At 38.7% G+C, this 70,795-nt stretch overlaps 6 protein-coding genes across 16 annotated transcripts in view; 2 read left to right on the top strand and 4 right to left on the bottom strand.

Annotated features, from left to right (window-relative positions):
* Positions 1-17,504: 17,504 nt before the first annotated feature.
* On the top strand, positions 17,505-24,784 carry siae (sialic acid acetylesterase). Of its 3 annotated transcripts, none has more exons than XM_051398343.1 (10): positions 17,505-17,610; positions 20,007-20,168; positions 20,653-20,807; positions 21,074-21,194; positions 21,507-21,675; positions 21,873-21,955; positions 22,037-22,170; positions 22,377-22,531; positions 23,585-23,771; positions 23,953-24,784. In XM_051398343.1, the coding sequence occupies exons 1-10, from the start codon at positions 17,556-17,558 to the stop codon at positions 24,202-24,204; spliced, it is 1,473 nt and encodes a 490-aa protein (XP_051254303.1). In that variant the 5' UTR covers positions 17,505-17,555; the 3' UTR covers positions 24,205-24,784. The 3 variants fall into 3 exon arrangements, with proteins under 3 accessions (XP_051254303.1, XP_051254302.1, XP_051254304.1); XM_051398342.1 differs by having other exon boundaries at positions 21,056-21,194; XM_051398344.1 differs by having other exon boundaries at positions 17,506-17,523; positions 21,056-21,194.
* On the bottom strand, positions 24,673-31,207 carry tbrg1 (transforming growth factor beta regulator 1). Of its 7 annotated transcripts, none has more exons than XM_051398335.1 (15): positions 30,940-31,207; positions 30,534-30,668; positions 30,001-30,058; positions 29,811-29,893; positions 29,599-29,635; positions 29,167-29,229; positions 28,205-28,441; positions 28,018-28,088; positions 27,650-27,891; positions 27,416-27,552; positions 27,046-27,192; positions 26,626-26,723; positions 26,327-26,437; positions 25,783-25,928; positions 24,673-25,396 (listed from the first exon to the last, which is right to left on the bottom strand). In XM_051398335.1, the coding sequence occupies exons 2-15, from the start codon at positions 30,650-30,652 to the stop codon at positions 25,308-25,310; spliced, it is 1,638 nt and encodes a 545-aa protein (XP_051254295.1). In that variant the 5' UTR covers positions 30,653-30,668; positions 30,940-31,207; the 3' UTR covers positions 24,673-25,307. The 7 variants fall into 7 exon arrangements, with proteins under 7 accessions (XP_051254295.1, XP_051254296.1, XP_051254298.1 ...); XM_051398336.1 differs by having other exon boundaries at positions 30,973-31,207; XM_051398338.1 differs by having other exon boundaries at positions 30,534-30,665; positions 30,973-31,207.
* A 2,063-nt stretch (positions 31,208-33,270) lies between these two features.
* On the bottom strand, positions 33,271-45,846 carry LOC127362000 (uncharacterized). Its single transcript, XM_051397245.1, has 23 exons — positions 45,727-45,846; positions 44,841-45,088; positions 44,442-44,590; positions 44,167-44,292; positions 43,027-43,188; positions 42,801-42,912; positions 42,571-42,713; positions 42,195-42,351; positions 41,423-41,526; positions 40,998-41,093; positions 40,754-40,775; positions 39,939-40,026; positions 38,364-38,630; positions 38,070-38,186; positions 37,785-37,912; positions 37,496-37,644; positions 37,143-37,268; positions 36,811-36,972; positions 36,190-36,388; positions 35,976-36,106; positions 35,695-35,860; positions 35,477-35,580; positions 33,271-33,765 (listed from the first exon to the last, which is right to left on the bottom strand). The coding sequence occupies exons 1-23, from the start codon at positions 45,844-45,846 to the stop codon at positions 33,662-33,664; spliced, it is 3,180 nt and encodes a 1,059-aa protein (XP_051253205.1). The 3' UTR covers positions 33,271-33,661.
* Positions 45,847-46,263: 417 nt separating this feature from the next.
* LOC127362542 (matrix metalloproteinase-20-like) lies at positions 46,264-51,356 on the bottom strand. 2 transcript variants are annotated; one of them, XM_051398345.1, is made up of 10 exons: positions 51,101-51,356; positions 50,179-50,417; positions 49,229-49,377; positions 48,790-48,915; positions 48,538-48,693; positions 48,241-48,412; positions 48,021-48,154; positions 47,751-47,907; positions 46,975-47,078; positions 46,264-46,525 (listed from the first exon to the last, which is right to left on the bottom strand). In XM_051398345.1, the coding sequence occupies exons 1-10, from the start codon at positions 51,233-51,235 to the stop codon at positions 46,425-46,427; spliced, it is 1,473 nt and encodes a 490-aa protein (XP_051254305.1). In that variant the 5' UTR covers positions 51,236-51,356; the 3' UTR covers positions 46,264-46,424. The 2 variants fall into 2 exon arrangements, with proteins under 2 accessions (XP_051254305.1, XP_051254306.1); XM_051398346.1 differs by lacking the exon at positions 51,101-51,356 and adding an exon at positions 50,896-51,068.
* Positions 51,357-57,566: 6,210 nt separating this feature from the next.
* On the top strand, positions 57,567-61,866 carry mmp13b (matrix metallopeptidase 13b). The gene is made up of 11 exons (XM_051398348.1): positions 57,567-57,721; positions 57,883-57,993; positions 58,519-58,646; positions 58,742-58,890; positions 59,061-59,186; positions 59,296-59,451; positions 59,535-59,655; positions 59,854-59,987; positions 60,076-60,235; positions 60,512-60,615; positions 60,945-61,866. The coding sequence occupies exons 1-11, from the start codon at positions 57,632-57,634 to the stop codon at positions 61,043-61,045; spliced, it is 1,380 nt and encodes a 459-aa protein (XP_051254308.1). The 5' UTR covers positions 57,567-57,631; the 3' UTR covers positions 61,046-61,866.
* A 7,070-nt stretch (positions 61,867-68,936) lies between these two features.
* The window catches only part of tsku (tsukushi small leucine rich proteoglycan homolog (Xenopus laevis)), a 9,834-nt gene continuing 7,975 nt past the window's right edge, over positions 68,937-70,795 (bottom strand). For both annotated transcript variants that reach the window (XM_051398356.1, XM_051398357.1), the window contains exon 3: positions 68,937-70,795. This exon is cut by the window's right edge and continues 1,512 nt beyond it. The gene's annotated coding sequence lies outside the window, so the exon portion shown is untranslated.

Here is a 70,795-nt window from a genome sequence, read left to right as displayed (position 1 = left end):
TGTCCATTAATATCACAAATATATAACACAATTGTCAACATAGTGAAATAAATATAAAGTGGATGTATGGGAAGCTATAACTAATGCAGAGCTAGTCTTATTTTTCTGAGTGTAAAAGAAGTACTATAAATTCCTCAGAGTCTGGCTCCTGAGTTGGATAGGACTCATTACATGGGGATCAACCAGCTTATTCCCCTTCATTTGATTTATGATGGCCTATCTCTGTTTGTGGAATTTGCCTACATGATAGTGCTGTCAGATATAACCAAGATAAAGTATTGGTGCTGTGTCGGGCATATCTACAAGGATTCTCTCTGTGTGATTATGGCTAAATCTTGTTTCCTTATATACCCAGCCGCTGATTTTATCCCCATGTATCTCCTCTCTCTGGGAACATAACTGAATTTGGATTGGATGAGGAACTAATGAGAGATATGAGAAAAGCTAAAACACATGAATAATTTATTCAAGTCGAGGGTGACTTCAATTCTTCTCTAATCTCTGTGACAGTTTTATTGTTGGCTGTTGTGAGGCATTTATAATTATGGTATAATCTCTAAAGCATTCCAAGCATTGTATTTCTCTTGAGTTAAGAATTTCAACATATCAATATAAAGTAAACACATAACACAGAGAAGCTTTTTTTGATATGACGCCTGTATCGGCATGACATCATTTCAGGCCTCCAAAACTGTTAAAAAGTAAATGATGTGACAACACTAATGGTTAAGATTAATCCAGATTTAACTGAATTGTATCAACTGGAAAAAGAAGTCTAAAAGAAGACTGAAGCACTGACAGGAGTGATGGAGGCTATGTGTTTACCGGCACCAAGCTCTATTAACAGCAAGAGTGACACTTTCATTAGAGTAACAGGAGGTTGTCTTAAATGGAGTGTCACATCAGTAGTTTGGAGTCTGATGTGTGTGTGTGTGTGTGTGTGTGTGTGTGTGTGTGTGTGTGTGTTAATATATTTGCATTCATACTCGTATTTTGCACAAATTTTGCATTTTGCACGTATTTTTTGCCTACTTGAACAATGCATAGTGTATATACTTTCATTTATAGTTGTATATCTTCTAATATTAATAATATTAGTAATATTTTTATTGTGATATTCTTAGTTTTTGCACTACTTTGCCCTATTGCTGCTGTGTCAGCCTGAATTTCTCCTAATAAATAAAGGAATATCTTATCTTATCTTATCTTATCTTAATATACTGATGTAAAGATACACAGAACTCACGTTTTGATACAATTCGCATTATACACAATGAGATTGAAAACAAATTATTACTAAACTAGATTCCTTTATTTCTCAGACAAAACTCTATTTCTCTTTTCTTTGCAAGTGAAACTGAAGATATAATCCTGTCAACTTTGTAAACCAGCCTTATATCTTTTGCCATGTTTTGTCTGTTATCTTCTTACCTTTTTCAATTTCTGACTTAGGGAAGCCAAAAAGCTGCCACACTACTGATTTTAAAGAGGATAGTGCATCTTCAGTTTCAAAGTCTTCACCTATGGGCGACATTTCTTTGCACCTTGATACAGGTAATAACAGGAGTGACGTAAGACGCCAAACAAGCCAAGTCAAAAAGGTGAGAGCACCCTCTGTTGTTTAAAAAAGGGTATCAAGATTAATTTTTTTACCTCAGCTATTTGAATCTTTATATCGCAATTTAAGTGTCGCACGATGTATTGTTACATTTCTACTTGGTAATAATTTTGATTATTAAATTATAATCCCTTAAAATACGGTGCCATTTGCTTCGTCAGTAGCTGCTCTTTGTTCCTGTGACTGAAAGCTCAGGTTTTATTTAGCTTTTTGGACTCTGAGGAAGGAGAGAGACATAACAGTAAACTGTATTGCAGGTGTGCATGCATGTCAAAGAAGCTTAAAAAAAATGTAAATGCTACCAGGTTGCCATTTTGTTCTCTATATTCACATGGAGCATGAATGTAATGATTACACCATTAATCCACATCTCCCGGTAGGTTCACAGCAGGGTTTCAGAATACCAAATTCAATTAAACCAGAAGCAGAGACCATTTTTTTGTCACCCTCCCTCATACCAAAGGTAGATAGAGGTTGAAATGCAAATGTCAAATGTGGTTCAAACATAGTGAGTGGTGCATCACAAGATTTACCTGCCTTATTAAAATGAGCAATCATGCTGTGAAGACCTATACGAATCAAAATGTAATTTAAGTTACGCACTGATATTTAAGGACATTAAGATGGAAGTTCTGCTCACACATTACCATGGGATTAAAAATTGTTTCCTTGTGCAGTTTAGACCTGCGGTATTTAAGCTGCTCTACAGGCAGTCTAAATACACACTAATCAGCTAATTACCACAAGCTGCACATCAGCCAAATGAATAATTATCCCACGTGGCCATCCATAAATCTCAAATTTCATTTATAAATGTGTGAGTGTCATTTCCTCTCTGACAACTTCATTTAAGAAATAAAAACTAAATAAGCTGATTGGAATCCAGAAAAACATCACACTATGTGAGTGTTAAGATGCCTTTTCACAGGAGATGCAGTTCAAAGTCAGTCTCTTAGATAAGGCTATTAGCATCCCTGCTTCCTCTCTTCTGCATCGTAGCCCCATCTCACCTCACCAGAAATGGGTAGGCAGTAAGAAATGTGTGTGTGCGCAGTGAATCTTACACTTTGTAAATTAAAGGAGACAGGATTTCACTACGCTGCCTTAAAAATGTGCATCTCTCTGTGCTGCATAGTATTACATTTGAATGACTTTAGAAAGTGTTTATTTCTAAACGTGTTTTTGCACTTTGTTATACTGATAGCATGCAATGTTGACAGCGTTTGACCGCATTTTAAGAAGTGCATTTTCTTCATAAAAGAAGTACGTGTTCACAGACTTTATTAATCTGGAGAGGTGTCTGGGCAAGACAGAGTGTGTTTTCTCTTTCTGATACACTGTTAACACCTCACTCACGTTTGATTTAATATGAAGGAAATTGCTCCACAAGCCTCTTGAGCATTCAACCAAGAGGAAACAGCAAAGGGGGCATGAGCATATATGACCCTGACTCTTAATAGAGGGATTTTAGAGTCCATGGTAAAATTGGAAATGCTCAGTTAATTTCACCCAGTGCATGACCTCTGCCTCTCTGGGACTTTATTGGCTTTAATTCATCAAGGGTTTGAGTTGGAGGCAATTATTCTTGCTGATCTCAGTTTCTTGCCAGCAGACAGCTGTGTTTTGGGAATTGTAGCATACTTTTATTTTCACTGTAAACTGCAAACTCTGACAGGTCAATAATCCCTGATAGATACAAATGCTGGTGATAAGCTGCAACAGCTTCCCTACTTCACCTGTGCTATACAGAGAGATGACCAATTTGTGAAATAGATTTTGTAATTGTCATTCTGATGTGAGCTGGCTGTGATTCTGTGATGCATGCAGGTGTGCTGAAATTGATTCTGTCTAAATATTCATGGAAACACAGAGAAAAGTAACTGTCAAGATTGCAGCTTTAATGTTGTAATAAATATCAAGTTAATTATAAGGCAGTCTCTTAAACCCGAATATGCAGTGACTCCATTATTTGATTTGAATGAAATGTTTAACTTTGTCATAAAAACTGAACATAAGAGATAAGATTTGGGATCTATTGGCAGAAATGCAATATAATATTTATGTTTCATTAGTGTTTAATCACCTGAAAAGAGAATTGAGTTTTCGTTACTTTAGAAGGAGCTGTTTATATCGCCATGTTGCTGTAACTATATCTGTAACTGCACCGCTAGATGGTACTAAATCCTACACACTGGTCCTGTAATATATGTCATTCTTATATGACACGTGTCTCACCAGTATAAACATCCCCCTCATATATCACATTATATTGTGAAAAGGGAATATTTTGATCCCTGTGACATCCATTAGACATCAGACTGCCTCGTTTAAGTGTTGTTTTTATTTATAAATCTTGGGCAAGCTGGAAGAAAGGAAAAGATAAAAGGAAACTGTGCTTATTGTACAGTGCATCAATATCTCAGCTCCTGCTGCTGTATGCATCAGTCATGTTGAAGTGATTTCACACTGTTAGGCCTGGGAGCTTATCCAAGCCATTAAAAGTAGGATATAGCATTTACATGCACCAACTCTTAAACAAAGCACTTGAGTATCTGACAATTTTATCCATAAAATTATTTTTTTTCCCTTTTTAAAATCCCTCTGTGGCTTATCTTTGAAACCCAGTTGTTATAATCCAGATGACTGAAGTTGTCCTCACGGAAAGGCTTAAGATAAACTAAAAGGCAAACACATCAGCTTCGTCAGTATAGCACCCTTTCTCCACCTAATTTCATCTCCTATCCTGTGAAAATGTACAAGGCCATGCCTATTTTACTGACACAAGAGTGCCACCTGCTGATCTGAGGCATGTCCAGCATCTAGCTGATGTCTCCAATTTAATAGCCCCTATGTGTCAAAATAAAAACACAGCCAACCTTTTATAGGTAAACAGCAGCATCAGCTGGTTTTACAGCAATTTATTATGCTAATGGTCACTGTTTATTTTAAAGCTCTTTAATCACCAGTGGAAGGGAAACTGTGATATTAGAGGCGAAAGAGACTAAATTCACCAAGTGTGTAATTGTGTCTTTCATGCAGCCTGTTAATCATGAAAGAGCTGAGGAAAGGTTCCATTTTTATAAGAAAATGTGGAACAGGGGACAGGAATATAGGGCTAGCAGCAGCCATGAATAAACTCAGGAAACATACCTGGAAGAGGAAGACAAAATGGCTTTTGTTTCACACACATACATGCTTAAAATGTTGCTTCAAGGAAAAAGACAAAGGATTCTTGCCACTGGTAGAGACCATTGCTTTCAATGTGTATGTTTAGACACTGAGCATAGGTCACACCACAGGGAGGCAAAACTAAATCCCAGAATGTTTTCATAATCTTGTTAATCTCAGCACTCACAATATAAATATATATATATATATATATATATATATATATATATATATATATATATATATAAATGCCTGTATCCTCCTCAATACACCTATACACACACACTTTTATATGCGTTTTTATAATGTATCTCTTTAAATGTATCGCTCAAGACCCATCTTCATATTCTCCACCACAGAGCATATAATAATAGCAGGTATCTAAGACTAAATAATGACTGACAGTGAATGTCAATATGCAGCTAATTGCATGCGGTATGATTAAACAGTTGTAGCCTACTTCAGTGTACAGTCTGTCCCTGTGCATGCTATTGTCTAATCCTGCCGGTAATATAAAAGACCTATAGTCTTTTGTTTTCATACTGAGAGGAGGGCTGGTTGCTTGGCAACACAACATGCCTAGAAAGTTAACAAACAAAATGAAGCAATAATAACAACAATAACAGTAATGGTAAGAATTCATTCTTCCAATCAAATTCAGTGATTATTTTCCCTGCCAGTCTATTTCTTATGCATCATAAAATGTGCTGCCACATCAGTAACATACATCAGGGTAATCACTGGGAAATCTGTGATTTTCACTAGGAATTTCGCTATGACAGTGACAAACATGTATAACAATGTTATCAATTTGTACAGCTGCTTGAAAAATTAGTATGGTATATTGACATATGCTATTTGCTTCAACGCAAAAATCCCAATAGCTGATGAGCCAGATACACCCATTCATTAATGTGACACTCAGCCAGGATTGTTCCTGTAGGCTTGCATCAATGTGGGCTTTGATCTAATGGCTTGCCACTGAAATAGAAAGTCATTAATAATGTTATAGCATCTGAATTTTGCTTTGCTGTGACTTTCATATTGCCCCTCGGTTATTCACTCTGTTTATGACAAAGAGTCCACTTGTGTGTTTGGATATTGTTGTTTGCGATATGATTAGAAATTATGACCACTGCTGCTGCTGTTTGCCTTTTGTATATATCACCATCTACCTCCAGTTCTTTCACATGAAGCTGTATTGGATGTAAGATAGCAGCTTAGGTAACTGACACTCAATCCAACATACCTTGCATCCATTTACTACCTGATCAGTGGAAGGCAATATTTCCTCCAGCAACAACAGCATTATAATGTTACAACCCCTTAGCCCAACATGAAGCCGGGACCCAATTTAGATCTGTGTAGGTGGCTGAGCTGGAGCTGTATGGGAGGCTGGATGTGACTAGGAATATTTGTTTTGTTACTTTAGAGTTTCACATATGAGTACAGCTCATAATTAGCTTATGTGACATTTGTACAAGACTGTTCAATACAGTGCAGGGCTGGAACCAGACTCAATAAATCAATATTGGTATGTGTGTACAGGCTATGCTATACACAGTACACTGATGTTCGTCTTACAAAATTACAATAAAACTTTTAGGTAATTGTTTTTAATACCTGTGTGTTTCTAAACTTTGCTCATTTGCCAGGAGCTTGGTAGCATTGTGTTTCCTTGGAGGACTGAACTGCTGCAGCTGGCCAGCTAACTGCTAAAATGCTAGGCGGTTAGGTAAGCACAAATCTCACGGTCTTCTCTTTTTTCTTTTTAGTGTTGTTAACATTTTGTTAACCAATGTTGTAAAAATAAAAAGTTAGTGAAGAGGGAAGATTACTGTGCAATCTACTACCCCTGTGCAACTGCTGCTGCTACTATCTTTGTGTTATTGGTGTTATCTGTTGTTGTGGATTCTTACTCTTTTTTTCTCTTGTACATAGTGTTTTTATTATTGTCCTACTCTTACTGTTTATTTATACTGTTTTTACAAAAGCGGTGCACCACGTAGATAACTTACAACATAACTCTAAGTAACAACTAAATAGTTACACATTCCCAGTAGGGTAGGTGTAAATTATAAAATGTCACATAATTATACTTTTTTATAAATTAGACATTTTTCATTGATTGCAGCCATTTTTCAACACAGTAATCCAGTAGAGACCTAATTTATTGATTCAGTATTGATCTTTCTTACATGAACATGACGATGGAACTCAATCTTTGATCACTGATTAGCCACTTAGGTTACTTTGTTTTTTGTATGTATTAAAGAAACAAGACAATACAATGTTAATTAGTGTGCTTTAGCGGTGCAGGGACCGTTGTTACCTTTGTACAGAGCCTGGCTAGCTGTTTCCATGTGCTTCCAGTAAGCTAAGCTAACTGGCTGCTGATTCCTATTCATGTACAGACATTGATTGATCGATTGATTGATTTTATTTGTGGATTATCGGACACAGGACAAGAAACAACAAAAATTCAAAGGATAACATGTTCAAGTGAAGACATATTTCCAACATGGTCCCACGATGTTAGAAGACAAAAGAAAACACAATGAAACACATTTCATAAAATCTAAAATGCCTCCATCAAAATTGACAGTGGCATTGATCTAATTTAACCATTCTAATTTAATTTGCCATAATTTGCCATTTCACTGTGATGAAAAAAACATATTTTTATTGTCACCTTAACAGTACTGAAAGTGAATTCACAGTAGCCTGAACAACTATTCTTCAGCAGGTTGCTTTGGGATAAATGGGGCAAGGCAGTCTGATGTGTAAACTGATTTAGGTGGCAGTGAGTGTGAAAGTGTAAAAGCGTGATGCAATATAGGCTACAGGAGATGATGCTCAGGCTCCTCTCATGCACCTAATAGCTCCTGAGTGACTTAAAGGGAGGCGCTAATTCAAGGGATTTATCACATGATGGATGGAAGCTGATGTGTTAAGAGACCTATGAGGACCATGGACAGCAGTCATAAATCTTGGTTCATGCGTGAAACCACAAAAATATTTGCATCTCTCATCTCACCACATGAAATTAAATGTAAAATGTGATGGAACAGACCAGAGCCCATTCCATGGATCACTAGAGGAGGGATAGCCATTTTCAACCCAATTTCTGCAATCTAATTTGAGCACTGGCTTGGACTCTGGAGTGGTAATATTGGCGCATTACTCCACAGAAGTGCACCGCCACATCAGCTTGATGTTGTCTTGGTCTGCATATACAGAAACCTGATAAGTAAATTACAGACCTAGAGGTGCTAATGATGACAAAAAATTGAATTTATTTATTATTTATTATCATTTCAGATAGAAACTCGGAAATGTGTGTATCTCTATTGATCTCTGTTGTGTTATGTGTGCAATTAGTTCATTGGTATCCTGGGAAAAGTGTGCAGCCTACTGTAATTGGCAAGGTATTGTTCTCTCTCCATCAGTAGCAGTCATATTAGGAGAAAACGCTTTGTTCTCTATGCCATCTATCTTCTTGATGTGTGATATTACTTACACACATCTGAGGTGCAGGTGTTGTTGCATTTCAATATTAATAAATCAGCTGCGAGCTATTTATTGTTTTGAAATGAGATTGTGTTGCTGTTTTCTTATGAAACCAGACTAAAAGCTCTAAAACATCTGTACTCCTTTCACTTTTATAGAAAACTACCAATTTGCTATAAATTTGCTTTTTGATTTATTTGTAATTTTTTGTGAAATTAACTTTATGATAGACAATTATTGTGCACATAAGGAGCATATGAGACACATATTTAGTCTTATAAGATTGTATACCCCTCAGTTCCATAATTCATGTTGCAGCGTAAAACAAAAAAGATGAACAATGATGCAATTATGCTAATCAATTAAAATGGTGACATGGGAAATCAAAACAAAAAAATAACCTTTTCTCCACTGTCACAACTGGAAACTTGGTCATTCTGAAACCATTCAAACCAAATGAATAATGTCCACTTTCTTATAGAAATGTTTTAATTTTTTTTATTAATTTTTAATTAATTTGATAACTGACAGCAGCTTTCAGGGTCAGGTGAAGTCAGGTAAAGTGGGACACTTTTTGGTAAATTGCATTTTAAACAACCTAAATCAGTTAGAATGTATTAAAATTGTATGTGTTTTGTTTAAATAGGTTGTAGTGAAGACATCTATGGTGAAATTTAGCCTATTTATGTATTCATTAACAAACTGTTCATCTTTAAACACCATCTGACACCCTCTTCAGCAAACTGGAAGCAATCAGGTTGAGTGGGACACTTTGTTAGGCAAAGTGGGACACTATATTACGGTTAAAATGAACATGAGAAATACTTTTTAATAACATTTAACAACATATTATAAAACATTTTAACAATATATTACCTTCACCAACATATACAACACATAAATGACTTCATGAATTCATGTGTACAGTAAATCAAACAGATGTCATATAATTAAAAATATTCAACAATGCATAAAAAACAGTAGCCTAAGGAAAAGTGTTCAATCAATTAATACTAGGAAGGATTATTTTTAAAACTGGAACTAATGCAAAAATTGTAACATTGTAAACTGCACTCTATATTCAATGAATGGAACTATCATTAGGCCTACATAACAACTTCAGATAACACATCCACTACAGATGAAGTCGTCGTCATCCATAAGTCCATTGAGCTCTCCGCAGGACTCATGATACCACCGTTGGCAGTGGCAGCAAGCCACCCATTCCTCATTGGCCTTTGGGTCGCTTGCATCCCCATAGACCCCCTTGCAACCAGTACAGGGGTCACTTCCCTGAACTGTTTGCAGGGGAGGAACGGCAGCTTTTTTGGGGCGGACACCAGCAGGCTTACACACTTTGGTTGTTTTTGGTTTCTTTTTGTCTGCTTTGGCTTGGACAAAGTTGAAGTGTTCCTAGCTTGTTAGGTGGTAGCTGGGTGGCCTCGCCATCGTCCTCTTCTTTCCCCTCTCTCTTGTAGGTACATCAATAAGGTCTGAGAACCTTACAATGGAAGCCCACTTAGCTGTTGAAGTGCTGGGTAGAGAGGGTGGCCCAGTTGTGAGGGTGGAGGCATGGGGGGCTGGCCTAGTTGTGAGGGTGGAGGCATGGGGGGCTGGCCCAGTTGTGAGGGTGGGGGTATGAGCTTCATCATCAGGCTGGCTGGTTACCACCACTTCCCCCAAACCAAAAGAAATGTCCTCCTCTGACAACAGAATGGTTTCTGATGTTTCTCCATTCACCCTCTCAGTGGTTAGGCTTGGCAAGAAAAGGTCAGTTGGAATGACTTCCATTGAGACAGGAAACATCCCTGAGGCTCGGAAACCTGTAGAAGAATATATTATATTTATAATAATAATATATTTATAATGTAATGATGTAATGTGTGAAAATAAGACAGAAAACAAGGGTCCATTGAAACTTTTTTTTTATACAAATAATTTAAGACAACTAATTATTAATAAAAGAGTCAAACCTGCTTGGGCATTCTCAACAGTGGCGGCCTTCGTCCACGCAGGGCTGAACACAGAAAAAAAGAGCTGTTTTGGAAGCTTCTTCCCTGCCAGTTGTGTTTCAGGCTTCGAAACAGCGATCTGTCTGCTGGCTGGAGGGCGTGGGTGGTGTGGGGAGCATAGCTCACTACATGGATATTATTTTGCTTCATGAGCTCCAAGAATTCAAGATTGAAGACATGGCTGTAGTGGCCATCTAAGAGCAGGACATGGGGTCTTGGATCCTCCTCAGGCAGCAGCTGGACAAACCAGAAACAGCTGGGAGTTTATCCAGCCATTATCTGACACTCGGATTATTGCCTTTTCTGGTCGTTCCTCCGAGCCACTCTGCCCTGAGCCTCTTTCCCTTAAAAATCACCATTGTGGCTGTGTAAGTCCCAACCGCATTGAACCCAGCCAGGACTGTCGTCGTTTCTCCTTTTTCCCCTGACGTTACCTGGAAGCAGGACTTGCCAGTCACCCCAACAACCTTTTTTGAGATGAAATGGTCCTGCAGCCCAGATTCATCACAGTTCCACAGGTGAGATGGCATATCCTGGATCTATAGGCGGTGGAGGAGTGACGTGTAGGTCTGAAACCACTGCTCAACGACTGTTGGATTCATCCCAGAGGCCCTTGCAGCTGAGAGTGATTCTGACTTTCGGAAGCTCAGGTTTGGATTCCTTTTCATGAACCCCTCATACCAATAGTGACCGGCTTTTTGCTTTTCCTCCGAAAAACCAGGGATGCCATTAATTTTGGCATACTGGAACACAATACACTGTATATCACTGCGTTCCAGGGGGAACCCCCTTTCTGCTAACATTTTGACAAGGCCAGCCAATTCATTCTCAGCCTGAGCTGAGAGGAGGAGGCTCTTACCTGAGGCATGGTGGTAGCCTCTTACCAGCCCTTTCACTCACCTTTGGAGGGTTGATTTTGGGATGTTCCATGCCCTGGCTAAAAACCTTAATTTAGGTTTCTGTCCTTCAGTCACCTCCTGCTCATATTCTTCAATAGCCCCTGCCATTCTCTCTTCACTCCACTGGTTTAATTTTCTTCCTTCCTACTTTGTTGTCTTTTCCTTTCTTCTCTCTCTCTCTCTCTCTCTCTCTCTCTCTCTGTCCCTCTCCTCTCTGTATGGGTGCCATCTTGTATATATTGGAAGAAATTACCAACCAAAAATGTTAAATTCAGACACATTATTATTACTTATAACTTCAAAATGTAATCTTTTGTTCATGAAATGGCTGCACTGTGTTTGCAAGCATTAGCCCTAAAACTGTCCCACTCAACCTGACAGTGTTAGACAAAGTGGGACAGGGCATTTCAGGTTGAGTGGGACAGTGCTGTGAATTTAATTTCACAAATATTTGATACAGTTACATGCTCATTGTTATTAATCTCTAATACACATACAGTATAAAGGTATATAAAAGCAAAAGTTTTATTGTTACATCATAAATGACAGAATTATCAACCTTATTATTCTAAAATAGATTTACACTTGCCGGGTGGCTTACCGTGAGGTCCCAGGAGTCAAGCAATTTGAAAAATAACAAAAGTTCCAAATCTGTAGTGTCACACCAATCACAACCTTTATTTCATATCCAATAGACATTCAGCTACAACACAGTAACAATTGTTAAGATTGGCTTACAAAATTAACCCTTTACAGTACCCAAAAGCTTAAGGGCGTTTTCACACCTAAAAGTCCGGACCAACGTTCGTGTTTAATTACATTGTATACATTAGATCCCGTTATTTCCGGTTTCACATAGTAATTTTGCTAGCGCACTAAAGAACTCTCCATGACATACCTACGGCGTGTCGTCACCACGTACATGTGTTGTGTCTCCCTTTGATTGGTGAGTAGAAGGGCGTGTGTCTGACATTGGCGTGTTGTCATTTTGGCGGGTAGCCTTTTCCGTATGAATGAAAATGAATGAGCAAATCCCGATTGCGTTATTATGGTATTACTACCAGCAGCAACAACGTCAGCACCAACTGCAAGCACAATACTCGCGAGAAATGTACATTCTCGTAGTACAAAATACGTACCCTCTCTCTTTCATCCGCTCAGAAAATGTTTTGACTTTTAATGTTTTCGTCTGACCAAATTGAAATTAAACATATAATCTCCTTCTCTCCCCACGTACTTCCAGGACTAATTTTTGCTTGTTCTGGCGGGGGTTTTCTTCCGTTGTTTTTTTTTTTTCTTCTTCTTCTATGGTACGTATGCCTAACTTCCTGTAATTGGTCCGAAAGTCCGAACCGTCCAAAAAGTGTTTTCATACTGTAAACGAACCGAACCATGGTTCAGTTTGATCCGGACTGAGACCACCTCTTTAGTTCGGACCAAATTTTGGTCTTTTGATCCGGACTGTGGTCCGTGGCACCTTTCTCAATTTTGGTTCGGACCAAACTGAAAAGTCTGAAGGTCCGGACCAAATGAGGTATGTGTGAAAACGCCCTAAGTGTCCCACTCAACCTGCTGTCCCACTCAACCTGAATTCACCCTAGAGCTTGAGTTAATGTAGCCAACAGGAACATCATTTTCATTGTCCTCAGCATTTAATGGCCATCTCAAACAGTCTCAGAGAGAAGATTGGGCATATTGTTTTTGACTTGCATGCCTCGGAGCTTAAGATCCCAATATTGGATTTTAAAGAGCCAAAAAATCTTTTGGGAACTCAAGCCCTCCTTTTCACAAAAAATAATCAATTCAAGGTATAATATTTGCATCATATAATTTATATTGTAGTTGTCTGCATTTTTTGTACCCCCAGTTTGCAGTGTGAAACCAACTGAACCAAAGGAACCTGAAAAGTGGTAACAAGACTAAGATGAGTGTTTGTGATTAGAACAGACAAGGTGTGTGTTAAAAATGTAATTAGTAATGTAGTAAAAGGTCTACACTCCCTATTTTACATCCTCAGACATCAGTTCAAAGAGATCATTCCCATTGTGTTTCCTCCTCATGTCTGAAGTGGCATATGTTCAACTGCCTATGTGCTGGATGTTGTTTCACAGATGCTCTAACAAAGTGGTAGGCTTTGACGGCTGTGTCAGTTAGCAGCCGAGCTGACGGGAGGGGGATGGGCAGAGTTGAAATTAAAAGGTAACATAATAAGAACAAAGCGTTCACTACACAGTATATGTTTCATACACATCCAGTGTGTGAGGTATGAGTGGCAGTTAACACACACAGTGGCTAAAAATGCTGTATGAGCCTGGGGTTCACATTAAGATGAATGCTCCATTTCAAATATTAAAACTGGCCTTTTTTGACACAGTAGGTGCAAATGAAAAGCTGCTGGGTCAAATGATCCCTTCATATATATTTGGGGTGCTTTTATTGCCTCTAATTGATACTGATAGCTGAAAAGTGACAGCAAAGGGCCACAGGTTGGAGTTGAACCCATGGCCGCTGCAGCAAGGACTCAACCTTGGTACATGAGGCGTTGGTTCTACCAAGTGAACTATTAGGACGCCCCAAATTATCACTTTTTGACATTAAAACAAAGGGGAAATAATTACACGTGTCCAATGTACTCATGTATGTAGTTACCAGTCTCTATAAACACACTCCATGAACACATTTCTATTCCTCACTTTGCAGTTCATTAGTGACTTTATGCTCCAACAGCTCTCCCATTCTGCTGCACATATCCATCACTAATCTCAATATAAATTGTTGACATTTTGTGTTTAATAGCATGCCAACAGAACATGGCATGTCCATTTGTCATTACAGGCAAACGTGTAAAATGCTTCAGTAAATAAACACCTGGTTGGTAAACTGTTGGATAATTAATGTTACACCTGATTTCATTTTTCATGCTGTTGTTTTAGTCTATAGACGTTAATTACTTTAAGGATTCACCTCACAGAAGTGTGCTGCCTTTGTGCATCTGAGGGTCAGATTTGAGAAACTATGCAATTATGTTAGCTGGTTTTAAAGTTTGACAAGCAGTCGCTGTTGTTGTTTATTAATTGTAAAGAAAGACTGTGTTGTTGGTATGTTGTACAGCCCTTTAGGGATAATTTGTGATTTTGGGTTATATAAATAAAATTGATTATATTGTTTTATTTATCTCATTGTTGTTGATTCATTATGTAGCTGACAGTAAAATGCGGGCTGGGAAGTAATTCGCTTTCTGTATTTGGAAAGTTTGTTTGTGTGAGTTTTATTTATTCTAAAACCTTTAAAAAATGTGTAAACATCTCAAGTTGTCTATGTTTGAGAAGATGACTCACTCAAATTAAAAGATAAGACACAAAAGTCCACACTGGTTTACAATAGAGGATTTTAACTCAATAATAGAATCGCTGTTGCCACAGCAACCAGTCTGGTACAAGACTAGTGTGACCAGGTGTCCCACTTTATGTGAGACTTCACAGCATTTTTATCCCTTGTCCCACATCATATTAAGATAATGTCCCACATTTTGATTGGCTCTAAATAGTACAGGTTAGGACAGATGTTTGTATGCTGTAATTTTAACTGGGTGAAGCTGGTGGAATGCAACTATCGCAGACTGTAACACCATAAAAACTGTAAAAGCTTCCTTTTATGCTTTACTTATCGTGGGAAAGTTGTATTCAATATACAATATTTTTGTTAGGTTCGTCACATGCTAAACCTCTATAGAGTGTCACATGCCAGGGCAGACCTAAAACATCACACAGCATTACAAGTATTGATTTGGTTTGTGGATAATCATCATATTTTTCACTGATTCCAGTTCAGCAGACTTTTGAATTCAGTTGAAGGACCATTTTCTAAAGAATACGATACCGCGGGAATACTGTAAAATTTTGGGGATTTAAAAATTCTTGGCTTTAATTATGTGTTGTGTACTTCTTAAGCCAATAGAGGACAAGAGACACACCAATAATTTTAGGTGATCTAATTTGTGTTTTTTTATGTTTTATTATTAAAAAATTATGAAATGATGTGTTTTATAACATTTGTAAATGTGTTTATTCCGCTCCAGTATTTTTATTGTATGAATACGTATTAATTTCCAGTAAATCAACATCCACCAACAATTATTGTTAACATAATTATTAATTATTATAATATTTTTATCATGAGTGAATGAGAAATTAATGGAAACAATTAAAGTGCCTTTTTTCTAAATATGTAAAACAAGCAACTTAATTAACAACGACTGCTTTGCCAAACCCTGCAGCCACAGTATCTGCAGGCTCATGACACAACAATTAAATCTGAAGTACCTTAAGAAGTAATCACTGAACTACAGACACACCAAGACCATCAGTATCTGCAGCATGCAGTAGCATTACTTAACTAAGTTTCAGTTCAGTAACTGCAGGACAAACAACACACAGTTGTCACACTAAAAACATGTTTTAATAAAGGTGCTGTAAGTGCTATTTTCTGTTAAATTAAGTTAAATAGCTTTAGATTCCGACAGCCATCGCTCATATAGGAGCTTTCAGTCAGTAGCAGTAAACAGAGAATACATTTTCTGGTATCCCATTTCCACTTTATCCAGTCAGGAGAGAGAACTCCACAAAGTGGCTGTCCTCGAGGGCAGGCAGCAGAATTTCAATGTGATGTGGAGAGGCGAGGGGACTGCCAGCCAGAATGTTGATTTCACTTATAGGGCCTTTAAATAAAATAAAAAGTTCTTTCTTACATCCATATAAATAACATTTTTGGCAAAAAATCTCACAAGTCCACCAACTACATACTACCTGCTCCGCACAAAAAGGCAAATGTACGAACTAGAAAGCTTAAGACTGAAATATTTTTAGTCACCAACAAAGCTAAAAGGAGTTAGTTTATTTGCAATTACTTTGTATGTCTGTCAGCTTGTTGTGGAGTTATTCTGCCCTCATGTGGTAAAACATGAATTAATGCAGCTTTAAAGGCATACTATGCAGGATTTGTCCGAGCCAATATAGATAGCTATAGTGGTTACGTTCTAAAGCACAAATAACACGCCCACACATCAATGCAACCCTGCAGGAAGCTGCCATATTTCTGGATTTTGTATTATTGCAGGTGAAGTGTAGCTCCTGTCTGCACTCGGTCAAACAGGTGTTTTTATAGTCCGAAAGTCATACCCTGCATGCTGCCCAAAGGTTGACATAACAGAATTAGAAAAAAAATAGGTCCTCTGCAGATACAGACACCACCACACACTTCAAGTGGGTCATAAGTAATGATTAAGAGGGATCATGTTTGTATGTGTCTGTAGCCTAAACTGTCTTTTAGGGAAGTCCTGCATTGTATGTATCCTAGGGGAGGAGATTTTTCACTGCATAATTTGTCTGCAAACATAGAAGTTATCCTCTTTTTTGTGGCAAAATGTCCCTTATTTGGTTTCTGACTGTGGTTCCTTGCTGAGCTGCAGCTGATGAATATGAAAACAAAGAGGGAATTGTATACAAAATCACTTTTTTGTTTAACTCTGCCAAAGCCTTAAAGCTTCAGTTTAACTTTTGAATACATTTTTGTGCAGAATGAAGACGCTGTTTCGCTGTAACTGCTTTCCTTATGCCTTGAATGGACAAGATGAACAATTATAACAACAAAGAAGTTTTGGGTGTTTTTTTGTAACAATTCTGAGGTAGGCTACTATAATACTTTAGTGATTCTGCTTCTGCTTCACTACATTTCAGAAATAGATATTGTACTTTTTACTCCACTACATTTATTTAATAAATTTTGTCATTAGTCACTTGACAGATTCTGAATACACCATACTATTAACAAATAAAATATCATATATTGTTATAGATTAAGCTACACAGCAGTATATAAAGTAATTAAAAGAAGCCCCACCTAGCTTAGCTTAGCTGCAACATGAAAGTGATATGTACATTGATTTATCAATGATTATAATCCAATAATATAATAAAATATATTATTCTAAAATAGGCAGTTGTTGTGCAGAATGAGTACTTTTACATCTGTTGTTCTAAGTATACATTGTTGCTAATTTGTACCTTTGCACTTCTTCTACCACCGCTAATAAGTTTTGCAATGTAACAACCATAAAACTATCCTTAATAATAATAATAATAATTAAAATGGTTCCCAACATATGTGTTTGTGTTTTGAAATGAATAAAAAGGTTTTCAACTCTTGGTTTACATGCTTAAATACAAAATCAATTGATTAGACTTTTTTGTGTGTACCTTTATTTTGAAGGTCCGCAGCGCCAATAGATGACGTCACAGAAGTCGCTCAGGATCCTCTCGTGAGTGTGTCTGACAGATTGTTCAGCTTGTAATGGTAGTAACATTGTGTGTTGTTTTTATACTCTCAGCTTGTGTTCACAGCTGTGGTGAGTACAGTCTGCCAAAGTGTGTGTGTGTGTGTGTGTGTGTGTGTGTCAGCATTAACCTGTGTTAAAATGTACTGTAATTAATGGCAGTGTCAAAGCTAGCTAACATTTGAGCTAACCGAGCTTTGACACTGCCGGTGTGTCGGTTTAACTGGTGGTTGAATTAACTGGTGATATTCCCGAGCATTGATGCAGATCTGTACACTAGAAATACTGACTGAATTGACTTCTTTTCATAATTTTAACCAACCAGAATGAAATCCTTAACACTGTAAACACTCCAGTTCTGATGTCTAATAAGATTAACGGAGTTACCTGGAGTTTGAATCAATTTTATTTGCGGCGGCGATCTCCGGACGCTTGAAGAGAATGACACAGTAGGTGACTGTGTCGATGCCTGTTACAAAAACTGCAAATGTCAATAAATAATAAAAAAAAATGTTCTTTCTGTCGTTTTACGAATTCTTATTAATCTGATGTCAGGTCTATTTGAGAAGAGTTTATACTGTCACACAGTGTGTAAGGAAACATACAGTCTGCAGTATATGTTTAACGCAGTGTGGAGTCAGCTGTGGCAAAGCGTGGTACGCCCAGATCAACTGGTGATAGCCTACAACATTTTACCATCGATCATGTCGGGTCTACACTTTTATCTCACCAATCACAATGATATTATACACATAACAGCACACTCTTTCATCCAAATTAGACAACTGTCAAATCTCATTTTGCAATAGGAAGAGAAATTGGATAATGTTAAAACTTTAATCAGTAGAGGGGCTACGGTATACAAATCCGATTCACATGGGATTTTGAATAAATGGGACAGAGATTATAAGATGTGATAGAATTGTGGTATTATACATTGAAACAGTCAGTATATGTTTAATACCATCTTGAAGTAGAGTTGTGACATGATATGACCAGATTAACTTGTGATACAACAGCTGTTTTCATTGATCTTATTTCCTTTTAAAGTCTACAGACTTTTATTTCACTAATCACAATGATATTCTGTACATGTCAGCAAACTCTTACTTACCATGATCACATGTGGGTACATTTGTTTTCTACACCAGAGCTGGTATGTTGCTTAAGTAGCCTAAGGATTTGATTTTGGTGGGTTTAAATTATTGACAATAACTCCAGTAATTCTAAAATGTGTGTGAAGCTATTGCTCAAACGATAACTCCGTTAAATCAGTTTTACATGCATTTAGGTCTTATTGTGCAGTATTTACCAATTTTATAATTATGACTTTATTTTCAAATCCAGAGTTGTGACGTGCAGCACATGTAGACTAAACTGAATTTTGTAGACTATTGGGATGAGTGAGCGAAACGTCTAGATTTTAATATTAAACTCGATGGACTGTAAATAGTGTAGCATGAATGTGCACTCTGCCACAGCTACAAAGTTCTCCACACTGCTTGGAGCGTAAACTCGGACTGATTAATTTATAGGCTGGATATAATTACACACATTAAAAACAACTATGACACTAGACCGGTAACATGAGGATTTTGGACGTTTTATTGACGTTATCAGTGTTATGTCACATACATTGCCATTCCCTATAGTCCTCACTTTATACTAGAGTTTAGAACCTGCTGGTTCCTGAGGAATACATAAATATTCATTATAGAGACGTTTTTGTGAAGGTTTTTTTTTTTTTTCACAAGAGAAACTACGAGCATTGAGCTCATCATCTCAACCAGTCTCACTCAGGATAATATCACAGGTTAATCCAAACTCGAGCTACTCCGTTAATGTGGTTTTACAATAGTGTGAGGATGTGGTTGCCTTTACAAACAATTACATTTTGGTGTGTTTAAATTATTTAAAATAGTTAGTGTTTCTAAGATGTATTGTAAAGCCATTGTATGATTACTATATACGATATCCAAAGGAGTCTTTCTTCAATGTAACGTTATACTCGGGGAGGACTCAGAACTGAAACAACGGTAGCGATCAGCAGCTGTTAATGTCTCCATGACAGTGAATAATAGTTCCGTAGTGAGGAGCAGACACCAACATCATTGTTCCAGTAAAGAGTTTCTATTGCAGAGTTTTAAAAGTCACCAACAAATGAATGTTATAGAAGTAGTCAGAATCTTTATTTCCTGGTTCGGCAATAAGGGGTCCTAAAAAGCCACGCCTACACACATCTGCCTCAGTATCACCAGTTAATTCAACCACCAGTTAAACCGACACACCGGTAAATACATTTAATCCAAAACACCACAAATCTCCTTATCATGCTTTTGTTACATATGTTTTGATTCTAAGTCATCACTAACTAATTATTAACACTTTCAAAATAATTATTTCTCAATGCATGAGATGGTAAAACTTTGTTTGTTTGTGTGTGTGTGTGTGTGTGTGTGTTTGTGTAGATGGGAACCTGCGCTTTGCCTCCTACTATGGAGACCACATGGTGTTGCAGAAGTCTCCAGAGAGAGCTGTGCTGTGGGGCTATGGACCTGAGGGGGCTCAGGTCACCGTCTCCTTGTCAGGACCAATAAAACAGAAACCCTTAGTGGTCACTGTGACAAAAGGTGAGTGCAGCCAGTTGTTGTCAGGTGGGAAGTTTATGCTGACATCCGCAGGGCACTGAATGGGTGCAGAGGCTACACAGAGTGATACTGACAGGGGCAGAGCTTTTGTTGTGTAACCAGTTTGAACAGTGACGGTGTGGCCTGAACAGTGTTTTGGAAGAACAGAATTATTTTTTTTATGGATGTAACATAGTTATTGTGTCATGTTTTCCAGTTAAAACTGCTCTTTTCATACTGACATTTTTATACTGACCTCCATCTAACTTCTCCAAGTGCGTGTCTCAGGTGTCCAAAGAAAAGAATGGCTTCTTTAATCTATCGCCACTCCTCAATCTATGTACGGACCCTCAATTAAAATGAATATGAGCTGAAAGTCAAGTCAGCTCAATTTTATTTATATAGACCAAAATCACACATTTTCATCAAGGGGATTTACAATCTGTATACCCCCGTCTTAATCCAGAAATCCTAAATGTTTTTACAGGTATCTGGCGAGTCACCCTTGACCCTGTTGAGGCCGGTGGTCCCTACATTGTGATAGCAGCTGTTCAGAACGGCACAGCCGTTCTAACAGATGTGCTGTTTGGAGATGTTTGGCTGTGTGGAGGACAGAGCAACATGTACTTTAAAACATCTCAGGTAGGCTGAGCCTGGGGTCTGTCTTTCTGATTTACGCTGACATAAATGTGCGGCAGAAGTTGGTCAAAGAAAAACTTAAAAGGTCGACTTTGGCTGTAATGGTCAGAAAGCATATATAACTACATTGGTGTCATGAAGCATTCTAGCCAAAGGGGCCTTTCTATTTGGTATTTATGTATGAATTTATTCATATTCCATTGTTTAATGAGAACTCTCTTTTATTTATTAATTTATTCATTCTCCAAAAGATTTTCAATGCATCACAGGAGCTGGCCCTTGCAGCAAAGTATCCTCATGTCAGGCCCTTTATGGCAGCTTTGAGGCTGAGTGAAACTGAGCTGATTGATTTGATTCAAGTGGAGCTTCCCTGGTCTGTGCCCACAGCAAGTGAGTCAAGGATTTATTTAATTATTCATAGAATTGTTTAAAGACTTGTTTGCAGCTAAAGGTTTTGGTTTGGCACTATTGAACTACAACTGAGATAGTTATACATGCTGTGTAATAGAAAAAATGCATATATTGCACATGTTCCTGAATCCAAGCTACTGTTTTCTTATTGATACAGCACAAGACAGCATAGTACTGTACAATATACATATAATAAAGTAAACAAATATAAAGAATGTTGCTATCTGTTTATGTGCATTCTACCATGTACTTGCATTGTGCTGACTGACTAACAGGCAGGTGTATTTCCAGGACGCGTGGCGGAGTTCTCTGCAGTGTGCTGGCTCTTTGGACGTTACATGTATGAGACCCTGAAGTACCCCATAGGACTGGTGGAGTCCTGTTGGGGAGGCACGCCTGTCGAAGCTTGGTCATCTTCAAGAGCACTGCAGCAGTGCGAACTAGATCAAACTAAAGATGGGTAAAGATGTGAAAAAACACAGTTCAGCTAACCTGCACCTTGAGATATATATATAGATGGTAATTGGTTTAAGGTGCTGGTCTAATTTTACCACGTGACAAACTGGCAACTCATGCAAGTGTAAGTACTGTGTCTCTCTATCAATAGTTCTGTGTAATAACCAAGAAAGGTTTGCTTGCATGTTAAAATCACATCAGCCCCAACAACAATTCTGTCTTGTGGAATGCAATGATCCACCCATTGCTCAACATGACCATCAAAGGAGCCATCTGGTACCAAGGTAAGAGTAATGGCTCAGGTATCAGATGTTCAGTACGGCCACATGTATATCACAAATCTATAAGGCATTTCTCGCTTTCAGGTGAGGCAAATACAGACTATCATCAAGAGAAGTACAACTGCTCCTTCCCTGTTATGATTGATGACTGGAGGATGGCGTTTCACCAGGGCTCTGGGGGGAAGACCGCGCATGACTTCCCCTTTGGATTTGTCCAGGTATGTTAGTACTCTTTTATTTTAGTGTTTAATTTTACAATAGAGTAACAAGTACAGATAACAAGACATTTGAAAATTAAACACTCAAAATAGTGCAGGTCTTAGAGTAAAAATAATCTGATTTAGGCGCCCTAGAGATAGCAACAAAGAAAAGACTGTGGGTAAGGGTATTCTAGATCTAATCGATGATTTCTTTGTACTTGCAGCTGTCCACCTACCAAAAAGGCTCCACAGATTACGGCTTCCCAAACATTCGCTGGCACCAGACAGCAGACACCGGCTTTGTCCCAAACCCACGGATGAAGAAAACCTTCATGGCTGTGGCTATGGATTTACCAGATGAAACCTCGCCCTATGGCAGGTAAGGATTGTGTTTATATGTACTGATAGCACGTGAAATCATTACACTGTGCTCATACGGTACCTTTGGTGTGATTAACAAATGGCACCACATCAGGACATGCAGGGATTGTAAAGAAAGTCTGTGTCACTTGACGTGCCAGTTACCCTGCTGACAGGAACTGTGTCCATCCAAGGTAATGTGTATTATATACTGAACACATCACAATTCCATGTTAAACTAACTCTTAAGGATATAATATCTAACATTTCCACATTGAAATGTCTAAAAACACTAGACCTAAGTTATATATTTTACTGAGTTGTGCACTTATATTCCAACCACAGATATGTCATTTTATTCTGGTAAAGGTGCGTATCACCGGTCGCCTGGCAATGGTATATCATATCTCCTTTGTGCATGTGTCAGCTGTCATAAATTGACTTTTCATCCAGTTATCAGCCACATTTTTACAACAAACAACAATCAAAGAGTTTTTATATTTTAACCGGATGAAGGATTTTCATTGGACTTCAGAGAAACAAGCTGAGCTAATGTTAGCAGCAGCTTGCATGCAAAATCTCCTTGTAGTCGGTCTAATTTGAGAGGTGTGGTATTGTTAATTTAACTACTATGACAGGTTTCACCTGATTTCACTGTACAGTATATTTATAAAAATGTGCTGCTGCAATAGTTTTAATTGGAGCAAAGAGCTCAAATCTCACCTGTTCAAATGTTTCTGCTCAGTTGGTCTTTGGATGGAGTTTAAGATCCTTGTAAACATCTATAAAACTTTTCATGGACTTGCCCCGATATGCTGCCAAGACACAGTAAGGCCCTGGCATAATTCTCACTTCAACAGACTTTCTTAATGTACCAAAAACTGTAAGACCAACAGGCAAACAGCTTTCAGCTTTTTTTGTCTTCATTAAATGTGATTATGTGTCCTGATTTTGTGTTTCCAAGAGATGAGCTGCTTTGTTTACTGTATTGACTTTCATCCTTATGTGGCCTTACCAACTGGTTCATCCAGGATGTTTGTTAGAGTGACATGTGATTTTATTTTTGTTTCAGTATCCATCCCAGAGACAAGCAAGATGTAGCCTACAGACTGACTTTGGGAGCAAGGGCAATAGCTTACAATGAGAAGGACGTGCTCTTCCTTGGACCTTTCCCCAAACAAATCCTGTCCACTTATAAATATGTCAACATCACCTACGACCAGACGGTCTCTGTCACACCGTCCAAAGACATCTTTGAGGTAAGGCTGGTATAGTCTGTGAGATTCACCTGCAGCGTTTGTTAACAATGTAAACACAAAGTCACCATTAAACAACCATTAGATGTAGTTGATGTTTTTTCTGATAATGAACTAATTTCTTGCTTAAATAAATAAAGAAGCTCTAATTTTCACCTGTTTGTCTTTTTATTATTTTATTAAGATCTGTTGCTCGGGTACAAAGGCTCCATGTGAGTCCAAGTCTCCTTGGGTCCCAGTTCCCATCATGCAATGGGGTGTGACCACTGTCCTGTTACCCAATTTGTGTGGCGGTGAAGCGGCTGCCCTCCGATATGCATGGACAAACTGGCCCTGCGACTTCAAAGCCTGTCCAATCTACAGCCGCAGTAGGATTTTACCTGCACCTCCTTTTATCATCTATGCAGCCAAAGGAAACATTTGGAAAAGTTACTGAACCAGTAACTGTAAGAAGCAAAGTGATAAAAAAAAAAGGTGTACTTTTTGTTTCTTTCATGTCAAAATGAGCTGATTGGACAGACATGAAGCCAGATCGACCAGACCTTAAGTTCAACAAGGCAATTCATGACACTGTGGTGATGAGCCTTGTAGTTAATATTAGTCTGCTTTTCACCGATATAAAGGCACTGATAAAGTATTAATTTAGCCATAAATTCTTGGAGGGGTGGATGGGTTATTTGGTTTGATTGTAAGATTGTTTTGATTAGTTTGGTTAACAATAACCAATCATTCAATTTAAAAGATCAGTCTGTCTGCTAAACCACTGAACATGCTTACTGAACTAACTTACTTAACCCTGGGACAGATATATGGCTATATATAATTTTGGTTACACTCCTGTATACACTCTATGCTGTTACAACCACTGTCAATAATTGCTGGACTGTATGAATGTAGACAAGTATGACAAATGTGTATTTTTATTTGAACAAAACTGGATTTTGAAGTTTACAACACAAATGTGTCTTTTTGAATTGAAAAAAATTTGCACAAATAAAAGACAAATCCACAACTAAGTTTGTGTGGATGTGTTACATTAAAAGCCAAGGCTTTTACTTCAAAGTAAAACAGATGGAAATGCGATGAAATTACTGATTAATCAAACAAAAACTGTAATGTCTTCTTACAGCAACTTTGAGTAGCATACTAACAGTTAAATACCATTGCTGTAGTGTGCCATGTACCAAAACCTGAAAGCATAATAACCATTTTTTAAGTTTTTCTTAGCAATTATGAAAGTATGTTATACTAATTAAATTTTAGACATAGTTACAACTTGGATACAATTTCTGAAATCCAGCACAGATATTTATATACACATAGTGAAGCATGTCAGTATAGAGTTGTTGGGTTTATGGTGCTATTGGCACGTTAAGCATAAAGCTAACTCACCAACCACATTCAGTATATTAGTTTCCTGAATTATTGAACCAGGAAGGAAAATGGGAGAAAAAAAACCCAAACATTGTAGGCCTTGTAAATAAGAGTAAAAGTTCACAAGGATACTGTGTGACCTTGAATTCAGCGGTGCTTTTAGAATCAGGAGCTGAAATATGAGGTAGAGGGCTTTATGGTGGAGCTGGTCAGGAGGTGCTGATGAGAGGAGCTGGGAGACTGCGGTGTCTGTCCTAAAGAAAGACAGATCGGTAAAACTCTGAGTCATCATCATGTCAGCATTAGACAATGCACGAGATAACAAAAATAGAAGTACTATAAAATGTCTGGCATTTCAGCCATACTTTTACTTTGAAATCCTAATACTAACATACTGTGACTCCTGTAAGGGGGTACACTTTTATTTTTCAGCTAACCTAGCCACTTGATATGTTATTTACAGTGGAGGCGCACACACACACACACACACACACACACACACACACACACACACAGTTGTACTGTACACGCAGTAATCAAGGTCCTGTAAATGTAACAGGCATAACAAAACAAAACAGGTAATAAACACTACAGCTAAGCTAAAAACATTGCTAATAAGAAAATGTGATATTTAAGCAACCTGTCATGTGCTCCGTCTTGATGTTCTCATCAAAGCCCCGGTGTCTCTGGTAGGCCTCAAAGTTGACAGAGGCATCGTCCTCTGATAGGCTGTGAGGAACCTGGCCATCACCAGGGCGGCACACCTCAAAACGTATCCACCTGTAGCTAAATAGAGTAAAGAAAAGATGTCTGTTTATAAAGAAATCTAAACTCCTAGTGAATGTAAGCCGTCTGAACTTGCGTATATTGACACATGATACTTATATGAATCATGCCCTGTAAGTTGATGCATATTGTCAAAAAGGAAATTCAATTAACTGCAAAAAATGTTCAATATGTTATTTTTCTGCTTCAGTTTACTGCATAGAACTGGTTAAATAAAGACTAGATACACACTTCTCCACATTTCATGCTTGTCCCAAAGTTACCATACTACCTACAGTACATTATGTTCTTGTTTTAGTATTGAAAACAAATATTCTTATTCTTAGTCAGAAGAGATGTGAAGTGCGTGTTGTGTATTGGGGCTGATAATCCATTTTCAGTGAGACGGGTGAATTTACTTGCTACATTTGCGTGCTCCGGGACAACTCTGGATGAGATTCTGGATGGTAGGGTGTGAGAAGCCAAAGAAGTCAGCTCCTGATGGCACGATGGGCGCCACAGACTTGGTACTAAGAGAAGGACATGTTGAAAGACTTCAGATTAAGTCAGAATTAAAAAGTGATCCAATACATTTTTAGACATATGGTAGACTTTTTCTAACACCAAACCTCAGAGCACAAAACCTTTGTATTATTTGATCATTTATGCCAAATACCCAACCACAGCCAATCCAAGCCTTTGTGGTGAACTTTAGTACCTGACAGATGCAATGGCTTTCAGCAGATTGGAGTGGCATGTCAGGGCAGAGGAGGCCACGATGGCGTTCTGAGGATCTTCTTCAGGCACGATCTCAAACTGGGAGGACAAAATTGGATTGTATGTGTCAGTAAAGTTTATTCAAAACCACTGAATTTCATTCATAGCATCTCAAACTTAACTAAACAATTTAATCGATAACAGTTATCAGTTAAACATTTTATTGATTTTTATTTTAAAAGATTTTCTTTAAATACTGAAAACGACGAGGTAATATGATGATGGACATTTTGGCAAACTGGACTAATAACAACTGTGTGTGTGTGTGTGTGTGTGTGTGTGTGTGTGTGTGTGTGTGTATGTGTGTGTGTGTGTGTGTGTGTGTGTGTATGTGTGTGTGTGTATGTGTGTGTGTGTGTACCTGTGGACCTGTTCCCCCATCCTTGATTTGGCAGGTGTAGAGGCACTGCTGGTCAGGGCTTTTCATGCTGGCAAAGACCCGTGTGCTGCAGAAGCCCACTGGGTAGATGGCACACTCATCATGGAACAACATCCTGTCTGTGATGATCTGGAGAGCAGTCAGACGTTGGCATTTGGTAAAACACATTTCGTGGGTAAGTGTCAGATTTCAGAGAGGCTTTCACTCTACCAACATTTTGTTGTGTTACAGATTTAATGTTTATTTATTGAACCGCCGTCTGATGTATTGTTTAACTAGTCACAGTTAAGATAACAGCATGTGGGACTCATAATATTAGTGACCATGGTGATAATAAAGCCATAACACTGACCTCTCCCAGGCTGTAGACTGTTAAACCTCCCAGTACGATGGGAAATACAGGACGACCAGATGAGTCCAGAGGGATGGGTTGCACCAACTTCCGAGACCCATCTGCGAGTTTTCTCTTCTTGGACATCTTCTTTGGAACTGAATGAAACATGGGAGAATAAAATAATGGGCCAAAGATGAACGTAAACCGTTTAAATTCCATCTATTTTCACTATGCATTTACATTAATACTCACATTCCTCCTTTCCATTTTCCCTGCCTCGCTCTTTCCTTTCCTTCTTTGGTTTTTTAAGAGGTCCGTCCTCCCCTATTGACACCATTGACCCCAAGTTATGCCCCCCAGACAGGCCTGAAGCCCCTGCAGGACCTGAAGCCAATGCCACAGGCGGCACAGGCGGATGAGAGCTTGAGCTAGGTGTTGGCAGAATCTCCCCATCTGACAAAGACTGGTACTGCAACAGTGACTTCAGTAAAAACCTGGAAATTAAAATGTATGTAAATGTGAAGGAATTATTTCGTTGTTGTGTTTTTTTGGAGCCCCGTTATTAAGCATCACAAAAGCCCATCCACATCCGTAATATATATGGAAATACATGCACTCACCTCCGCTCCTCCTTTGCCCTCAGAAACTTCTCTTCTAAGTGGGCAACTTCATCACAGAGAGCGGCATTCTCCTGTGATTAACAATCACTCTTTACATTATCATATGCCATACAACACATATGCATGATGTAAAAGAAAACCTGCAATAAGCTAGTCATAGTTGTTGGGGAATTGATAGTTCACTCACAAATATCATGGCTCGGGCAGCCTTGCGCAGTCTAAGGTACTTCAGGCGGTACTTTTCGTTCTGGTTTTTCCGTTGACCTCTCTTCATCTTGGTCTTATGCTCTGAGGAACTGGTGGGGGAGGGGAAGGCGGGGGCCGAGGCACCTGAGCCAGAACTGGAAATTGTATTCTGCTGCGGAGAGCCGAGGAAAGACTGGGCAGTGAAGGCCTGAAGGACCTGCTGCCGCTCCTCATCAGTCTGTGAAAAGTCAGGGGGAGGAAAAGACAAAGGTCTGTTCATATGGACCAGGAGTACCTGAGACTAATACTTGAGTTGCCTTCAGGATGATAGATGAGAATACAGATGATAAAATAACACTGATGGAGCTTACACTTAAGCTTCTGTATGACAAACAATGAACGTTACTGAAAACAAAATGTGTCAAAACTGTGTCAAAACTAAAGAGTTGTGCTCTGAAATTGTCTTTGTGAGAATTCCCCTTTATTATTCTTTTCATGCTGAAACACAAATCCTGCTTACTTTGGAACTCAGCTTTTATGGTGTGAGCATGTGTACTATAGTAGTTATTATATGGGCTTATTAGTACAGTAAAGTACTGTAACTATAATTAGATATGAGGAATCTCTACTTTATAATTCTGCTCTTTTGGATCCTTGCATTGACTTTAATTACAGGACAAAAATAGCAGATATATGACATTACACCCATTTATCAGATTGTCAGATAGAACTGAATCTCCACTGCAAAAACCAAACCACTCTTAAGTATGTTGAAATGTAATTTTCAAAATAAGTAAATTGAGTCTTTATCATAGATCTGTACCAGGCAGTGATAATTATCAAACAGCAGTTTTAGACCCAGATCGTACCTCAGTATGTATCCATGACCAACAGTCATTTTCAGTATCCCATAACATATTTGGGTTTTGTGTAACATTGGCATTAGTGTCCCATATAACTCACCAGCAGTGCAAAGACTCCGTTTCTGTTCTCAATCCTCTTGAATCTCCTGCTGCCTTTTTGTGTCTGAAACATAATGTGAGACTGAGGCCAATGCATGGGGCTGGAAAAGCCAGATTTGATTGCCAAAAGCTGGGGGTCAATTTAGATTAATTCCACCATTATTAGATAGAGCAGTTCAGGGCTTCTGCATCTGAGCACAGAGCGTCCTTTGTTTGGATTACAGCACGTAAGTGTCTGCCTCTAGTTAAAATTGTGAAATAAGGTCAAAAAAGCAGAATGGAAAAACATGGAGAAAGAAAAAAATAGCAACAGAAATACAGATGATTGCATGTTCTGTATCAACTTAACTCACAAAAATGCAGATGGAGGTGCAGGTCATTATAGTGAACAGCAGAGGTTGCTGTCAGACTAACTCTTAAACATCATCCTTACCTCACGGTACATGACAGCCTCCAGGCTCGACTTTGCACTGCCAAGGAGAGAACAACAACATCACAGGTTTGCAGTCTACTTCAGAAATTAAGACAAACATTAGGCTCCAGTGTGCTTTTTAGTGTAATAAGCCATCCTCACTGTTTCAAGATCTGGCTTAACGTCAGCAAATGAGCAATAAAATGAGTAGTAAACTGAGATGATTGCTGTACTTGGATTGAACGAGTCCCCTGTCGATGATTCTCTGTTTAATCTCCTTTATGTGCATGGGACGTCCAGCTTCTTCCAACACAATCTATATGAGAAGAAGGAGAAACACTTACCAAACAAGAAATCTCACAGCACTCGATAAATGTTATTAGTAACACTAAACACCAAAGTAGAAGAATAAATGGCAGATACCTGTGCAGCATCGAGCCATGTGAGGTTTGGCTTCTCTGCAATTTCATTAGGTGGTTCGCTGCAAAAACAAAAAGTTTAGTATCATCCAGTGTGACATTATTTGATCTACTGGTACTGAAAGTTCTTACTTATAAATTTGAAATACAATTTATTGGCCCCAAACAGGGGACCCTGCTATTACCCAGTAATGTCCCATTCCCCCACAGGATAGCGAAGACCTGACCCCCCCCCCTCCATCCCCAAACTCTATCTCTGAAAGAGTTTAACCTCGGCCATACAGCAATGATAGCAATCATACATACACACTTGTTAAAAAAAATACTATATATATATAAATATAAATATAAGTTATATTCTGAATTGATTCCCTGTAATTTGGGCACATCTATATGGATGAGATGCTCCTCACTGCAGCAGCCCCACTCTGTAATCTGAATGGATGTATTAAATCTGGCACCATTACAAGCACCGAGGCTACACTATCTAAAGTATGACACAGTAATTACATGTTTTACAAAGTACTTTCAAACAACCTCTCCAAAGCTTCAGCCGTCCCAGAAAGACTCGCAATGCTGTCCAGAGCAGGAAACAGAGAGTAGCTCCCCTGACCGTCAGCCTCCATCTCAGATTCAAACGTGTTGAGTGACTCCATAAGAGACAGGGGCCTGCTGGGAGAGGAAACATTAACAACACATTTCTTATCTGTTTATCTGTCTCAGGTAGCTCATACACTCAGCTGGAATAACACCAGCAACACTGAGACTGTAACGTTAAGCAAGGACACACACACACACACACACACACACACCTGCATATTCTGCTACAGTGTCGCTAGCTAACACTTGCTAACGGCTCACTAATAACACAATTTACAAGAGCAACGATTAGCTAGGAGCAAATAGATACATTACACACACACACACACACACACACACACACCTCAATGAAACTGCAGCAAACCAGCAAACCCACTTCTTTCAGTTTGTGCTCCGGATTGTTTGTTTCCGTGTGTCACGCGGAACCCTCCGTTGTCGCATTGTTTACAAACCGAGTGGCTAAATGCTAACGCTAACCAGCTAGCAGCAGACTCCGCTGTGATACTGCTACAATGTACGGAATTATATGACAATAATATGGATCAAAACGTGAGTATAGAAGAGGGGAAAAAAGCATATTGATCAAGGAGAACGATAGAGAGAGTGGCTTACGCCGGACAGTTTCAAAGGGGGATACCTTAACCGGATATCCGGTGTAGTTCGTTTCGCTCAGAGTCAGAAGATGTGTTTGTGAAATTGACAGCATGTTAATGTTACATTACAAAATACCAATTTTAATGTTTACAGCTGCCGACTCAATGTGGAGTTTTAGGTGGAAATGGCGTTAAAATAAAGCTCAGTATGATGTTTAACTCGTTAAATGATCTCCAGGTTAAACTATGTCAAAGATTTACCTGTAATTTTTTTTTTTTTTAAATTGTATTTTAAGTGTGTAAACTTTCTGCTGATCCCAAGTTTATAAAAGTTTGTTTTCCCCAATCTTTTCACGTATAATTTGTTCACAGATTTTATTTATATGTTCAAATTTCAAAAACAGATTTTTTTTTCTACATTGTTTCATATGCTAAAATGTTTACTGGTCGTTATTTACAGCCATAGATAATGAAATAACTCAGTGAACTAAGAGTTTGTGACATGTTCTGATTAACATCTGACTGTAACACAAAAAACAAACCAAAAGTCTGAATCAATGACATAACGTTATGGCCTCATCTGTGAAAAATGGCACAAGATGTTGTAATCAGTGAATCTATACATTGTTTCTGTGATACAGGGACACATTTCAGTTCATAATCTAAACGGGTTGTATTTGCTCTTGCATTATTCTTTAAGTGTTCTTATTTAAGTCATTGTAAGTAATTGGCAGTAATAGTTCCTCCTCCTCAGGTAGCATCACACTAACTGTGTCTCTGAATTCCTTGTCATCCAGGTCTCTAAAAAGCATGATTCATGTTCTTCCATCCAGGTTTTGGTGTTTACTACTGTATGTAGAGGGTCCTGCCATAGTTCACATAGTGTCCATACACCACACTCACACTCAACAGTCAAAGGACACTGTGCTGCTCCAGCAGATGGTAACTGTTATCTGAAAAACTCTCTTTACGGTCAAGATAACTCTCAAAATCCCATTTTCTTTAATTAGATTTTCTGTTTTTCCTCTTTCTGGCACCTGCAGTGTTTCCAAATAATGTTGTCCCTCACCATTAATTATTGCAAAATGACCTACAGTATGCGGTGCAGTCATAAATGTTGTGTGGTTGTTTTATGTACCGAGAACAACACACATATTACAAGAACATCTTGCGGAGCATGAATATGCCACACCTAAAACTTCCCACAGTGGAACAAAAAGTCCTTTGAATCTATGGATGACTGTCAAAAATGAGGTCAAAGTGAGCAAATTTGCAGAGAAATCAACTTCTCCAAACTAAATTACACTAGAATTATTGCCTTTTTCTGTCATTCTGTCGTTGTAGCAGGCAATAAAAGATTCAGCTTTCCCAATAATCTTATTTAAGCAGTTACTTCTTATCAGTCTTAAGACCACCAAAAATCACTAATTAAAGGGTTGATACATCCAAATCGAAAAAAAGTTTTTTCTCACTGTGGTAAATAGCCACGCAGGCAGCACTGGCTTTATCTGCTGAGGTTTTGAGATAGCCTACATGCCTACACGAATGTTGTTCTGATGATTATCTTGAGTACACTTGAGTTCACCTCCATTCCCTTTGGCTGGAAGCAGATATTTCAAAACCTGAGCAAAGGAAACCAAAACAACCTTCCTGACTGGACCATTAGAGGTAAGGGAGAATATATATATAGTATCTATTGCACCTCGGTTTGTTTTGTGCCTCAACCAGGATTGTACAATGTGTACACGTGCAACACTAAATTATAAAATCCCTAATTTAACCACGTACATGAAAACAGAAGTGACTCAGCTCTCTTTCTTTACTGTGTCTCCTCTCATGTGGCTGAAGTTGACCTAACAAGCCCTGTGGTCCTAATTCTAAAATTGCAGCATCCAGCAAAACACGGGAGCATTTCATACCATTGCAGTTCAAACATGATCAAGAGCAACAAAGGGCTTAAATTGTTTGCTTTTTTTTTTACTGTGTGACCCAAGTTAGTGTGTGCAAATAAGAATATTCTGCAAGTTGGGCCATGATATTGCCAGAGGGGTGGAGAAATAGCAGGGGAGCTCTTGTATAACTTCAGTTTAACATTTATTTGTAACCCTGTGTCCAGAGGACAACTTTTGACCCCTTATTTTACACCCAAAATTGTGCAGTTTAGCCTCAGTTAACATCTCCACAAGTACATTCATAATCAATACATTCCTTTGCAATTTCCTCACATAAACATTTTAAAGCAGGTCAAAGATTATTTACACAATTGATCAAATGATAAACACACTGCCCTTTGCCTTAGTTTGGCTGTTATTTGTTTTACAACCACAGTTAGTCTACAAAGTATCTGTCTCTGAGAACTGTTCCCCACTCCATACAAATATATAATGCTGTTATTCACGTGATCTTTTTCATGATATACATATATCTGTAGTTACATCATGGACATAGTTGACTCAATGTGTCTGTGAGTTCTCAGTAACAGTTGAGCCAGCCGTAGTTGAGCAATACGCGCATCACTCTCTTGTATGGCAAGTAGTACTCAATCTGTCTGGGGCCAGATGAGAAATATAGATATCCTGTGGGAGGGAAAACTCACGTTATATGCACATATGCAATTGAACTTGAGGTAGCGAAACAAGCTGCACTGACAACAAGCATTGACAACAGCAAACAACTTATCTTGCAGTCACCTTATAAAGTTCTTATAATAAACATGATAGCAAACAGTTGTCTCTATACATCCAACAGATCAACAGAGTAACATTATAATTCATTTGGAGCTGTGTTTCTAGTCACCTGATGAATGAATGTCCAACATTCACTCTCCCTTTAGTTCTGTTTTTGATCTCCAACTCCTGAGAAAATATCTGGCTCTTGAGCTGCTAAACACTCCACTATATTCACCAGCTAATCGCACACTTTTTCTAACCATTGTGTTGGACATAGAGTACAATGAGGGTATCAGTGCTTTTTGTTGCTGCCTGCTGCTGGAAACTAGGTTAATGGTGGCGGTAAGAGTGAACAACAACAGTGAAGTTGCTGCAAAGCCAAAATAAGGATAGGAAAAACGCTCCATAGGGTGGAACTTCTCTGTTGGCTTGTCACTACGAGACCTTTTACACAAAGTTATTTGATGAGTTGTTAAAGGAACCGTTTGCCTGTCCAAGAAAATGTCTACCACTTAACCTCCTTAAGTGGACGGAGCCAACCTCACTGTTTTCCCCTGCTTTCAATCTTTAAGCTAAGCTAACCATCTCCTTGCTGTAGCTTTATATCTAATGGACAGACATGATAGTGGCAATTATTTCCTTAGCTAACTCAGCATAAAAAGTGTCTGCTCACTGCAGAGCCAATTGGTGGAGGTTCACCTAGTCCAGCTCCAAATCTAGGTCCAGCCCCACCCCAAGACAGGAGGCCACGTCAGTTTGACAATGGGGAATACTTCTTCACAGGTTTTGTTGGCTCATGGTATCCTGGGGCTGAGTCAGCCTCCTGGACTGGGACCAAACACAGCCTCCAAGACCCACAGGGAATACAATACTGGTGATTTATGGACTATACAAAGAGATTTATTGCCAGTTAATGTAGTTAACCACTAACCGCTGCTAACATTAGGCTTGGTTAGCCATGCAACTAACTACAGTCAAAACTTGAACTCTGTGAATCACCTCCCAGTCCAGCCGTGTTCACTGAGAGGCTGCTGAACCTGATTCTGTTGCCCAGGCACGGACAGCTACAGTTAGCAGCAGTTAATGTTAGCAGTTAGCAACATGTAAGTTAAAGCTCTCCATCAGGAAAGTGTAAGTCAGAGATATCCATAAAATATGATCCAGTATCACCTAAATCAGTGGATAAAGTTATAAAGTTGTACTTTTGCACAGTCATCAGTGAGGCCCGGCCTCTAGGATGTTGAAGGCATGGCCTGCCCTACGCCTCTGATTGGCTTACCCTGATATTCTTACTATGATCCTAACCCATCTCACTCCTTATGATTAAACCTAACCAGCCCAAACAACAAAGGCAACAGGTACTAGCCAGTCAGGAGCAGAGTAGGGCAGTTCGTGCCTCGCCATAGTAGGATTCGGTCAAGTTGGACTACATAAGGTCCACCCATTAGGCTCTGCAGTGAGCACCACATGCAAAAAAGCAAATAAGCAAAACTCTCAACTATTCATTTGATATAGAAATACTGATTATGATGATCATTTTCTGACATTCTCACCAAAGGTGTCTCTCGATGTGCTGTGTGAAGTGGGTTAAATGAGTTAAGTGAATGACATTTCTCACCCATATTCTCAAAGGCTGCATCAACTTTGGAGCCTATGCCAGGGAAATCCTGAGAGATGGATCGTGGGTATCCCAAGTCCATTTGGTTTCTACCCTCATCATAGCTGCAAGAGAATATTACAAAATGCTTTGTAGTTATGTAGTCATTCCCAATACAGTACATATCTCAGTGATCTGTGTTTATATTCATTTTTATCTATTAAAGACCAAACACTAACCTCCAATACTGGTTATTCACAAAAATTAGTGTTTTTCTAGTACTTGGCACATATACAGCTGCATCCACCTTACTGACTGAAGAGGGGAGGCCAAGGCTGGTGATAGACTTCGGATAGCCTGAAATTATTGTCTTTGCATAAGCCTTTATGCCCCAGTATTGACTACCTGTAGAGAAACAGTTGGAGGTTATTATATCATGTAGTCACATGTATACCTTCACAGTCCTCGTTGAATTGAGTATATTCAGCATTCAAACCTAAAAAAATGCTGTGAACATTACCTTCAAAAAGATACACCGCATCCTTGTATGAGACTTCAAAGGCGGCATCCACGTATTGGATTCGTGGCCATTTTGTGTTCACTCTAATTAGACGGATACCTTGGAATGTTGTGCTCTTCCTCCAATAGTAGCTAGTAAGGATTTGAAATGTAAATCTAAGATGTATTTACACGTGTCCCACCTAAAAAAGATGATCATCATGTTCAAAATGTACCCATTTTTGAAGAAGAACAGGTCTCCCCAGATGGAGGTTGCAGCGTCAAACACCAGCTCGCGGCTGCACTGCTCATCTCTGGGGTTGGGCAGAGGGTCTGGGTTTGGATCCTCTGTTGGGTCCTCTGGCTCTGGTCCGGGCTCTGGTCCAGGAGGTGGTTTAGGTTTTGGTGCTGTTGTTGGCACTGGTGTACGGCTACCTGGAAGATGGATTAGCAAAGTCCAATGTCACCAAACTATGACCTTCAGTCATCACATCGACATAAATAACAAAAAGATACTTTTAGAACCTTTTTTTTTACATTTATTTATGCTTGGACTGTTTAGTATCAGTCTAGCTGTCAACAGTATGAACCACAATGAATATGAAATGGATCCAGTTTAATTATCATGCATTTTAATTGAAGTTGAAAATTGCAATCCACAGCACAAGGCATGCATTCATAGGTCAGCTGTTTACTTGTTCAATAGAAGATTCATGTATCTCAGATAAAGCCAAATTTTAAGTTAAAAAATTCAGCTTGGCTTTCACTTTGCAATATCTCGACTGATCATTTCAATGGAAGTCACCATAATTGTGTCTGACATTATTGTGAATCATTATATGGATGTTTTTGCTCACCATAGAGGGCTTGAACCCCACGCCTGTCATCATCTGGCAGCCTGTATCCATTTGTGTTAACGTATTTATAAGTGGGGAACATGAGTGCTCGTCTGTCCCTGGAGTGATCCAGGCCCAGAGCGTGGCCAAACTCATGGGCCGCCACCAGCAGCAGATTCACACCTGAGCACAACAATTACAACAAATCCAGTCAGACATATTTTATTTTATATACAGCATACATTTGCTTTTTCATATTTTCATCAATGGTCGAATTCAGCAGATTTACAGCATTTGAGAAAATGTGATGAATATATAGCCTTTATTTCTTCCTCCGCTCAGAGTGTGTTTACCTCTTTGGGTAAGAGTCCAGGTTTCATCATCATCAAAGTGTGTGTCTCCTCCCTGATTCCGTCCAGGAGAGTTAGCATGTGCCAAAACTCCACCCGCCCCATCAAAAGGGTAAAAGTCCCCGTGATCTGCAATAGCACAAAGAAGATGAAGCAATTTATAGTATCAAGTGTAAGTCTACAATTGCTGTAAAGATCAGCAGGTGTCACAGATTCAAGTATGTTTAAGAAGAAAAAGATAAGACTGATCTCACAACTTTGCCTCACAGCATGACCATAGACTCTTGTCTTGTTATTTTATTTACTAGTAGAAGTTTAGTCTGTGTTTTAAAACCCTCTTGATAATCCAGACTTACAGCCGCCCTTGAAGAGGATCATGATGTCCGCAGTACCGCTGTAGACCTGTTTAAAGTCCAGTGGGATGACGTCGCTGTAGAGCTGGAAGGCCTGAGCAATGGTTGCATCCACCTGACTCCGGGTCAGATCTGGAGTATACTGAGTGATCCTGTTCAAATCAAATTACACAGTACATTGGTAATATCACCACCACCATCATCTTTGAGTGATGTTTACACATTGAACCACAAAAAGTAAAAATTTACACGACTCATTGACAATATTAACATGTGTGTAACTTCCAGTTACCGGTATGTGATTAGCCTTTTCTGCCATCTGGGTCTCCCAGCGAAGTGTCCATATCGGCTGATGTCTGACACACCACACCGAGGTGCCTTCATCACCTCAGCAGTCTCATTATTCAAGACACCAGTCACCTGGTGGTCAGAAGAGGATATGAGGTAGAGATTCTTTAGGTGAGTTGGGAAAAAAGGTTGAGACTTTGCCATTTGCCATATGATTTATAATCTGAATCCTTTGATGTTATTAGCCATCATTTCTTTGACTAAACTCTTTTTCATTCATTGTAATTACCTCCAGGCCAAAGAAAGCCTGCATGGCCTGTAGATCCTGGCTGAAGGTGTTCTCCTTGATGGTTCGTGTTGAGGAGTTTTTCACCCCAACGTCAGAGTAGAACTGAGTAAGGTATCCCTGATATCAGAAGAACATAGATGACTTTATTTCAGGCGAATCATATTTCATTTCATAAGCTTATTTCCTGTCTACACATTCTGAATTTAAAGACTTAATTTGCAGCCTGTCCCCACTCTGATTTTCCTAATCACTAGAGTGGCTTTGAATGCAAGATGTATTGTTAGTCTGCATTACCTCAGCCAGGTCTTCTTCCTCTGGTGAAATTGTTGGAGCAATGGTAGGTGCTGTGCGACACAGGGCTATACAACCCAGCAGCAGCACTATCCAAAGACCAGTGAGAGGCATCTTGTTAAATTGTTTCCTTTGTTCCATCCACTCTCCTCTTATAAAGACAGCCTTGACGGCCTGAGGCCAAAAAAGCTGAATCAGAGTACGCAGTGTCCTCTTGTGCATTCCAGTATATGTATAGTCAAGGGAGGAGGGGAGTAAATAGTGGCCCCTCTGATAACACAGCCGCCCCTCTGATCAGTTTAACTTATATACTGATAATACATTTATGGAACAGTTTAATTGTTCTTTGTTCTGTTCTCACCTTTGTGTTTTTCTTTGAATGAGACGCTTTCATGCTCTTCTTAAATTGTTCCACGTTTATGATTTACCTTCTGATATGTTTATGTCACTTGTCACATGCTCAAAGTTTAGTAAACTAGGCAAGAGTATTGAGTAAAATATACCGTAGACGTATGTGTTTCATCAACCAAAATCAAGCACTGAGCTACAATAGTGAAGAGCATCTTAATTAAATGAGACTGATGTGCTTCTTTTGCCCAGTTTAAATTATGGTGTTTGGTGAGAAAACAACAGGAACAAACTGTCAGTGACAAATGGAAACATGGCCAAGCTATAAAACTGGGACCTGAACAGCAACAAACAGCCACTCTGTCAAGAAACAAATATGTTTGCCAACATCTTGCTGTTCTCAGTGTTCTCTTGTACTTATTGATAACCCTTTATGTGACCACAGTCCAGTTTGGTGGGTAAACATGAGCACGACGTGTGCAGTATCAACTAGGTACTGAAGTCCACTGACTTATTTGAGCTAATCACAGTGTAAGGCCTCATTTTTTGCAGAGAGAATGAGCGTGCAGCAATGGTGGAGGGTGGTTTACTCAAGTACTTCTTACGGTACAATTCTGAGGTTCTTGTACTTATGATGCTACTTTGTACATTTCCAAGTGAAATGTTGTAGTTTTACTTCACTGCATTTACTTGAGAGTTATTGGTTACTTTGCAGATTCAAATTGTCAAAACCTATGATGAGCATCTAAAACATAATGCATTAAACAACCCAATAGTTCATAAAGCCTTTGAAATAAGCTTTGGTTGAAACACCAAAATGCTGCTTACATCTTTAATATAATCCACTTGTATAATACATGATAATGCAACACTGACAGGGACCATTTGCCTTCATGCTGAGTTTTACATTATTATTAGAGTGCATTGTATTAATGCACTTTATAATTATAATTTAAGTTGAATTGTGAATGCAAGACTTGTATTTTTAACCTGGGGTATTGATACTTTTACTTACTATAAGTAAAGAATCTGAATACATTCTTCCACTACTACCTTGGAGAGTAAAGATGAAAGAAGCATGTTGTACAAAAACATCTGAGACTGATGAAGAAAAATGACTTTAAGAATTAAACTTTTCTTTCACCCCTTAAAGTCATGAAGGCCTTGCAACCCCCACCCCTAGTGAGGGTCCAGACCATAGATATACATAATAAAGGCTAGATGTCTTACGGCGGAGTCTCTAACGTCATCACCGGCGGCCATCTTGTCACAGGCAAGCTTTCTGGCGGGCTCTGTGGTACATGATGTGATGAGTGATCTGCACGAACACAAATACTCTTATCTCGCTGAAATCTTGACGGATTTACAAGCGGTTTGGTTTCTTACAAACGTTATTAACGTGGCTATGATGCTGGATGCTTTTTTTATATTCATAAGTATGCAGTGTCATAACTACATCTCTGTATATAATAAACCAAACCGTTTGAAAATCGGTAGAAAATTGAGCAAGTTATGGTTATTTAAAAAGTACATGCACCATTAAAACACAATGTTACGACTGAGCGAGCTGACTGTGGCAAGATGGCCACCAGGTGCGGACGTCGACCTCCATTGGCCAGCAGCACGGACGAGACATCTAGCTTTTGTTATGTATATCTATGGTCCAGACCCCCTGGTTGGGAACCACTGCCCCCCTCTGGCTACCCAATGATTTTTTTTCTAGATGCACCCCTAGTTTAGGTATATTCAATAAAGTAAACTTCCTTCTGATCAAATGTCTAGTATTTTCATAGTCAACAAAAGCATCTGAGATTGTTAAAGAAAAGTTAAATTTTATTGTGGTCAGTTTAATAAAAAGCATCTTGTTTTTACATATTCAAATTTACAACATAGTAAAACGTATGCTATCTATGACTCTAATTATTTTTAAAGTGGTATTTAGTATGCTGAATTGAATGTACATTCTGAACCCACATCTAAGATACAAACTTTTAATGTCCACAATATTTCAAACGCTTGATATTCACGTTGTCCTCATACTTTACCTCTTTGCATGTAAGATATAGCCTATAAGGTGCCATTTTACCTGAGAGGGATGTCAGATAATTTACATACAAATATACAAATGCCCCAAAAAACCAAAACAGTTCAGTCAAATACATAATGTTACATAATTATTATGTCAGTTGAACAATTATATCCTTTCCTTTCTCATCATTTCTCATTTCAGAGTTCCTGTATATCTATAAAAGGATGTATTCTCAGTAACTTGCCCACCATCGCATTAACATCCGAGCCAGGAATTTGCTGCAATTATATTCACCACCTTGTTTCGTTTGAAGTCATACTGGTAGGATTTTGCTCCACTGAAGAGGAAGATGCTACCTGTAAACAGAGCATCATACAAAAAGTGTGTTATGCCCTCATGCTTTTTCAAAACACATGAGATGAAATGTGAACAACAAGGTTTAGCTGTAAACAGTAGATTCCTACATTGTTCTAAAACTGGGGAAAATGGTGTTTTCAGAATAAAAGTGTGTCCAGTGCGGTAAACCCCACCAGTCTAACACGGTAAAAAACAAGAAATTACAACTTCTATTTCAGTTTAATTCTATTTGTGTCCTGCTGCTCAGGTCCACATTATACAAAGTTCATGACCATAAACTGTAACAGGTTTTTCTCTCTCGCTCGCTCTCTCTCCCTCTCTTTTTTACCATGTAACTTAAAGGCAGCATCAACCCTTCTCGGGATTCCAGGCCAGTCTGTTTGGATGAGTCTGGGGAAGCCGGGGTCCATCCTTCTTCTGCGTTCATCATACCTGAGATTGGATCATTTAAATAAAACAATTAAACCATTACTACAGGGCACATAACACTCTTTCATCCAGTTCAATTTTTTAATTTGCTGTTTGGGTTAGGGGGTGATCTAGATCGGTGGCATGGGGTGTTAGTTTCTAATTTAACACACCTAATTAAGATTAAGATGTGTTAAAAAATTAAAATGAATTGAATGATCTGTTATGGACACAGGTTAGACTAATTGATGGCTTGAGTTAAATGAAAAAAGACATGCATTTGGAAAAATGTATTAAGATTCTATTCAATGCTTTACTGTGTGCCACAATAATATAATGTTTTTGAGTTTAAATATCTTCATTTGGGGTGTTTTCCAAGCAAATATTGATCAGCATATATTTCTGCCATTTCTCAAAGTATTTCTCTAGATCCATCACCTAGTTTATTACAGACAATTCAATAGAGTAAACTTCCTTCTCATGAAATGTCTAGTAATAATGTACACAAAATGATTTACATTGAATGGACATTATAGGTGCAGTGTAGATATTAATAATGTATATATTAATACATTTTGATGGGTACATTTTCCTGTTGATTGTGTTAGTGTCTTTTTTTTTCATGTAAAAATATATGATCAAAGCATAGAATTATTTAAAATGTGAAGCAGGTTGGCACCAAATAAAGTTACCTGTAATAAACCTCTCCTATGAAGAAGACTGTTTTCCCATATTCACTGACATGCACGGCAGCGTCAACCTGCCGGACTCTGGAGGAGAAGCCGTACTCATAGATGGAGCCAGCATGACTTTTCATCTTAAGCTGTTGAACCACCCAGTACTTATGACCTGGAAAAACACAGCCGTGTCACTGCATTTTAGGACACTATGAAAAACAGCTACATACCACAAGCACTGCCAAATTCAATGAGCCTCTTGCATGAACAGCGACACTTAAGTTGCACAAGGCTGTAATTTGGGTGCAACCTTGTGTTCTCCAGCTGGAAATCCAGCCTTGTCATGCTGACAAGGGCTAAGTGATGCTTTGCAGACTGCCCATTACTCTACCATTGAATATGTACGCCACGCCTTTGGCAGGGATGTCATAAGCGGCATCAACATGAGAACTGATGCTCGGTAAATATGTGCTGCTATGGCTCTCTCTCAGGCTATTCCAATAAGTTGTCCGTGTTGTTCTCATCCACATGTACCTGTAGGTTAAAACAATACACAGACTCAGTTGCAGCTCAAATACACTGAGCACACTTACAGTCATAATTGTGTACAACATATTGTACCTGCTTTTAAAGAAAACAATCTCATTTTCAATCATAACTGCTGCATCTAAAGAAAAGTTGGGGTCACACTTTTTGGGGACTGGTTGTGGTTCCACAGTTCTTGTAGGTTTTCCTGAGAAACATTGGAACAGAATATATTAATATAACATTTTGGGTTATGGTGCACTATTCTCTAATTCTTTTATTTCCATTTTGTGCAAACATTCCTTATAAATTTGTTCCTCACCGTACAGTGTCTGGATCCCAAGCACATCATCTTTGGATAGAGAGTACTGTGTACTGCTGTGATACCTGTAGTTGGGGTACATGATAGCAGCGGGGTCTCTTGAGTGGGCCAAACCGAGTGAGTGGCCAAGCTCATGAGCTGCGACAGCGAACAGACTGTAACCTGAAATACAATGACAAGTCCTGTTAGAGCTTTGGACAGGTCAGTTGACGCGGAATCACACTGAAAACCGTTGTCTGTGTGTTTGAAACATTCAGGGATGATACACTTTTGGCCTCACCCCTATGATGATGTCACAGCAGGTGTTTTTTTAGTCAGCTGTCAAATGCAACACCTGATACTGATCGGGGTGTAACATGTTCAGCGTTTCAGCTTCCAAAGAGCAGCTCAACAGCTGTTTGCTACCACTTGTGGTTCAGAATTGACATTGTCAACAAACGTATTCAGATCCTTTACTTAAAGCAGCAACAAGGAACTTTCATTGATTGATTGATTGTTGATCCCTGAGGACAAAAGTGGTAGTGTCATTTCAATTCAATTGTCTCACTGATTGTATCTTTTGCCTATGTATGTCATACAGAGGATGAATCAGTGTGAAATTCAGATTGTTCATAATGAGTTAAAAATACTTTGTAGTAGGTTTGTAAGTACAATAAAAAAAATTAAAAAAGACAGGAAATGGGAGGAAATTAGGGTTATATTATTATATATCATATACTGAATAATTTATATCATATCATATTGATCTATTCATGTGTTGATGTAAAAGTGGTTTAACTTTATAACAATGCAGCAAATCATGATCTTTGTAGATAGAATCTTAACATACAAAAAAAAATACATGTGGAGTAAAAAGTGCAACATTTACCTCAAATGCAGTGGAGTAGAAGTATAAAGTACTATAACATTGAAATACCATCAAAAAAGTCTTAATTCACTTCACATTTCACCACTGATAACTGATTTACTTTTTGTTTTAGGTAGTCTGTTCTTTCGCTTTGTAGGAAAATGTGAATTACCCTCAAAAAGAAGTATGAATGAAGTCTGAATCCTAGCCCACAGGATAATCTTTAATTTGTAATGTGCTGTCTAAATAATGTTGATTCTCACAGAATTGCAAACATTTTTTGAGTGACAAACCTGGCCTCCCCGCTGTCCATTTTTCATCCTCATCAAAGTGTATGTCTCCTCCTATACCCTCTCCTGGCTGAAAGGCGTGAGCCAGCACACCCCGGGGGCCATCAAAGGGAAAGAAATCTCCATGAGCTGCAACCGAAAAAACACTTCTGAATTAGACAGGATTTATAAAGACATGCTGTGTTTCTATCTCTTTTTTGACATAACGAATTAGGAATTCTGTTTTAAGTGTATCTTAACCAATGTAATAATTGACTAGAAGTGGTTTTCAGATTTACTTCTGCGGGCGAAAGAGAAGACTATATCAGCTTTGCCATGGTTGACTTTGATGAACCTCAGTGGTGCTGCATCACTCCACATCTTCAGGGCTGAACCAAACGACTTGTCCACGTCCTCTCTCTTCATGTCTGGAGTGTATTTGGCAATCCTGTATGCCAGTGCCAAATATGGACAGACTAACGTGAGACAGTGGGAGCAACAAGTTCCACAGCTGCAGCTACAGTAACATATCCTCTGTGAGCAAAATCTAAAAATGAAACAAACAAACTACAAGAAAATGGTCACTTTACAATATGACAGTAATCAAAAAAGAAAATGGTCACTTTATAATATGACAGTAATCAGTAAAAACACAAGAAAACTCAAGCATGTTTCTGAGTAGGTACAAAACATCTCACATGTATGTGATGGTGTGGTTCTTCCATTTAGGCTTCTCGGGGTAAAAGCTGAAGTTTTCTACATCCGGAACACCACATCTGGGCTCCCTCATCACATCCAGGGTATTAGGGTCCAGACGGCCAGTCTCTCTCAGACCAAAGAAGTTCTGCATCTCTCTGATGCTCTCCTCCAAGGTTGACGTGGACCTGATCCTTCTTCCTGACACTCTGCCTCTGGGGTTCAGATTGTAAAACCTCCTGAGGTAGCCCTGTTGTTGAAAGGAGTTCAGATCTGGAGAATCAGGTCTAGTTTCTGTATTGTAGTTTGATGTGAGGTTAAAGTGCAGCTTCTCTTTGTTAGTTCATTTCGTGAAGGACACAGATGAGTTGAATTATTATTATTTTACTATTAAATGGAAGTATATCACCTACAAAGAGGGAGACAAGTTAGAAAGTGATGTTTAGGTGATTGAGAATTGAATCAGCAAAAGGAGCAATTTAGAACAATAGCAATGCAGCAATATTTAGTTTAAGCCATCATTTGAAAGACATTAAAGTCATATGTTTTCTGGTTGTTTACCATATTCTACATTCAAGATGTGGGTAAAACTATAAGTGGGGGTTTTTTTTTAATCGTCTTCACACTTAAAAAATAAGCATGAAAACATTTGTGTTGCATTTGGTCCAAATTAATATATCAATAGATAGATTAACCTGTATTATGTATGTAATGGAACTAATCAGTTCAAATACACGTAAGTTTTACAAAACCATTGCTTGGTTACAGTTTGGAATAGTTTTACATTAAAGATTCTGCACAACAAAAATCACACACATAATCCTAAAATGTAACATATATAGGATATCTGTGTCTATAAAGCCTAAAGACAGTCGTCCACCCACAAACCTCAGCCAGCTCCACGTCCTTAGAGCTTGGCCACTGATCCTGATCGATGGGCAGAGTCCACAAGATTTCCGCTAACATCAGAGAGCCCAAAACAGGTATCCACAGCCAGACTAACTCCATGTTTTAAATGTACATTTCCACCGTGCTTCACATTTTTTATATGGGAGTATTCTCAGGGTTGTTAGGTAATCACATGGCCCAAAAGCGCACAATCCTGGTAGTTACAGCTGGGTCTACCTGCCCCAATTTTCTGGAGGTTTTGTGGTTAAAACCTCCCAATGAAATGTCTGCATACTATGTCTGGGCTTTCTGTCTGTAATGGTGAAACGTGTGTGTACAGTGTGTTTTGTATTATAGAAACCAGAAGCCACATTCTGTACATTGTACTCATCAAGTCAAAGCCTGTAGCCATTAGTGAGGCAAACCTAATTTACACTCATCTGCCATATGTCTATATCAGGCTCTACCACAGTGACAACTGATCGGCAAATGCTAGGAGCATTTTACTGTAGGCTAGATGTAAAAACCAAACACACATTTTATCAGGTTTAAATTCTTTATTTTGACAAAATAGAATGACTGATAAATAAAACTCCACTCAAAAGTGAAGAGGCACAGTGTTTTTGTCTTCTCGTGGTTTAATTTAATTAAGGTTTTCAGGTAATTTCCTTGCTGCATCTTCATGGATTTACAGTATTTCAACATCCCAGCCAGGAATTTGCTTTCTCAACTCCAACAACATGTTTCCGGGTGTAGTCGTATTTGTAGACTTGTGGTCCAACAAAGAAGTAGATGAAACCTGAGATGAGAAAAGTGGAGGCAGACAAAGTGATTCACATATTTAACCTTTATCATGTTGTGTTGTCTAGAATATCTTTTTTGTTGTTGATGATGATCAGAAGTATATCATATGAGAGGCTGTAAGTGGTAAAGTGGGTAAATTATACGGTCTAATCATAGAGGGGAACCACATGCTCTGTACAAACTTCACTCCACTCAGCTGATGTTGCATGTAAATTAGCATTCCTGCACTACTAATAACAATACAACTTGCAAAAGCCCCCTTAAACTACAGACGTAAAAAGTATATTACCTACTAAACCTAGAGGGGGGAATGCTGTTGGTATGTATATTATGTGGTTTGTTGAGGAACATTTCTATATTTCAGTAAGACTGTAAGTAAACAAACAACTTAACTTACATTGCAAACACACAGTAAAGTGGGTGATAACAATTACACTGACTCACCCGCTTTATAAACAGTTGCATTTATTGTTGTGTTGATACCAGGAAAGTCCTCGCTGATGTACTTTGGGTAACCGAAATCCATAACCCTTCGATTTTCATTGTAACTGAAAAACACAAAAAAGATATAAACAACGTTTGTCAGAAGTCATGACTCATGATCATCTGTTCATCTTTCAAAGCAGAGACAAAACATTTGTTCATCGTTGCTACTAGTACGGTCACGTCATCCAACCTCAGAGTCCAAATTGAGCCCTTTGCGCTCTGTGTGAGGTCCAAATGACAAACAAAATCCTCCAGTCAGATCTGAGTCAACTTTTTTAATGTGCAAGGCCCTTTTCTACCAGTGCTTTGTGATTTGTCTCGGCTATGCCACTACACTTTCATTTAGTTATTTAGGCTTTAAAAAAGTACAGTATAATTTTATTTAATTCAATCTGTAGTACTGAAATCTGTCATGTCTGTTTGCTTAGGCTTGATATTGGACTCCAATTTCTGGTCCTGTGCCAAACATGTATTCTCTTCTCGTGTTCTCGGTCCTGGAGGGCACGAAACTGTATGCTAAAATAACCTCAAACAGCTGGGTGAAATGCTATATGGGTAAGTGCATGCAAATAAAAGAAGGTATGGTCCTTTAAGTAGGTGCAATTGCTATAATTTCAGATTCCAATTTGATGTTTGAAGTTCTATAGAAAACTTTTATTGCCACAATCAACATCATATAAAAAAAGTTTGTTTATACTGATCATTGGATTCATGTTGTTCATTTGTTGCATTACCTCCAGTAAATATCATGCATAAAGAAGAGGGTGCGTCTTGTTTTCACAATGTGCACTGCTGCGTCGACGTCCTGGACCCAGGCTGGAAACCCAAAGTGGCTGAGTGCTCGTGGCTTTCCTTTCACAACAGACCCTTTCACAGTCCAGAACATGGATTCTGTTGACAGATAGTAGAACAATCAAAGGGATTAGATTTTATTATAAGGATGCCATGAAATCAAATAAATCTGTGCAGATTACTTGTGAGACTAAAGTATAAAAGACAGTTACCATGAATGAGATAAGCAGTGGATCTGCGAGGCACCCAGAAGGCAGCATCGATGCTGGTTTCAATCTTGGGCATAAAGTTGGTGATGGGACCTTCTTTGATGTCATATTGCTCATTATGTTTAATCCAGAGATATCTATAAAACGTTAGCGGTAAGGTCACCAATTATTTTAGGATGCAAGTGATATTAAAATCAATCATACAGAAAAATCATCAACGTACTTCTCTCTGAAAAAGAAGGTGGCATCCCCAAGAGTGGAAACTGCATCAAAGGTCATGTCTGGATCACATTTATTCTGCATGAGCTGCGGGAACAGCGATCCTGACAGCCAGGGGTTGGACTGAGAGCTCCAGCCGTACATTGAAAAGTAATTTGGACGACCTCTGACTGGACCTAACACACATCAGCACACACCTAAGGTTCAGGTTCCACTTCAATAAAAACACTCTTGAGTCAGAAATGTGTTGCTGTACTTCTCTGTACAGTCAATTCATAATTTTAAACACATAGAAATTTACTGTAAAGTGCGTTGATATTTGCTACATCTTCACTGGATATTAGGTTGGCACGGGGGGATCGGTAGGTCGGATACATCAGTGACGCAGGGTTTCTGGAGTGCTTCAGGCCCAAAGCATGGCCAAACTCATGTGCAGCTACAACAAACAGATTAAAACCTGAAATAACACAAAGAAAATGCATCCAATTAAATCATTGTCTTTTGTACATTGGATTCCTTCAGGATCATTGTGGAGTGTGATTTAGTTCAGCACCTGTTTCTCCAGCTGTCCAGTGCTCGTCGTCATCAAAGTGCGTGTCCCCTCCAACGCCCAACCCTGGACCGAAAGCATGAGCCAGTGTGCCTCTGGGTCCGTCAAATGGATACAAGTCACCATGTTCTTCATAATATAATCCAGACCAAATAGGAAGGAGAAACCACAGAGAAAACCACTTTCTTTCATGCCAAAACAAAATTACAGGCCTCTGTTCGCCTCATCTGAATGAGTTCAGCAGCCAGTGCATGATGCCACTGTCTTACTGTAGTTAGGCATTAAATTGCTACTGAAGCTCCTCATGTGTATATCCCTGGGATTATCTTTTACATAATACACAATATATCACAGAAAAGTGTATTTTTTATTCTGTGAGCATGACTCAAGCTGTTCAATGTCGTATGTCTCTGTCCTGTATCAAACAAAAAGACAAACCCACCACTGGTCACAAACTCCACCATGATGTCAGCGCTGCGGGTGTGGGACCTGACAAACGTCAGACTGCTGGCCCTGGCCCAAATGCTGAAAGCTGACTCAACCAGAGAGTCCACAGTGTTGCGAGGCAAATCTCTGGTGTATCTGCCTATGCTGCAAAAGCAGTGAGTACATGTCATGTTGTTGCTTGACATAAAGATCAAGACACAGGATCCTCTAAATCTAAATATAAATCTTATCAATCTGTCAAGAAATGATTGATAGGACAAGAACTTGTGCTATTTGTTGAAGAATACTAAGGCCTCAGCACTACATAACTTTGGTGGATACATTTTTGGTTTTTACAAGAAGCATAAAGGGAACTGCAACTTGGATTTCAATATACAACCCTGTTTTGTAAATTGACATTTAAATTGCCTATATGTAGTTATATAGACTTGTGTAAATTAAATCTAGCATTTAACAAACTATGACAATAGCCGCTTTTCTCAGATTTTCTTTAATTATACATGTGTTCTGCTCCTAATCCAGCTGCCATGGCTCCAGCAGGACTTGCAAAGAACTGGACAAGGACGTTCCAGACAGTGTTACATAAGTTCAAGCATGTATGAATGTTGAATGTATGAGCTTGGCACTGGAACAAGCCCACAAAAACTCTCAGAGGCAGGAGTCCCAAAACCAAAATCTGTTAACCATAATGATTTGTGACAGTTGCTATTCCCCATTTCTGCCAAAGATTTTATTGCCTGCTGCCTCAAAATGTTTCCCACGTTTTGGCGGGGTTTGCATTTTAGGGACAACCAGACTGTTCTATTTTTTGCAAGTTCAGTCTCGGTCAGACATGCCTATATCATATACAGCTATAACTTCCAGACAGTAATTCTAGGCAAATGTAAAAACAAAAAGAGTGATAGCATCTTCATTATTAAATTTAATAAAAGTCCACACAGATACCTGTAGGTGATGACATTCTTGTTCCATCGTGTCCCCTGAATGTGACTGTACTCCTCCACATCTGGAACCCCACATCGAGGGCTGCTCATCACCTCCAGGGTATCTGAGTCCAGGACACCCGTTGCATTCAGCCCAAAGAATATCTGCATGTCTTTCACCTTGGAGGTAAAGGAGGGCCCGCTCCGCTTCATGCGTCCCATAGGTTCTATTTGCAGGTCGTAGTACTGCTTAAGGTATTCCTGTGAGTAGATTCGAGATCCACATCAGATCTATCTTGGTGCCCTGAAGAGCCAAGTTAATCGGTCCCGCACAACTTAACTAATGCCAAGGTAGAAAGTGGTATTCCTTATGTGGATGGACTCCTTATTTGCAGCATGCATTATAGTAGATTACACACTATTATCATAATTCGCATCCATCAGATAGCACATTGTATTTATTAACTTGTACATAACCAATCTAACACTCTTGGGTAATCAGATTTATAGCATCAACTGTCAATTACAACTTCTCTAATTACAACACAAATCCCTCACAACAACAAACTGAATAAAGCCTCCCCATGCAACCGGTTCCCTTGCAATTGCTTCCAAAGAAAAACAAGAATACATTCACAAAAGGAAATTATGGAGAGGGAAAAGTGAGGATGCTGAAAGAATCTGCTAAAGCATGCAATATAACAGCTACAAGGACTGCGAGGGCAGTGCAGTAACTTACCTCCGCCCCCCACCCACACAAAAACAAAACTAAATAAAAACATAATCACAAAATCCCACACGCAGACACCGGATCCTTGTAATTCCATTAACCCTCAATAAAAACACTTTCAAATTGGCATGTTTTTGCCATTGTACAAGAGATAAAGTCACATGCAGTCCAATCTCAAACATTTGTAATGCAGCTCATGCAATTATGCACTTACAGTGGCCAGCTTCAAGTCAACCTGTGGTTCTGTGGAAGGAGAGCTGTCTCCCTCCGGCACAAATGTGGGCGCCGTAAAACACGGACCGGGCATAAGCAAGACCAGGAAACAGCAAGAGAACAGCATGACATGCATTTCACAGACTTAACACTACATTGAATTGTAGTGGCCTAGTTTAAACCCATGGAGATGGAAGTTCTGGTTAATGAGAAAGCCTTTTAAATGGTTATTGTGACTCATACCACTTGCAAATCCAAGGGAAGCCTCAGACAGTACTATGGAATTAGGGAGGGGTTTGCAGGGAGCCAAGGACAGCAAAAAGAGAAAAGAAAGAAATGACATTTGAACATTTTTTTGTCACGTGACATGTTTGCACCAATGACGATTTAAACGTAAACGTATTCAGTGTATGGTTTTAAATTTCTACATCTCAATCAAATTCAGTGCAGATTTAGGGCTTAAATCAGTTGTTTCAATAATGATTAAATTGATGTAAATAACACACAACATTTACACTGGGAGTTTCATAGGGCAGTGATTCACAGATAATCCTAAACAAGTGGTGAAACTGCAACATGAGGCAGCATAGGAAAAGATTATTTCTGCATTGCTGCAACTATGAGTTTGTTTGGCATAAACATGTTGATATTCCCACCATCAAAAGCCTCTGATATTGGGTAATTGATTCCCTCCACAGAGATCCTATAAAGGAACCTCCAGACTGATGCAACACAATGAGCTGGGTGGCATCGCTCAGTCCCACGCATTCTGCAAGCTCCTAAAATAATACCATCAAAGCCCATACTGGTCCCGTTTTAGACGGAAATGCATGTAAGACCTTTCAATGAGAGAGTTCGCCTAAAGGGAGCTGAAATTGCAGGGGTGGATTTAAGGCCTTCGAAAAAGAAAAATGGCTGACAGCCAGGCATCCTAGACTGGCAAGGGTGGTGCCGTGGTAAATCCAAGCTACAATTACGGTTGATTGGTCATTGTGGAGCTTTATGGGACCAACAGCATTCCTCTGCGGGGCAACATGAGCTAAGTTTTCCAGAGGATGCTGTGCTCTTTTGTAGAAACACTTGCAGAATTTGTGTTGCTCTGGTTTTATGGTTTAAGTACAGACAAAGTAATGAAGTCATTTTAGGCAGGGGTGATGACTGAGAGTGTAGTTTGGAGCTGCAAGGTTACAAGCTGGGAGAGACCGCTATGGTAATTAAACCAGTAGCAACAACTTCTGTTTTGCCCCAAACATACACTTTCACTTTGAGCAATATTTGTCTTGGAGAGCATCTTTTTTGTCTGTAATGATAAGAATTCAAAAGCTTTTTATGTATGTTTCTACATTATGCAGTACTTCCAGTCACTGTATATCAAAAAAGTACAAACAGGACTGGAAAGGAGACAGAGAGTCAGAATTACATGACAAAGTTTTCATTATCTGACTGAGCAGTTCATTAATAATGCAAAGACTGACGGCTGCAAATATTTATCATAATAAAACTCAAACTAGTTAACATCAGTAATATATCCACTTCACTACACAGCTTATTTTCTTTCAGGAAAAGTCAGTTTGACTCCCATCAAACCTGAAAATTGATTCTTTCATGTTGTGTCCTACACACTTGAAAGGCTGAGTTGTATTTAAATGTAGTTTCAGTCTGCAACTTCAGTGCCAGTGAATCCTGCATACTGATCCTTTAAAATTAGTTTCAAACACAGTTTGTTTTAAAATGGCAAATCTGCTATGAGAAATAGTCACTCTTAGACAAATGTACCTTTAAAGCCTCTGTGTATCTGACTTTGGCTCCCCTAGTGGTACTACCAAAGAGTTACTGTGGCAGAGAGCTGACTACTTTTTTCTATAGAAACAACTTACATTTAAAGATTCTGTAGTCACATAAATGTACTATTCATAGTGGCTTTAAAGTCAGTTTCTCATTACAGGTTGTATTTTGCACTATCCTTTCACAGCTGTAATAAAACTACACACGTATCAATGACTACATGACAATGCTTGGTTCCTCTAAGAGCTTTCAAAATCTGTATAGCAGTAGGCTGAGTGAGCCATAAAGGGCATGGTGTGAGTAACCTCATTGCACAATTGGTGGCAAAAACACATAATCTGTTCAAGCAAACAAACATGCTTTGTTACCACAAATACAACAATAGTCCAAAAGCAACAGATAAGATCAGATAGCAAATAATGTTTTGTGATAGTGATATTCACAGTTTGTTTCAGGAAAACATACAAAGTTTAAGGCTGTTTTGATGATGAATCTCACATCAAAGGATGTTTTAGCTCTATTAACTTTTAACACTTCAGCATGAGGTGGTGGTAACACTGGGGCATGTGGGGGACCAGAGGGATCACAGCAATGAGTCTCCAGCTAGAGTCTGCTGCCCTCCTGTGGTGTCTCTTCAGTTCATGTAGTCATTAGGATTCATCCTCATGCTTTTTTGCTGAGTGGGCCTGACCTTACTCCACAGCAGTCACTGGGGTTTGGATCTAAGCAGTTCCTCTGTAATTGCAGTTGCTCAGCATTTTAATTTGAGCCTTTTTCTGGTACTTTATTTGTGGACTTGCAATATGCAAAGATTCAATTACAGTAGTGTAATGTATCATCTCTGATTCTGCTGGCATCCGTGTAATCTAAATGCTGTCTTTACTGTAGGCTGTAACTTCATATTGTGGCTCACTGACCATATCCACTGTCATTGTATTACATTATATTTATTTGGCAGCTTTTGACAATGAGAATAAATGTTGCATACTTTTGCTAGCCATAATGCTAACATGGTTATTTAATCCTGTAATACATTCTAGGGATGAGTTCTATGGTAGCATAAATTTAGATGTTCTGAGCTTATTCTAACTCATCGCAGACATTTACCAAAATAACACCAGCAAACAAAGCTGGCCTCTCTCCATACTGTATGCAACTGTTTTACAATTGCAAATTATACTTCAGTGAAAAAAAATGTACAGAGTCTTCACGTTTACATTATAAGTTAATGGCTAATGGCTAACGGTAGCAAATTAAAGTGCTTACGCATTCTCGAGAAACACAGATATAATTGTTGATACGAAGCAGTCAAAACTGTTAAATGTGAACTAGTTGGCTGTGACGCTTTGCCAACTCAGAGATAACCGTGGGGCAGTGCAAAAGTGGTATTGATGCTTACTTTCTGAATCTGAACTCTTTCAAGTAATCAAACTCTGCTTGTGATTATGATTCAAATCAATATTTGCGTAAGGACGAGTCCTTACTTGGAACTGGTACCTTTCTTGGATGTTACCAAAATGTGGATATATTCTGTGAAGGAGCAAAGTGCGTCTCAAAAAGAAACAACAATCACACTGACCACAAAGTAATATAGTCATACAACCAAAGCCAACTAGTGACATTATGACACTGACCACTTCCCTGATGTGTCAGAGAGAGGGTGATGCAGGATGATGAGGGACCAAAGAGAAGATGGGCTATATGTTTCAAATAGAAACTCTCTCAATTCCTAATCTCTATTTCTGCATTTGTCTGTTTACATACAGCTAATGTAAATACATGATGCAAGAGCAAGTTGTAATATCTGCCAATAAAGGCAGGAACACATGGTAAAACTACCTGATTCCAGCAAAGGTAGCGTTGGATATTTTGGAGCAATACACAACCAAATATCATATAATATTCAGCTTTAGATATTTCAACACATCTGTCCAGAAATAAGCACATTATTTGATACATGCTGAAAAACCACAGCTGAGGTTAATAACATAAAACTGGGCCTACAAGCTGAGTCTTTTTTTAACTTTGTTTGCCCCACTAGAGGTAACAATTCAATTTTTCATCAACATCTGACAATTTCTTTTTCTGCTGTGTCTCATCGAGCATGGCTGCAGACCTCTGAGACAAGTGGGAACATTTCTTATTTAGACTAAAATAACAGACAGACTGACAATGCTGCTTACCTCAGCCACCTGAAATCATTTTCTCCTCTCTGTAACATGAATATTGTTCTGTGTACAGTGCAGTATGCCATTTGTGCTTCACAGGTTTGATTCCTCAGACCTGCCACCACTATATAGGTCATACGACACCATTTATCTATCTTTGAATGCAACCAGTGGGTCACGACACAGATCAGCAGTGTGTATGTTTCCATATGTGTGTGTGTGTGTGTGTTTGCCGGTGACATTTTAAAATAACAGCAAAAATCCCCCTTGCTGCCAACTTCCCCTCACATGAGTCAGGAGCACTGTGTTGACCACCGTCTAAACAATGATGTTACTCCAAAAATATTGGTCTCCACAGTGTTTGGACACAATGTTTGTTACACATTACACATGCAATCACTAATAGGGTGCAGATGAACATAATTTTTTCTGTGATGTTCGTATTACCCTTATAACACAATAATTACCATATTTGTATGGGGGGGGGTTAAGAGAAAAGAGTGTAGGATTGTAGCTAATGTTCCACAAATCATTGCCGTCGTAACGTTGCTCCTTCATAATGACTTAATATGATCCTTTAGACTAGACACTAGCTGTTTGTAATCTTAATGCAGTGTCAGACATTTGGTTTTCTCCGGCAGCGCAGTGGCTTCATTCCTACCTTGACTGCAACACTTGACGTACAGTCTCATACTTAGCAAAACATTGTCATTACAAGACATTTTCCAAAAGTATGTTGATAATGACTGGAATTGGGACACAGTCGAATCATTGTTTGACATGTAGTCATGTGCAGGGGTGGGGCTTGGGGGGTAGGTATGTATGTATGTGTGTGTGAATATATATGTGTGTACTGTCTAAGTGTTAGGTCAACAGAATGTACCACAGAGTTTTACTTAGCTGTCTTTCAACGTGTTTTATGTCTGTTATTTTAAAGGCTCTTCTGGAGACGGGCATTGAAAATCAGCTGTAGCAACAAATGCTGTGATACATCGCATTGTGTCATTGTAAAGCAAATTTCCATATAAATTGTATTTTAGATATGAAATTGCCTTATTGGTGTTAGTTCAACAATTTAAGATGGACAAAATTATTTGAATGCCTAGCTCTAAAAAAAAGACCACCTTTGTGTAGAGGTTAAGGAATTCCATTGTTGTGGCAGGAGCAAATAATTATACACCTCTGTTGTCTCTCACAGACGACAGAAGAAATAACAGGAAGCATGTCTTTACCTGCTTTGACTCCTGGGACCTACGCAGTTATATTTCTCCATTGTACTTTCCTGTTTGTTTGGAACAATATTCTCAAGGTATTTTATAGATTATACATACATAATTCTGAACATCATCACTACCTTTCCAAACAGAAGAGAAACCATTTCTTTGAAATTTAAGCAATATTATAGGCTACCATTTATCACAGTTTCTGTGAGAAGCATTGTTTTTAATAAATGCAGGTGTTACAATTCCCCTCGCCATTTTCAGTCTTGCTTATGAGGCTTTTACCCTCCTCAGTGTAACCAGCCTCATGTGGCAGTGCTAACATGTTCAGCAGGTATTGTGTTCACCATTTTAGCTGAGCTAGTTAGCATGCTAATATTTGCTAATAAGCATTAAACACAAAGTACACCTGAGGCTGATGGGAGTGCTGTTCATTTTGCCAAACCAAAATATATTAGACAAATTAAAACTGTTAACCGAGGATGGCACTAAATGAAAAGGGATCACCACAGTCGCTATGAGTTCCACAGTGTTATGAGCACCAGGCCAATTTACGCATTGAATTTCTCATTTATGCTCTGAGCAATCCTGCTGACTTTGAGTCACGTTGAGCAACGCAGGAAATCAGGAAAAGATTATTTTAGTTATTACCAGACGAAACCCATGGAGAACATTTATTTGCATCAAAACAATTAATTTTTTGACAGTGTAAAATGTAACATTATACATTTAAATCACACCTTTTACACTGCAATGTTTTCGCTGTCTTGTTCTGAATTGTGATTTGTGTTTGTCAGTCCCATATCCTAAAATGTCTTCACCTAAAATAACACCACACAGAATGACTATCATGAGACTAGCGTCCAAAATTCCCTTTTTTTTTTATAGAAGGGATTTATTTATTTATTTATTTATTTATTCAGTGGATGAAGATGTCCAGATAACAACTAATGTGACATCCTTATTAAAGAAGAACCCAGAGTAATTTATCCCAAAAAGGCTTCATCCCTTCTAAATCTACCAACAAGAAAAAGACAAGACTGTCATGTTGTTCTTGTTTTTAAAAGACAGAATCATAATTTTGCCTCATGGACATTTCTTGTGAACTTATTGGGAAAGTCATCACAATTTGGGAAATGGGAAATGTTTTATCAAAGCATTTTAGGCGGGTTCAAAAGAGTACACTCAAACCACAGTTACTGTACAAGCACATTCTCAACAGACAAAGGAGGAAGTGGCTAGGTGCTTTTACATGAATCACTTAAACCCTTTGAAAAAAAGTGGACCCAAAACACTATAAATACTTGGTTGAGCTCCTCGACCCCAATCACTGGTTTGGACAACACAGAGACAACAACAATGATAGCTTTGCTGCTGCTGGCGCTGGTCGCTCACTCCTTTGCTCTGCCTCTGCCGTCTGGGGACACAGACAACTGGCTTTTAGCAGAGGTAAGATCTGAGGTCTCTAATTCACTCATAATTTAGTCTCATACGCTGGCTTCAAATGGCTTTCTTTTGTCATAATCAATGCAAAAAGACAATGGAGAAATCCACACCTACTTTACATCATTATGAATGTCATTCAGCTTTTGTTCTCTTTCTATAAACAGAAATACCTACGTCGGTTCTATGACCTTCCAGCTGGTCTCCAAAGTCGACAAAGGTCATCTGATGCATTTCGGGACAAGATCAGGGAGATGCAGAGCTTCTTCAAACTCAAGGTGACTGCTTTGATTTGCAGAGTAGTTGTTAGCTACCTGTTGGTAATGTAATGAGCAGGGCATTGCTGTTAATGTAAATACGCAAATTCTTCAATTTGATATGAGTTTGAGTAGGTTTTGTTCATAGTTTAAAGGGAGGAGAGAAAAATGAGATTAGTTTACATGTCAACTGTTTTTCTTATAATTTTGTAGGAAAGAAGTTGAAATGGGTTGATTTGAGTTTTCTTTATTGCCATGACAACAACCTTTGTTAGGAACTTGTCTTGTTGAGCTCATAGTGCAAGACAGACAGGACAATATTCAACACAGCATACAAATAATGAAACCATAATTTATATAAAACAGTACACAGAGATTTAAAACGATAACCTACAAACAAAATATACCTATCAAACGTTTAATATTCAAGACTCATTGGCAGATGCATTGAACCACTCAGAAGTTTTGATGAGTACTCTCATTGACTACAATACTCCAAATGTACCCATCTAACATATTTTCTTTCCACCTCCTCTCCCTCTGAAGGTGACAGGAAATCTGGATGACAACACTCTGGACCTGATGAAACAAGCCAGATGTGGCGTCCCAGACATCGGGGAGTACAACCACTTCCCTAGACACCTCAAATGGCCAAATAACAATGTCACATTCAGGTATGCATTAATGTGGTACTTGTGAACATAATGTAAATGGTGCAGAAAGTGGACACCGGTATCATTTATCACTCATCTATCCCCTGATGTATCAGGATATTGAATTATACACCAGATCTGAAGAAATCGGATGTTGACAGAGCCATCCGCAACGCGCTGAACGTTTGGGCCGATGTCACCCCCCTGACCTTTAAGAAGCTGTATGAGGGCAACGCTGACATTATGATCAGTTTTGGATCAAGAGGTATGATAAACGTTAATTCTGATGTACTGTATCATATCTGAACACACAAATAACAAAATAAATTATGTTGGGTTTTCTACACTACAGCTGCTTAACTATAAATACTAGACATTATGCTAGTGCACGTTCTGCTTAGCATGTTTCAAAATTGTGTGTCCTGTTCTCTGTAGAGCATGGAGACTATAACCCTTTTGACGGGCCAAATGGATTGCTGGCTCACGCCTACCCACCTGGCCAAGGCATCGGAGGAGATACTCACTTTGATGAGGATGAAGACTGGACCAAAGATTCATCAGGTAACAGTTATGCACAAATGTCTAACATAAGTCACCAATCTGAATCCTAATGGTTATAAACAAGTAAGGCCTATCTGGACTATTTTGACTGAGTATCTTTTCTCTACAGCTTACAACCTATTCATAGTGGCAGCCCATGAGCTGGGCCATGCCCTCGGTATGTCCCATTCCTCAGATGCGGGTGCCTTGATGTACCCCGTCTACTCGTATTCTACAGGCTACCCGCTGTCTGAAGATGATATTGAAGGCATTCAAGCTCTCTACGGTAGGAAAATAGCTGAATGAATGAACTGGTCTTATTCCTAATAATACATGAGCAGTGCATTAATGCCAGATGTTCAATCACAGGCCCAAACCCAAACCAAAAGAGAGTGAAGCCAAAGCCTGACGCACCTGACAAATGTGACCCCATGTTGAGTTTTGATGCTGTCACAGAGCTCAGAGGAGAGACCATTATCTTCAAAGACAGGTACAGTAGGAACCATGATGTTAAATACAAAGATGGTAATACATAAACTAAGCTGAACTTTAGATCTAGATTTATAACCTGTTTGAGGAAGTGTTGATTATTCTGTGACTCCATCAATAACTCTCCAACTTCGCAATGTATTTCTGTTAAGATAAGTTTAATTTGCTACATGCTGTTAACAAGCTGTACTTTGTCCAGATTCTACTGGCGTATCCATCCTCAGATGCCGGAGCCTGAGCAGACACTGATCAAGTCCACATGGCCCTCCATCCCCAACAAGGTGGATGCAGCATACGAGAACCCAGAGAAGGATCTAGTCATCATATTTAGTGGTGGGTTATGTATATTTATTTACTGATGTCATATTTTTTTCATTATTGCCTAAATACTAGATACAAACCCTGCTCTGTGTTTCAACAGGTATCCGAATGTGGGCTTTGAATGGATATAACCTTGTTGACGGTTACCCAAAGTACATACACAAACTTGGACTTCCCAAGAAAATAAGGAAAGTAGATGCTGCCGTGCACATCAGAGACACTGGGAAAACTCTAATCTTCACTGATGAGGACTATTGGAGGTACGTGGTGATGAGATTTTTCATTTTTTATTCATTTATCCTTTTTTTTCAATGTATGCAGTCCATTTTTCCTAGCTTTGATAGGGAGTCAGATAATGAGACAGTTTTTCCTTGGAATATATTTGGTGATGAGTAGGCTATTGCATGTCTCAGTAAAGATTCAAAGTCTTTAAATCAGCAAAAAAAAAAACCCCAATATTACTGAGGACCAAAACTGAGTGAGTCAGTCTTCCTGTATTTCATCAATGTTGTTTTGCTTTTATTTGTCACTCACAGCTACGATGAAGCAACAGGTACCATGGACAGCGGCTACCCGCGATCCATCGAGGAAGACTTTCCTGGGATGGATGATGAAGTCGATGCTGCCGCTTATCACTACGGTATTAATAAGCCTCAAATATCACATTGTCAGTGTAGTTAAAGCTGCATTATGAAATGTTTATGAAAATAACTTATTTCCAGAGACTTTCGCTATATGCTGAGATTAGTACACGAGATAGATAATCTGTAAGAAAAGGTTGGTAATGGTGCTATCAAGACCACTAGAAGGAGCCAGTGGGACCTGATTTTCTTTCACAGATTATCTGTCTCATATGCTACTAGAATATAGTGAATGTTTCAGCAAATATGTTTTTTAAAGGATGAACCCCCCCCAGCACCATCAATACACAGCTCTCCCTAATTGTTATTCCTCTCTGTTTTCTTCCAGGATACTTGTATTTCTTCCATGAACACATACAGTACGAGTACAGTTACACCTCGAAGAAGGTCATCCGCATCCTGAGGACCAACTCCATTCTCAACTGCTGATCAGGGGCTCAACATGGGCTTAACAATACATGTCGCTGCAAAGCTCACAACACATCTTCACAATACACAAAATATACACAAACACACGTGTTAGAAATGAGACATAGGAAGTTGCAGCTGACTGACGGAGCAAATGAAGACATGCAGGGTAGAGCTGACCTGTTACAGTTAAACCAGTGTTTGTTTCTTTTTTATTTTTACTAGTGCTGGACACCTGTAGGTCATATAATTTGTCAGACACAGAATGCTGGAGAATTCCTCTGAATATATATTTCCTTAGATTATAGCTATTTATTTTACATCTCTATATTTGTACTACAAGTTTACAGACATGCAAGATCCTTGGCCGGTTAAGCTTCTTGTCAAGAACAGATAGTTTCATTATTTGACTTATTGTTTCTCTAAATTCGGTAACACATTCCAACAAAGACTTTAGCAGTTTAATATATTCTGTGTTTGTTTTGAAAATTACGATAAAAGCAGAGAAATTCCAGCAGGATTAATGATCTTGGTGTTACAGAGCTGAATGTAAAGTAATGTTGTCCCATGTAGTGACATTTTGAGGGAGCTCCGACACACAAGATGACATTTCAAGAATCCAAACTCTGCAGAGCTTTTGCATATTGAGTATGCCAAAGATGAGGTTAACACTTGGATGGGACCATGTCTGAAAGATCTACTTATGCAAATCTGAGTTACTGCTTTTAATAAATGTCACTGATATATCTTTGACATATTTGACGTATGTGAATTTTCTTGTCAGTATGTTTAAACACGTGTGGAAATGATTTATTAAATAAAATGCAAGTAAATTAAGCAAACCAGTGTGGTGTTTGATCAGGACAATGAAGTTATCTGTGTTCCTTACAACATATTTGAATTCAACCTCATGCACCAAAAATTATCATAAAGAAGCCAAACGCTTGCTTAAAGGCTGGATGTATTTGAAGACTGGAAGTGGCATTAGGTTTTTTAAGCATTTTAATGTTTCCTGGAATCGTCATGCAAACTATCAGATGGTGTAACCTTGCAGGGGTTTATTGGCTAAAAATACATGATATTATAGACTGTTTGAGAGTTGGAGGTCTTTATTTATTGCCTCGCTATTAACTCTGATACAAACTCTGGGTGGTGTACATGTTGTTCCCCAACTTTTCCACTAGAGTGCACTCCTATCAACAGTTTGAGTGCATAAAGGTCCTCTTTTGACCAGAGAGTCCGGACAATTCTGAGAAAGATTAAGTGAGCTACAGAAGAATTAGCCTATTATGCAATATTTGCACAACATCATGACAATATTCGACTGCAATGGGCTGGTTCTCTATTCATCATCAAGTGTCTCAATCCATTCCTGAGTTTGTGCTTCATTAGCACAACAAATGTTGGGGAAAATCTCTGGCCATATTAGATCCAAACATACCACAAATCAAACAGACTAAGCACTAATCATATTCATAGAGAGCCATTACACACAGTATCTTCATCCTCCAGCATACTATAACAACCTAAAGCCAATTATTTCAGTTATATGTCAGATGTTTTATGAAAATTAAGAAGTTGTGTAGGGTGAGCAGCCCAGTTTTGAAAGGTCAGTTAAATATCTCTAGCTAAAGTTTAGGAAACAGTGTAGCTTGAGCCAAGCAGCATAATCCACAGGCCCAATCATGTGGATGTAATTACAGTGCAGTGAAGCAGTCACCTCATTTGCTCATTTCCGAGGTATTGCGTGGTGTAGGCTGCACCACCAGTTTACAAATCCTGTGTGTTCATCACTGATGTTGGCTTTCAAAGTCTAAGCTCCAGTTAAAAACACAGATGGTTTATCTGAAATTAATATGCATTTTGCATGAGCCCTTTTTAAATTAAGATTAGAATGTAATTTGCATGTGTCAGAAGTGATACTACGCCTTTAGCTACCCTCATGTGTTTTGAATATAATTGTAATTTTGCACAGGGCAATAGAAAATGAGGGGAGGGACATGACAAAGGAAACATTTAAACAAGAGAGCTCATTGTGTTTGGCAAACAGCAGTAACCACTGATATCGTTAGAGCTGACTCCAGGCCTGTGCTGAAAATGCTTTAAAATCCTCCCTTTCCTGTAACTTTACCTTGATGTTTAGAGATACATGTTTGTGGCCTGAAGAAAGTAGATCCAATCTAGTTTTGCAGGGACAGAAAGACCCACAGTAAAATACAGCAGATGTAACATTTATAGCTTTAAATGTTTATTTCAATGTGAAGATAACTTTGTTTCCTACACTTGAATCTGTTTTCACTCCTCTGTGAAAGACTGTAAATGTTTACAACTGACATGCTGTCACTCCTTGGTGGTTTGCAGAAATTGAGCAACCTTTGGTTCTGACTTGACTTTTGTAGAGCAGTGCAACTGAGAAACATGCAAAACTGAGTAAGTGTTAGCCCCTGTGGATTTAGAGGTCATGTAAGTCTCCTCTTTTTTATCTCATTCCAGTCACAGCCGGGCACCTCTCACTGTTCCTGCCCCAGTCAAAAGTCATTAGCATATCCAGCTCTTTCAACTCGTTCAAAATGCAGCATCGAGGATTTGAACTGGAGCCAAATGAAAAGATCATAAACCCTAAATTTGAATGTCTCTCCACTGGTTACAAGTTAGGTCGTGAAGTGATGCTGGGTTTACGGGGTGTTTCAACAACAGCCAGGTAGATGTTCAGTGACATTACAAAGCACTGACTGCCCTGTGTGCAGAAAATGTAGATCCTGAAGCCAAGACTAAAAGCACAGTGGGTGCGGTTCAGCCATCAGTGCTCCTACAGTGGAATGAGCTGCCTGAAGCTAGAAACTATTTTTCCATTTAATTATTTTGATGTTATTTAAAATGTAATATTTCAAATTTTAAATTCAATTTTATGGGGAAATTTGACATTACTTATTTATTTGCCTCTGCAGCACTTTGGGGTTAATGAACATGTAGAGCACGGATAGAGACAGTTTAAAGAGTTCAACGAAAAATGGCAGTGGAGGTAGAAAAAACAAAGGTGGTATCCTTTGAGAAAACCTTTACACAGACCAGCCCAGCAACTCCTGATGGAAACCAGATGACGGAGAGCAGGGGTCACAGGATATATCCCTTTTCCTCTGGGGAAACTCCCTCCTCAGACCACCGATATGAGACGGGTGATGCAAGACTCCTGCTACTCCAAGACTGACCTGATTATTCTGACCAAGTAACATGGCTTTGGGGACTAATTAAATGTTATTCAGAAAGACATGTATTTATATCTTTCAAAAGCTATGAATTGCACATTAAAGTGGTAGATCAGCATGTTATGTGCGTGTTGCACTGTTCTCAAACACACATTTCATAACATGCATGTCAGAGTGTAGGTCGGCTAGGTGCAAGGTCCTCAGGACAGGTCATTTTCAGCTTTGTATTATTATTATAACAGTAAAGGTGAATGTGTGTTTTATAGTGTGCATAGTGCTGATAGTGGCAAATGTTATCTTTTTGGGTGTATCTGTTAATATTGTGTCCCAGTATGTTTATTTTCTGTTGCCTTTTGTGTACAGTTGCCTTCTTGTCTCGTCTTCCTGTTGTTATTCTTCCTTTTCCCTAAATAGATGTGTAATGTGTAAATAATGCAGCCAGTGGTTTACTGTGTTTCTTCCTCTTTAGAGACTGGAATGTGGAGAAAGTCAGGCCGTGCTCTGTGTTGACCCATGATAGATAAATCTGACCAGAATTGACCCAGGGGCAGATAGAGCTGTGTTTATGTGTGACCAATAAATTCCGTAAAAGAGATTATCTCTTTGATGCCACAGCAGACGTTGCAGGCGGCTTTTAGGATTAGCTGCTGTAAAGCAAAACAAAAAAGTTGCAAGACTAATACCAATTTTGTTTTTTTATGAAAAAGTGCAGGCAAGGCCTTCATTGAGAAGTCTATATTTTATAAACATAAATAATGTATCTTAAGTTGTTTTTCCCCTTAAACTTAATATTGAAAAGTTTGGAAAAGTACTAACTATAGTCAACAGATCATTTGGTAAATATTCCAAGATTTATCATGTAAAAAGCAAAATATTTTTCTCATCCTAAGGGATCCAGCTTCTGGTGTGAAATCATTCAAAAGCATGGTACAGAATATCGGTCTTTAAAAACTGAAACAGGAATGCACATAACATTGAAGATGTTGTAATATCAGTAGTCCAAAGGATGTTCACTTTTCCAACTCAATATGCTTTCTAGAAAACACAATGTAAGCCAAACTGGAAATAAGCCAGTAATCCGTTAGAGTAACACAATCCAGGATGTGTTCTTTGACAAGCAAAGTCATGCTTTTCTCTCACATACCTCATTTCAGACGCTGTAGATACAAAACAGATAACCTGAAACAGTTTCAAGACCACCTGGAAAAAAAGCATAGTTCCTATTGTATGTTGGTATATTAACAGTGCTGTATGAAGGAAAATAATAATATACTGAGCAAGAAAATATATGAAAAATATCAGAACTTGACTTTGGCTAAGATGGAAGACTTGTGAACAGCTGATGGAAGTGTCCTAAATTCAGTGTAAGTAGTTTTTTAACAAAATACGACAATCAGCGTAATAAAACCCTTACTGTACAGCACTGACCATAAGCTGCTCCTCTACATGCTGAGTCATGGTGCAGTTTTTTTTTTTATGTGATGGGTCAATAGAAAGAGTTGTTTATTATTTCTGAGAAGTTGGACCTTTTGCTGAGGCGAGGTGATTTAAGCCACAGCAATATTTTGGGAAAACAGCAGTTCCCAATCTTTTTCTGACCTTCATGTGTAACGTATGTATTATTGTTTTCTTGCTATGCGGGTCAGTTCAGGACAGTGACCAGTTCACACTGCAATCTGATACAGGCCTCATTAAAAAAGTAATGTGAACAGCCAAAAAAAAAAAAAAAAAGATGTGATTAGAATTGAGCACTAAGACTTGCAGTGGCAATGTCGCATCAGAGGCACAGAGTAAAGATATTACTGTGTTTTCCAAAAATGATTTTCTTTCTGCTTTTAATCAACTTTAAACCCCATGGCAAAGTCCAGATACTGTCTTAAACAACGATGTGCCACCAAGTGTTTAATATGAGCATCAAATTCAATCAAAAGCATGGACCTTTGCTAATATTGAGGATCAAACTCAATAAATACAATGTAAAACCCAAATCGATGTATTGCATTTTCATTGTTTAAGCCAAATGTAATTGTCTTTAGGATTTACCGAATGCATAATAATGACAAATGTTTTAGTGGCTCTTAGAAAAACAAGCAAATCTTTTGTGGCCTGTGACGAGTTGAGCTGATCTTTTGTTTGTCTGAAAAACAAAACCTCTGTGCTGAGCTGCAGTCCGCTGACACAGTGCCTTGGTGTCTATTGTCACGGCAGCACGACGAGCCAGAGGGCATTCAGAGCACTGATATTTCAGTATCACTGCTGTCAAATGAAAACTTCAAATCTCCTTCAACTCTTCTAGGAATACAAAACCAGGTTATGTTCAAGTAAATAAACAATTTTAACTTTTAACGTTCTAAACAAAAGCTTAAGAAACTACTTTCTGAAATCAGTCTTGGGTTTCACAGCCTCCTGCGGGAATGGAAAGTAAAACCGTGCAGCGTTCGCAGCAGCATGGGCTCATTGTTGAAGCAAAGTGAATTAGCTGCTTGGATAACTTGATCCTCCAGAGGATCTATCAGGGAAGGTCAAATTGTATTTGTTTGATAGTTGTTCAAGCAAGAGCAGAGCACTTAATAAAGACACCCTGGTTCTGCTTGCCTGAATTAATTATACACAGTTCAAAGCTTCCCTCTGCTTTGAAGTAATTAAATCTCGGAGCCAGACAACTGCAGAGAGGGAAGTGATTACCCTTTGATTTCTTTGCTCACATGTGACACACACCATATTGCAAACAGCACACCTAATCTTGAGTTGTTTTCAAAAAATAAAATTAGTTATGATGTTTAAAATGTTCTGTCTACTGTTGGTGTGCTCTGAAAAACAAACTTAGAACAATAAAACGAGCTAAAACAAGAAAAGCCCCTTTTTATTCAGTAAAAGCTGAGGCAGAGAAGTCTTGTTCAAACTTGAATAAATGTGAACTGCTGTTTGTTTAGTAGCAATTACATCACAAACGTGCACTTAAAAAATGCTAGCAATTGCAGTTTTTTCAGACATCAACTGACTGAATACAGTCTCAAGGTCTCTATTGACCCAGCTTTATCCACAGAGAGCCACCTGTAAAATGTCTCTTGTTCTCCCGATTACTGCCGCTCTTCCTGTGACTATCACCGTATTTGTGCGATAACATTACTTCAAACCAAAGATGCCATGAGGAAAGTTTCTTCATTGACAGTGCTCTGCAGACGTATTAGAACTTGTCTGTTTTTCTTTAATTTCATGGGAAATTGACTTTCTATGTCAGCAGTTGGGCAACCATGTCCCAATTCAATGTCACTGCGTGCATTTGCGAGTTCAGCATGATTTGTTTGTCAGTGTCAAACAAATGTCAACATTTCTGTCAAGACCTCTATTGATTCCACCTCTGAGAGAAAGTTCTTTACCTCCACCGGCTGTAAAACATTGTCAGTTCTCTAATAAATTGTGCTTCATTGTGTGTTTTCTCTTAACAGAACAGTAATCACATATATACAACATCGCTGTTGTCAGCTGGTCTATAATGTAGACCAGCTGATGTGTTGACATGCAATCTTTATAATGTATCATAAAGATTGCATGTCAACACATTTGTGCATGTCCCAGACTACACAGAGGGACAGTGTTACTGAAATGTAAATATACATGTGACTTGATTCAGTGTAGCTTTCTGATTAAGTTCCACTGACATTTCAGTCATATCTGACATTCTTAAACACATCATTTCACTTCAAACCATCATAATTTAAACTGGGGAGTGTGTTTAGCTACAATGGTGGGTCCAAAGTGAAAAGAAAATCCCCTCACTTTTAATCTATAACTTTATTTGTTGTGCTGTTGCATTTCCTGAATGTCTTTGCAATTTCACAGCGATGGTGAGAATCTTTATCTCGGCGCTACTGAAGGCACCCGGGTGCAGTTTCTGATGGATGACTGGTTCTTTAGGTCTCAGCATGTCTGCGCTTCAGGAGATGGACAAAAAAAACACAAACATCTGGAAGTGTTTTCTGCAATGAGGTCAATCCACTGAGGGCTCTCAGGCAGACTCCTGAAGAGAATAGAGTTGTATGCACACATTCACACATTCAGAGGCATACAAAGACTCAAATACAAGACAACAGTGGGGACTTTGGCTTGTTTAAAGAGCTTCTAAATGTCTTCTGTATTCTGAGGCACGTACAACTATGATGCAATCTGTGTAAAAACCCTTTGGTTTAGTCACGCGTCTATTGGCTGTTTCTGAGTGTCCTGGGGTAAAAGATGTGTCACAGAAAGGGGGGCACAATGTGAATGTTTTCTCTGTCTCAAAGGACAAAAACTCATTGCCAGACACCACACAGGAGATTTGTAAGCTGCCATTACTGAAACCCGGCTCCCTCTTTCTCCTTTCTCTACTCGTCTCCTTCCCAGTCACCTCCTTGGCAGGGTACCAGCCCAGTGTAGCACGATATTCTGCCAAAACCCGGCGTTTCTGCCCTCTTTACTATTTTTTAAGGACCATTCAAGACCACAAGTGTGTGTACGTGTCTGTGAATCACACTTTCAAGTAAATAAAGATAAAAAGGCTCTATACGAAACGTGTTACTGAGTTGTAAAAAGTGAAGAAACTGCTATGAGGGTAAACTGCTAAGATCTAAGCTTTCCTCTTGTCCTGTAGAGACACACCCTGCTATGAGTCAATCCTGTGCATAGAAACAAATCACACATTGAAAAACAGGATCTCTAGCAAAATGTGCAGTGTCGGCAGTGACGCGTTATTCCCTCGTTTTATTTTTAATGTGTGTTCATGCTTCTTCACCGACACACCCAACAATTGTTGCTATTTTTTACAACCACAAGTGTGAGAATAGTCAATGTATTACACATATGATTCACATATATATAAAGTTATATACAATATAGTTACATACATACAAATATAAACTTCTACACATAGACTGGGCTCATCTGACTTTCGATTAACCAACTCAAAAGGCGGATTTCCTTTACAATTTCGAGAACCAAAACACTAAATACCTCAAGACTTTCCATATTGCGGACATTCAAAAACCCAAATATGCAGTCTTGAGGCTGATGATCCTCTTAGCTCCACAGAAATACCACAGGAATGTCAAGGTAAGAGTACACAAGACAGCACCGTGCAGCTTGGTGTTTATACATCAACATCGACACAAAGTATACTTGCATCACTTCATTTCCAGCGAAAGTTGTCCTACTTCATTGGTCAAATTTGTTCAAAACAGGTGTCTTGCTCAACTGGAGACTAATTTGACAGCAAGTCAAAATAAAGTCCTGGTCAATATGGTCACGGCTTGTTTGCTCCTGTTGTGTAATGTCCTGAAAAACTAACAAAACACTGATCAGTGAGCACCGTGCCAAGGGCTGCACGCACCTAAATTGCAAGGGCTGCACATCAAACTTAGTGTCACTATGAAGATAAATTGTAGAAACACAATGGACAAGTTGTCAGACTTGTGTTCGTGGAAACAAATTCAAGTAATGAAATGGTCGTTTTGTGGGTGTAACAAGAAAACATCTCATTTTACTCAACTACGTTTAGTTACAGTGTTTGTAACAAGACTTTACTGTAAGCTTCCCAACCAGACCGTGCTCAATATAATAATTATATTCCTTGGATTGTACAGTTTCACATTTTTGGCAAATGCACTATTTAGCTTTCTAGCAGAGTGTTAGTTAAATAAGAAGACTGAGGCCCCTCTGAGCCGGTACTCAGTACTGCTGAGTACCATTTCTGATGAGCATGGCTGTACTGACCACTGAGGTCAACAGTATTTTTCAGAAGGGCTATACAAAAACAGTTGTGAAATAATTGTCTAAAAATAACTACTTTGATGCGTTGATGCCCCAAAACAAGTTCAGCAAGTTCAGTTTGTGGACATTGGTATATCTAAAGCCCTGTGTATAGCAATCCTGCTGAGGGACTAAACAACTGCAAAACTGTGTCTTTGTGTTAACACATAGATCGCTTAACACTAAACTTTAAAGATGTCAAAAGAATTAGGGTTAGGACTGTGTTGTGTGTAGGGATAGCATTGTGCAGAATTAGGATACTGGGACCTCCCTTGATCCAATTCACTTTGCACTAATCTAAATAACATGTTCTATCTTTTTGCTTTAATGCACACAAAACTCAAGTTGTAAAAACAACCGTTTGTGGTTGTATCTCCGCTGGTTGCCTTGAAACCTCACTGTGACAGCAAGACAGCAAAGAGTACTTCCCCTTACAACCACACCACAACGTTGTTTTTAGACTTGGTTTATGTATGGATTAAACAAACAAGATATAACTTATTAATTAGTGAGCTTTGGAAGTACTAGTAGGTGAATTTGTTGTTACCTTTGGTCAAGATCAGGCTAGCTGTTTCCCTCTGTTTCCAGTCTTTGTGCTAAGCTAAGCTAACTTGAAGCTGGTTAGCTGTCAATCTTTTGAACTAACTCTCTGCTAGAATGCGAATGTGTGCATCACCCAAAATGTCGAACTATCCCTTTAATCATTTCAATAAAACATCACATTCAAAGTCAAATGATAAATCGTAGTGGTCAACAGTCATGAAATATTCTTCAATGGATA

Source organism: Dicentrarchus labrax, unplaced genomic scaffold (assembly GCF_905237075.1).
Source record: "Dicentrarchus labrax unplaced genomic scaffold, dlabrax2021, whole genome shotgun sequence".
NCBI classification, from domain to species: Eukaryota; Metazoa; Chordata; class Actinopteri; family Moronidae; genus Dicentrarchus; species Dicentrarchus labrax.
The sequence above is the reverse complement of the archived record's forward strand: the minus strand, read 5'-3'. Positions and strand labels throughout refer to the sequence as shown.

Bases quoted from the DNA above. Each gene is read 5' to 3' on its own strand.
- siae (XM_051398342.1), top strand. From the start codon at position 17,556: ATGGTAGTAACATTGTGTGTTGTTTTTATACTCTCAGCTTGTGTTCAC. The intron at 17,611-20,006 runs GTGAGTACAGTC...GTGTTTGTGTAG, and splicing joins AGCTTGTGTTCACAGCTGTG to ATGGGAACCTGCGCTTTGCC. The intron at 23,772-23,952 runs GTAAGGCTGGTA...TATTTTATTAAG, and splicing joins CGTCCAAAGACATCTTTGAG to ATCTGTTGCTCGGGTACAAA.
- tbrg1 (XM_051398335.1), bottom strand. From the start codon at position 30,652: ATGGAGTCACTCAACACGTTTGAATCTGAGATGGAGGCTGACGGTCAG. The intron at 27,193-27,415 runs GTCAGTGTTATG...ACTGCTCTCCAG, and splicing joins CAGTCTACAGCCTGGGAGAG to ATCATCACAGACAGGATGTT. The intron at 25,397-25,782 runs GTTGCTTAAATA...GTCTTTCTTTAG, and splicing joins CAAGACGGAGCACATGACAG to GACAGACACCGCAGTCTCCC.
- LOC127362000 (XM_051397245.1), bottom strand. From the start codon at position 45,846: ATGGAGTTAGTCTGGCTGTGGATACCTGTTTTGGGCTCTCTGATGTTA. The intron at 45,089-45,726 runs GTTTGTGGGTGG...TTTCAACAACAG, and splicing joins AGGACGTGGAGCTGGCTGAG to GGCTACCTCAGGAGGTTTTA. The intron at 40,027-40,753 runs GTAAAGTATGAG...GTGTTCGTGCAG, and splicing joins TATATCTTACATGCAAAGAG to ATCACTCATCACATCATGTA.
- LOC127362542 (XM_051398345.1), bottom strand. From the start codon at position 51,235: ATGCATGTCATGCTGTTCTCTTGCTGTTTCCTGGTCTTGCTTATGCCC. The intron at 48,155-48,240 runs GTACGTTGATGA...AACGTTTTATAG, and splicing joins ACCTTCTTTTTCAGAGAGAA to ATATCTCTGGATTAAACATA. The intron at 47,908-48,020 runs GTAACTGTCTTT...ATCTGTCAACAG, and splicing joins CACTGCTTATCTCATTCATG to AATCCATGTTCTGGACTGTG.
- mmp13b (XM_051398348.1), top strand. From the start codon at position 57,632: ATGATAGCTTTGCTGCTGCTGGCGCTGGTCGCTCACTCCTTTGCTCTG. The intron at 57,722-57,882 runs GTAAGATCTGAG...TTCTATAAACAG, and splicing joins ACAACTGGCTTTTAGCAGAG to AAATACCTACGTCGGTTCTA. The intron at 59,988-60,075 runs GTGGGTTATGTA...GTGTTTCAACAG, and splicing joins TCTAGTCATCATATTTAGTG to GTATCCGAATGTGGGCTTTG.